General features: G+C 38.3%; 2 protein-coding genes across 2 annotated transcripts; one reads left to right on the forward strand and one right to left on the reverse strand.

Moving 5' to 3' along the window:
* Nucleotides 1–29,335: 29,335 nt before the first annotated feature.
* Nucleotides 29,336–42,774, reverse strand: LOC100892287 (uncharacterized threonine-rich GPI-anchored glycoprotein PJ4664.02; the record flags this gene model as incomplete). The annotated part of the gene is made up of 3 exons (XM_030985223.1): nucleotides 42,381–42,774; nucleotides 29,720–33,350; nucleotides 29,336–29,389 (listed from the first exon to the last, which is right to left on the reverse strand). Coding segments are annotated over exons 2-3 (3,636 nt in total), but the record flags the coding sequence as incomplete, so codon positions are not given.
* A 6,345-nt stretch (nucleotides 42,775–49,119) lies between these two features.
* Nucleotides 49,120–53,495, forward strand: LOC115923845 (mucin-5AC-like). Its single transcript, XM_030985224.1, has 5 exons — nucleotides 49,120–49,128; nucleotides 50,021–50,066; nucleotides 50,702–50,905; nucleotides 51,836–52,495; nucleotides 53,167–53,495. Exons 1-5 carry the CDS (start codon nucleotides 49,120–49,122, stop codon nucleotides 53,493–53,495), a joined length of 1,248 nt encoding a protein of 415 aa, XP_030841084.1.
* Nucleotides 53,496–57,043: the final 3,548 nt, after the last annotated feature.

The following is a 57,043-nucleotide window of genomic DNA, read 5'->3' on the forward strand; positions in this document are numbered from 1 at the left end:
AAGATAGGTGAGTCTACACCACTTTTAATCATCATTTTAAAAGCTTGATTAAAAAAATAATAATTAACGATTCTTTTGAAGTACTGTTTTTTTTTGCTATTTTTGCTATATTCACAAGCCCGCATGCTCTTAATCGTATCATTGTTTCAAATAATAAGCGAGTATGTATTTTTTATTACTCTATATTTTTTTCTTCAGACTATTGTATTTTGAATAGCAAGAAGAATGAACAAGAGGGAGAGAAGAAGAAGAAAAAGTATAAATAAATATGTTCGCGATTGCTTATAGGATATTCATATCATACAGATTAGTTTTATTTGGGTTGTAGCCAATAACGTCTAAACAACAAGGCCTTTGTATTTCAGTGACACTGTATTTAATATGATTAAATAATATTTTTTACTAATGTATTATTCTTGTTTTGTATATCATTTCGTTTTTAACGTCAGTACCAACTATATTCTTGAAAGTGAGCACAATTAAAGAGCAAACTTTTGACAACTATTTCGTTTTGTATAAATTTATTGGTAGATTGCGTGAAAGATGGTTTCTTTACTGTTTATAGATATATTGATGTCATGTTATAAAAGATGACGTTAATTCAGCATGTGGGTTCCTTTAGTTTAACGATACCTGCCCCCACTTTCCACTCAACTTCAATTAAAAAATATAATTCTTTGACTTCTAATCAAAAAATTATGCTTTAGACAACACTGTTTAATCAAGGTCGCATTAACAGCATAGAAAACCTCAAGGGATATGTCTATAATATATGAGGTGTAAGCGCAAATCTGTGATTTTTATTGATGGTTTATATGAGATAATTTTCTAACTTGAATATAAGTTATTATTTCGTTTTCTTGATTGGAAATCTAAAATGGAGGGAGGGGGGGGGGGGGGGGCAAAATACCACCTTGAAATAAGCTCGTGGTCAAATGCATTTAGACACCCCCAAAATACTAATTTTTCTTAGTGAAGGCATCAATGCTTTTTGAATTGAGGGTGATAATTTAAAAGGATTATGATATATTTCTATATTTCCAAAAATATCTATTTCATAGAAAATATTTGCATGTATAAAATAATATAAAGTACTTTCATTATCTACAATGCGGGTAATGTTTTGTGTAAGGGTCACATTGGTAGATATTTTGGTACTCGGATTCTCTGCAACGGCGGCTTTGTGCTATCTTAGGTTCGTAAATTTTAGACAAATCCATGCTATAAAAATAAAAATGAAACATGATCTAATCTGAAAACACAGGACAAATTAAACCGGAGTGTTGGCTCAGTCAGTAGAGCGTCCGCCTCACAACCGGGAGGTCGTGGGTTCGAACCCCGGCCGCGTCATACCAAAAGACGTAAAAAGATGGGAGTTGTTGCTACCTTGTTTGGCGTTCAACAATAACAAGGGATAGAGCAACGTCGATCTGGCGCTGCTCAGTGGCTGCCGGGCTCACGATCAATTGGGCATAAAGAATTTCCGTTTCGGTTTAATAAAATTTGGAGTGGACTATTAGGCTATTATTATTATTATTATTATTATTATTATTATGTTAGACAATATGTAAAATATTGGTTATGGGCTACTTCTCATTCACTTTTGAAACATATCTAGGTAAACTTAATAACTCAATTAAAAAAAATGGGACGTGGCTAGTATAATGACACAATTATAATTGCCTTCGAGTCTACTGTTCTTTGGTTTTCGTCTGAAAAACAATCATTGGAGAAGATACAATCCTCCCTCAGAATCAAATCCTGGATGGATGTCCGATGGCACAGAGCATCCGCTAAGCTTGATGACATTTTCATGCATTCGAGACGCTTCTGGGCCTGTTAAAAATAAATTGAATTAGTTTAAACACCGAGACCGACATGACTCAACAACAGACCGCTCAAAAAATTGAATTACCCCAATTGTGAAAAGTCAGTCGGTGTGTAGTCGGTTTTGCGTTGTCAATGAGGTATAGATGCGGAGTTCAGATTATATTTTCAAGACGTACGTTCATACCTGTGAAATTAAAAAAACCCGTAGTGAAAATAGATCTTGTTAAAATGCTGCTCAATGACAAAATGTTGAAAATATTTGGTTGTACAAATAGGCAAGGAAGTCTGGAGCAGAGACTCAATTTCTCGTAAATTTTAATCCGATGCAATCGTGGTGCATTTGGGATTCACAGGAGGTAACCTCCAACCATCAAATTTGATCTGCATATATTTGAGCAAATACAGAGATTCTTTGCGCTTAATGTCAATGATATCTAGCTCTTCAGAAATGTGCGTGCTTTTTTCAATCAATATTTTGTTTCACTGAGACAGTTTCTGTTATTGCTCATGATTTTTAATTTCGAAACGGCATAAGCCACAAGGTGAAATTACTGGGCATAACCTTTGCAAATTGATTTATTTTACAGCTACATCATATCTGTGATTCTTAGTGTGTTCATATTGTACCGATGCCTCCAAAAAAATATATATACCTGGTCATGTTGAATATTAACCTTCATCCTGTTTTCCATGTTCATAGCCGACACAATGGGGTCGAGCTCCTCATCAGTGTAACAGTGAATGAAGCTGCACAGACATGATCAAAAAGTCATTGAAAAATAGATATGTACTATTAAAGCTCGTCATTAGCTTCATACTATAATCAGGGGCGGTGATTTCTTTTCATGACCAGGGGGACGAAATGCGAGGGACGAGGGAGCAAAGTGAACTAGAGGGGCGAAGCCCGGGGGGTACTCAGAATCAGTTTGGAATGGGATGCGCCGCTCAAGCCTCCAAAACCCTACCCATTTTAAAGGGTTATTTTTCTAGAAGTAAAGACCATCTTTCACATTTCCAGAAAATTTAATAAACCTGACCTATCCCAATAAACAGAACACTAAAAAATAACCTCTTTTGGGAGTGTATTTTAAGTGATTTTAAAGTATGGTGCCTTTTGAACTAGATTTAAACGTTATCGACACGTGCCTTCATTTAAACACAAAAGGTACTCCTGTTCACGTTTTCATCTAACCTAAAAACCACCAATTTATCACGCGACTGGAGTAACGTGATTCCACTTACCTCTGTAAATCAAGTGTTTATGACCAAATAACCACTTGACCAAGCAACGAGTTTTTTGTCCGTTAACCGATGGTGGTGATAAATAGGTAATTATTTGGTCTTGTAAGCACCTTTATCGATTGGTTTCACTTACACCGGCTAGTTGTCTTATTGTTCTGTCCGTGAATCTTGTATTAAATTAGTAATTTTGAGGTGTTTTACACACCTCTTTTGAATGGTTTCAAAGTTACCTAACTTTCTTGGTAATGATCACGTGGCTCAAGCTGATTACTAATCTAAGCTGTGAATCCGTGATATTTAGGTGTGAAAAATGTGTAATTATTAGGTGTCTTAAAACACCTTTTTAAATGGTAGTCAAGGTTGTCATAAGTTCCGAGGTAATGATCTCGTGACTCAAACGGATTATTAATCTAAGCTGGGCATCCGTGATTTTTAGGTGTGAAAAATTAGTCATTATTAGGTGTCTTAAAACACCTTTTTAAATTGTTTCAAAGTTACAATAACTTTCTTGGTGATGATGACGTGGCTAAAACTGATTACTAATCCAAGCTCTGAATTCGTGATATTTAGGTGTGAAACATTAGTTATTATTAGGTGTCTTAAAATACATTTTTAAATGGTAGTCAAAGTTGCCATAAGTTCCGCGGTGATGATCTCGTGACTCAAACGGATTATTAATATAAGCTTGGCATCCGTGATTTTAGGTGCGAAAAATTAGTCAATATTAGGTGTCTTAAAACACCTTTTTGAATGGTTTCAAAGTTACCATAACTGATGATGACGTGGCTAAAATCGATTACTAATCTAAGCTTGGCATCCGTGATTTTTAGGTGTGAAAAATTAGTCATTATTAGGTGTCTTAAAACACCTTTTTAAATGGTTTCAAAGTTACCATAACTTTCTTGGTGATGATCACGTGGCTAAAACTGAATACTAATCTAAGCTGTGAATCCGTGATATTTAGGTGTGAACAATGAGTTATTTTTGGGTTCTCGATGGATTCACAGTTACCATTTAAGTTCCGTGGTGATAATCACGTGACTGTTGCCATATTTCTGTTTGCACCAGTTTATAACTGGTCTGTGTGCATATTTCCAGTTGCACCAGTTGATGACTGACTTTTGGCATATTTCCAGTTGATCAAGCTGACACCAATTAATTTCCATATTGAATATGGGGTGCGTGTAGATCTATGTTTTTTAACAATTTATCTGAATTTACAGCATATTTTTTAATTACTGATGATTTAGTAATATGCAATTCATTCCGAAAATACTACCAATATAAATTACCAGTTATTAGGACATTTCGCTACTTCGTTTAAGTTACATTTAATTAAACATGAATAAGGGAAACATTAACTATGAACTAAAATAATTTCAATAAAATACAAGTATATGAACAAATTTCGATTAATTAAATTATGTAAGTCTACTTATTTATTTCAAAAGATTAAACAAAAACAAAAAGTCTACTTATTCAATGCCTTTAAATTGAAAATACAGACGTACCAATAATGAAGTGTTGTTGCCGTTCAGCTGGTTGGAAGTTTTACCAAATGGTTCTCTTCTGGGATGTTTGCACCCAACCCCCCCCCCCCCCCACCCCCTCTAATTCCAAACTTCTTCCGGCGCGCCTGGACGTAACTATGGAATATCCAAAACACGATGTTCAGAAACGGGATGAGAACGTCATTATTTTGGTTCATTTATTGTGTAACATTTGCGTAATTATTGGGCTGGACGCGGGTTACAGTAACATATTTCGTCTTCGACGTAAATTTCACCTGAATGAAGAACATGATTCATCTCAAGTCAGCCTCGTAATATTCACGTGAATTTCACGCAGATATTTTGACTAAAACTATCACTAACGCTCACGTATTTCTGTGACGCGATTCTAAAACTTCTAAAGAATGTGATAATTTCGTTTATGAAGATGTAATATCATAACCAAACAAAAACGGGAGTATTAGGTTTACAAACCATGGTCTCCAAGGTAGGAATAATCACGTTATTATAATGGTGATATTGCAGTGACAATTGCGTGATTTAGTGTACGTGTGTTTTAAGTGACCTAGTACAATAAACGTATTAACACATTTACGTGAATGTCAGGTGTTTGAAGAACGTAACTATCCTTAAGTCGATACCTTGATATTGACGTGACTTTCACGTGATTTTATTTATTGGGATGTTTAGGGATATTTGTGTTAAAAATGGGACCTATGTTTACGTTTTTTGGTGAAAGAGTGACCCATTAGAGTGACAGACCCCGTATGTCTTAATATGTGGTTACCTCTCCCCCACCCCCCCCCCCCCCCTGGGGGCGGAGGTGACGGAATTGACTTTCCCTCACAGGTTTTTGAAGTTTTGTTTTATTTAAAAAATACATTATGCGAGGGAGCAAGAAGATTTTTACATTTCTATAAGCCTAAACGCAGCACTATTGGGCCTCCCAGAGCCTAAAAGTGTGTTGCAGTCTGTAGTTAGTATTTGCTATACATTTTTTTGCACTTTTTCAAATTTTCCGGCGGGGACGTGTCCCCCCGTCCCCGCGGGATCGCCGCCGCTGACTATACCTATTGGTATACCCTAATGATGCAGCCTGGAAACGTGCGGCCTTCATCCAGTTTTGTATGAAGTACGAAAGAGTCAATGAATTCCTTCCTAGTCAAAAAATCCTGGCGTCATTATTGTAGCCTTACAATAGCTAATTAAACGCTGTGGTTAGGACTTTAAAAAAAATGATTACGCAAAATAAGGTGACATAAACTAAGGGGAAGGCGACCCTAAAGAGATGTTCTCAGATTTGGTTGGATTTTGGCAAATATGACCATTTTGCTCGTGCTCAATTTGTCAACATATTTTCCGACGTTGTCCACTCCGACCACTCGTCTCCCTTAACATGTAAATGCTAGCTACATTCATAATACTCAGACAGGTTAAAATGTCAATAAGGACAGCTGATACTTTTTACATTTACAACTTTTTGGTACTCGAAATTGAAGCAAATCAGGGGCTGTGATCCGAAGCAATCACTTGGCAATTTAGAAGAAAAAAAATCGAAACAAAAATATAGAGTGAGTAAACATCGTAAAGAAAATATAGCGAATGTGTACTTTTTAAAACAGGAAAAATTCCTGATAATGTCCTTAGTTCATTGCGTAAAGAAATCTATTTCGACATATTTGGGGTTAAGGAACGCATCACTTATACCGTATTGGGATCCGAAATATATGATCATATCACAGGCTGACATGTGGCTGTAACAAAATATACAAAATGAGCTCAATAGATTTTACTATAATCAAAGGGTAAAGGCCAAGTGTCCCATGTAAAATTCTCAGTTGGACGGTAACTCCAGATAGGAAATATAAATAAACTCAAATTAAACCCAACCCAGTACCAGAGAGTACATAACCATCATTTTTACGAAATTCCTGTATTTCATTTTTACGAACATGAGCTCGCCAAGACGAGAAGGACCTATTTTAGTTGAAAATTGGTAAAGAATAATAACTTTCAAACATGCAATTTGCGAAAACCTCCATAATCTAGATGAGGGTAGTCCTCCTCCATCGCTAAATAATGTTATGTAATAACACTGTGAACGTTGTCAGGTTTAAAGGCACACTGTCCTACTTGTAGCTACTTGCTCCCTCTATATAGAAAACTTCCCCAATCGGTGCCTGCTGGTCCCCCATGATCCTCTTTTTCTTACGTTAAATGAGAGCCGAGTTAATGAGATAGCCACCTGTCACAGTGACCTCGCTGGCTCGCTGGGTGGTCTAATCCCTTCTAGCTGAAGTAGTAAAGCCTGCCTTTAATCGGGGATCGCGGAGCGTTTATGAAAGTGCGGGGGGGGGGGGGGTGGGGGTTGAACAGGCTCGGTCCGGAGGCTTGATTCTAAAACTAGATTTGTAATACTTGTTTGGAACAAGTATAGGTGGGCTGATCCAACAAAACATTGAGACAAAATGAAGGGTACATTTGAGATGGTTTTTGTCTCAGCTACAACATACTCGAAGTTCAGCGTAAACGAAGCTAAAACGACAGAGATATTGCTCGCGAAAGACGGGAATGTAGAATCAAGTTTTGAGAAAAAGTCATGTCCCATAGAGAATACACGCAAAATGTGAAAAATTGACATGCCTCCTTTAATCGCAAAAATACGCCATGATGCCTTTGTCAAAATGAAAAATCGTGAAGACTTGATTTGTAGAGGATTGTCTCAGCTAGAACATACCACAATTTTGAAGACAATCGATCAATTTTTACAAAGATACAATCAATTTTCCAAAAATATGCGGACGTCATAATATGCAAATTGACATTTTGAGTTCGGAGGCCATTTTGAAGACGTCATGAGTAAATTGAGGGTCAAATGAGACATGAAATCATATCTCCGATTCATACTCAATCAAAATATGAAAACAAATTGGGGTCACCTTGCATCCTAAAGAGCTACAATGGATTTTGCATAGGCATGTTTTTGCCCATATATGCTTTGTATTACAAGAGCTCGCGCGCACATAAATTTATGTTTAACGGTCGATCATTCCGTCATTACTAGTCATAAAGAGATAAACATGCTATCAATTTGTTTGTAAAATTATGTGGAATATTATGAAAGAAAAAAATGGCGATTCTATGTTGTGCAATAGTTTTACGCACGAAAACGCGCACGCATGTGCGTGTGCGCGATTTTTTATAAAATACTTAGAATGGCCTAAAACGTATGCAAAATGATTTTGAAACGATTTTGAGCATTTCAAAATTTTACGCGCGCATTGACGCGCGCGTTATTTGACCTGCCATTGACCGGACGGATATTGACCTTGATCATGATAAATATGAATGAGAAATACCTTTTGGTTATGAAGATATGATCATGAGTTTATTTTCGTAAAATTTTACAAAATGGCGCCTAGATGACGTCATCAGTCAAGGTCAAAGTTGAAAACATTTTTTTGTTTTGTACATATGCCTATACATATGTGTGCCAAATCTCAAGGCATTTGATCGAGCCATTTTCAAGTTATCTTGTCCACAAAAAAGTGGTTAGAAATAAGAAAAATAAAGAATAAATAAATAATAAAGGCAATTCTAACGAAATTATAAGGTGGTCTGTACGTTATACAGCCCACCTGATGAAAATGTTCGCGGTGTTAGGGGAGGGTGTAAGAAAGAAAAACACGGGAAACGGAACATTTATGGGAACATATAGGGACTGAATGGGGGAGATCATACCTTGTATTCCATCAACGCACTTTGAAAAATGACATTTCTCTTTTGCAATGGAGTGCATTAATTGACCGTGCAAGAAATATGCATTCTGTACTTTGAACACTTTTGACCACACTGACAAGTGAATCTTCGTGGGGTTAGGCAGGTGCAAATCGTTAATTTAGATACATCATTGCGATTTCTAAATTTTTGAGGGGAGGGTCAAGACAGCTACTTTACAGATTTTCCAGGCAGAGGCATCCGTCGTTCTCTTTGAATTACCTACCCTCAATGAGGCACATGCTGAAGTTTGCATTGCACACGATCACGCATGTGCCCGAAGCTACGTATAGGCCTCTTTGTTTACATATTCGGTCATTACACACTTCTACTTTACAACATCCATTTTTAAATGTTATATTGACTTTGAAATTTCACGTAATCTCTTACCATAAGTTTTTCAAGTGCTGATGTTTTTTGAGAAAGCTCAGTATTATTTTACATCGATTGTTTCCAATCACAAGGTTGCGGAATGTGAGACTGGTAAGTAGTGGAAATGGGTTTGAAAAAACTTGTTCCAGTGAGGAAGGATCCCCGACCAGAGAAACATGATATTCCTCATCTTCATCAACAGGATCATTTTCGGTGGGTTCGTAGTCATCTTCGTGTAATGGTCCAAATGACATCTCTTTAAGTCCAGAATGGGCTAAGGATCTTACGACACACGGGGACACTGTTTGGAGAGTAGTGAAACGCAGGTGTTCCAAGTTTGGAAACAGCATTTTCACAGTAAAGCCATGCTGCAGTACGTCGTTGTGGCACCGATGATCTAGGTGAAGTTTACGTATCGAATGACCCGACGCCCCAACCTAGGAGAAAATGGGGTAAAACAAACGTAGATTATTATTTTGAGATAACCTTTAAGATTAAGGCATTAGGCTTTATAATAATAATATTGTACATCAATACAGAATCAAAGAATATTTCACACAATTTCTCAATGGTATGAGAATCATTATCAGTCTCTTCAATTTCCTAATTGATGTGTTGTCAGATGGATTAGAAAAATTGTAATAATACAATTTATCGCTACTAATAATACTTTCCTTGTTTGCCCTGTTAACCCTAATAAGGCCGGGGGGCCATTATGGCCCCCCCTCCACAATTTTTTCGATTGCTCGGGAATGCATATGGATGGCGCCCCGCCGCTCGCTGACTTTTTTCTTTCGAGTCTTGCGCAACTTTTAAAATAATTTTTTTGAAAATCGGACCTACGGTTACAAAGTCACGTGACCTTTTGTCTTCGCATGTCAGCCTGAAAATCGCTCATTTTCGTGATTTGTGTACAAAACGTATGGCAAAGTCATTTTTCCTAAAAGCAGATCAAACATGGGTTATTGGGTCTTGTTTAAAGCTTAGGTGGTTGTTTTGGGAGTCAAAATAGTTGAATTGTAGTAAAAGATAAAATAAAACAACAAAAACAATGAAATACATAAGTTAAAAAAACAATGAAATACATAAGAAATTATCAAAACAAGGGATAACATAAGAAATAAGCTGGCTCTTCCACTTTTTTTTGTCTTATTATTATTCAGAATGGTCTAATGAATATATCTAGTGAAAAAGAATGCTTAAATATGAATAATATATGATTTATTGGTAAAAATGTGATTTTTATGACTTTATTTGCATAAATTACCATAAATATGCAAATGAGTGAATTTTTCAAAAAATTGAAATGATCATATTATTCTTTACACTTCACTTGACATGCGTGCAAATTTTCGCGGCGATCGGCCGCTTCGCGGCCGAGATCTTGAGGGGGGCCATAATGGCCCCCCCCCCCGGCCCTACTAAGACTTCAAATAGCCCGGCCTTATTAGGGTTAAAAGAAAATATCAATTTGTGAGCATTTTCCTAAATGTTACTGGATTAACTTGATTATAATTATGTAACATAACTCAAGATTCATTATGTTTGTTTCTCATGGTACTTTATCTTTGTTTTCTTAATAGGCCTATGTGTATATTATGTTACTGTTTAATTTTTACTCATTAAGTCTGTAAATAGTCTATAAGCATTGTTTTTATTATGTGAGGTTCTTACATATAGTAGTTTGTGAACTGAGTATCGAGGCAACCCTGCTTATAATAAAACTGTAAATATATTGATACATTAATGAATAATATAATATAAGGAAATGAAATGTAATAATAAAATATAATATATTATATGATATGACATAACAAAATTATGTAACATTATAAGATATAGGGCGATCCATACTCGGAATGTTTTTACAAATATTTGTCCCATTTTTGGAAAGATAGAGCTAACATTATCATATGCAATATGTCATATATCATATAAAAAGGTGATTTTCTTGAAAAAAAAGTTTATGCTCAAAACTTTGTGAGTCGCATTGTAAAATATCACTGAAAATGTAGTTCGTGTACAGTCTAGATATTTAAAAAAAGGCTTATTACGGATTTCCTATTGTAAAAGTTTTTCATTAAAAATGCCCACGATTAACATTTTATGGACGATATGGCGTACGGAACATCTCTGTACTGGACCCTATAAGTGACCTAACATGATCAAAATGATAGTGATTCTTCTTAAATGAACCCAATCTAACAAAACAACATCAGGATAAGAAGTTTGAATCTTCCATATTATGATAAAAAATTGTAATATGTATTGAAATATGAAATATGCCATATGGGACAACTTGTTTAATTTGGAAACGAGAATTCACAGAATCACTTCCTGGTTTGACTAAAGCAATCTCAGTATTGATTCCGTGGACAGACAGTGATGCATTCTTACAGTTAAGCAACATGCGCCTGTACTGAACGACTGGTACAAAGACTTTGATAACTAATTTCACTTGCTTTGAGGATGTACAGGAGCTAGTCCTCATTATTGACTTACAATCAGCATTCCTGATTGAAAAAAATACATAACATTTGTAGGTAGCAAAAATTACATTATTGTCACATATGGGTCATTTCCTGTACAACATAAAGTATGTTGTACAGGACAAAGATGGTTATGTAATTAGTAAAAGAGGAATGAAGTAAATCTCACAACCTTCATCTCATTTTACTATTTGTACATAAAATTGAGAGAACCCATGCCTACAAATTGTAGAGGTGGTTTCAAATCAAGACTTTAAATCGAATATTATATATGAAGGATAGTTTGTTAAGATTTGGTGTAGTGGCTGACAAGAAGTGTACTTTTTGTAGTAGCAATGATGAAACTATCATACATGTTTTTTTCTTTTGTAACTATTCTAATGAAATATGGTCGAAGTTTAAGTTCTGGATATTTCGTAATACGGGGGAAAGGATCAAACTTTCAAATCAAAATAAATTGTTTGGATTTTGCGGTAGCAATAATAATGCACTCAACTGTGTTCTGATGGTTGTAAGACAAGAAATATTTTCAGCCAAATTACGAAATCAACTACCTTAAATTGATATAGTTTTATCAGCTGTAAAACGTTATTATGAAATGGAAAAATATATATACCAAACAAATCTCAGAGAGAATAAATTGAAAAAGAAACGGTTTCATTTTAGACAATAATTTGAGAGTGTTGGAAATGTGCTAACACAAACATGATCATGTGTTTTATGTTTGGTATTTTTTTAATATATATTTGAAATACTAATTTTGTCATCAATATTTGTTGTTATCTGCCACAAAGTTTTCGGCCGTGATGATTATTATCTGTGTTAAGCCATTATGTATGGAAATTATTTCTGTGATTATTTGTATATAATATATGGATATACTGTATATGATGGAATGAAAATAAATAAAGGCCTAGTCCAGATTCTGACAGGTTCTTAAATGTTATCTCTTTCATAGCACTTGCTGCAAAGCGCCGAAGATGGCGTTATCAACGAACTCGTACGCCCAGCGTAAGATGTTTTTCTCCGAGCGCAGAAATTCCGGGATCACGTCATCTCCGGCGTGCAGGAAGTAGGGGGAGATCGCGGTAGTGGAGATTATTTTCAAAAATCGGCCAGATTCTGGATTAATATCCGCCCTGATGTCCGCATGCGAATGAGATTTTATTTTTCAAAGTGGATGATACCCTAGATGATGGCCCAGATCATTTATTCATTAGTATTCTTAAAAAATTGCTATGCAACAACATATGTTTTGTAAAATAAAGGGAAAAAAGAGAAAAATATCAATGTTCACTATTTCCTCCTTAAAAAATAATTAATCTAAGTCACCATAGTATGAAAAGTAACTTAATTCAGTAGGTTTAGGTATTAAACGAAAATGTAATTACATTGGTTGCAAACAGACAGCAAATGTGAATTTTAATGTAATGAGAACTAGTTGTATTTTTGCTCAACGGGGGGGGGGGGGGGATAGTGAGCACTGTTTTTTTACTCTACACCCCCCCCCCCCCCTTTGAGCAAAAAAAGAAAGGTACAATCTTTTTTTTGCTCAAACGGGGGGGGGGGTAGTAAGCACTATTTTCCCTCCCCTTTGAGCCAAAAAAGAAGTTACAACTCTGTGGTTACCAAGTGTTTTTTTTGGCCAGGGGTGGGGGCCTGTGCCCCCTGCCCCCCTTTATCCGCCACTGGTAAAGTTCCTACTTTGTTCGGTTACTTTAAGACCTTGTAAATATTTGTTTTTATAATTATATGTTTGTTCTGTTATATTACACCTAGAGGGGATGCCTAAACAAATGCAATACATCAGAACAAACAAAAGCGCCCCTTTTTTTTGGGGGGGGGGGGAGAGAGGGGGTTGTGGGTGGAATTGTTATAGTAGACGTCATTCCTTGGAAACGGAAAAGGGTAGGAAATGTATCTTTATTAGTCGATGGACTGCACGACACAAAGTTGTATTCGATGTCTCCTCTCAAAATGTCAAAAATTACGAAATTATGTACAATCATTTTCATGTTGCTCAGGCATATAAAAACTTCCCCTGAAAATACGAATAATAGAAGAAGAAAAAACTTAAAAATTTAACTCCCTCCCCCCTCCTCCTTCTTTCCACTTTCCGATAAACTTCCTTTAATTCTATAGGCCATCTAACACTTCAATATTAATTCCTATAATCATTTTCATACATGTTTCCAGCTAAGCACATTTGTGTAAATCCTTGCGGTATTTTCAATATACGAGCAGATTATTGTTCTAAAATATTTTGTTCTTTGTAGTCGGAATAATAATTGTTGCAAGAGTAACTAGAAAATAAAAAGGCTATTGCTTAAGCGCAATTAACCCTTAAAGTCAACGGTGTCGATTTGTATCCGTGGTTGGGGGGATGATAGGTGCCAAAATATTTTAGGCAATGGATCAAAGCAACCAAGAGGTAGAAGCGTGTGGCAGGTTGCACCACTCCCTAGGGGGTGGGTGCAGGGGGGGGGGGGGGTTCCCCGTCCCGCGCGGAGCGCGGAAGCTTTGATGTTTCAATAAATTAGTAGAGAAAGAAGACGATTTGTTGTACTGTTCTCGACTCTTAATCCTTTTCTAAATTCAGTTTCTTTTTGACATTTCATTAAATTATTAAAGAAAGAAGACGATTCGTTGTACCATTCTCGACTCTTAATCCTTGTCTGAATTCAGTTCCCCCCCCTCCCTCCCACGCGAAGCGCGGAAGCTTTGACATTCCATTAAATTATTACGGAAAGAAGACGATTCGTTGTACTGTTCTCGACTCTTAATCCTTGTCTGAATTCCGCCCCCCCCCCTTCCCGCGCAAAGCGGGAAAGCTTTGACGTTTCATTACATTATCAAAGAAAGAAGACGTTTCGTTGTACTGTTCTCGACTCTTAATCCTTTTCTAAATTCAGTTTCTTTTGACGTTTCATTAAATTATTAGAGAAAGAAGACGATTCGTTGCAGTGGCGGATCCAGGGGGGGCCCGGGGGCCCGGGCCCCCCCCCCCCTTGAGAAAAAAATCATGTAAAATCACGTGATTTTTGGCCGGTGCGTTTTTCAAATTTTCGGGAGCAAAAAAAAAAAAAAAAAAAATTGTGCTCTGTACCCCTCCCCCCCCTCCCCCCCCCCCCCCCCCCCCCCACTGAGCGAATTTTCGGCCGGCGCGATTTTCAAATTTTCGGGAGCAAAAAAAAAAAAAAGTTGGGCCCCCTCCCCTAAGAAATCCTGGATCCGCGCCTGATTCGTTGTACCGTTCTCGACTCTTAATCCTTGTTCGAATCAAGTTTCCATTCCTCCGCGCGTAGCGCGGAAGCTCTGACATTTCATTGAATTATTAAGAAAGAAGACGATTCGTTGTACCATTCTCGACTCTTAATCCTTGTCTGAATTCCGCCCCCCCCTTCCCGCGCAAAGCGGGGAAGCTTTGACGTTTCATTACATTATCAAAGAAAGAAGACGTTTCGTTGTACTGTTCTCGACTCTTAATCCTTTTCTAAATTCAGTTTCTTTTGACGTTTCATTAAATTATTAGAGAAAGAAGACGATTCGTTGTACCGTTCTCGACTCTTAGTCCTTGTCTGAATTCCGCCCCCCCCCCCTTCCCGCGCAAAGCGCGGAAGCCTCGACGTTTCATTACATTATTAGAGAAAGATGAAGATTCGTTGTACCGTTCTCGGCTCTTAATCTTTTTTTCTTCCTAAGTCCTTTTCCTTTTCCTTTCTCTCTCTCTCTCTATTTATGGGGGCCGGCGTTTTTGTTTTGTTTTGTTTGTTTGTTGTTGTTGTGTTTTTTTTTTTGGGGGGTGGGCTTCCGCCCCCACCGCCCATCATATTGCTACGCGCCTGTAATCTCTTTGTCTCTCATTATCTCTCTCTCTCCCACACTCTACTTCTTTTTTTTGCACTTTTGCGCTTCGTGATTTACATTTAGCTCGTTGCTTTTTAACGCTGCGGCTTTGCATTTGGCGCATTGCATTTCTACGATGCTGTTGATTGAATTAATTGAATAAATTCATCAATTCTTGATAAAGCCGTATGAGCGGTTGTCTCATTTACGTATTGATGGTCATCTTGCGAGTAATAAACATTAACTACTCTTATTGGGCTCTCATCATTAATTATTCTCTTCATTTAAATTTTTTTTTTTATGGTGAATTATTGGGGGGGATAATTTTAAAGGCCACCCCCCCACCTGAAACATTGGGGGGGGGGAGATATATCCCCCCCCCGGGATCGACACCCATGCTTAAAGTATATGAACGCTGACTATAGCAAGCACATGTGAACAGTTTTGCCCTCCAAAGTGCTGCCATGATATTCATTATATTCATTATATTCATTATACACTGTAAAAAACAGGGTGTAAACATTCTTACACCAGTATGGAGTTGAATGTTTTTGACACCATTGGTGTTATTTTGACACCAGTGGTGTTATTTTTTAACACCGGTAAGATTTAAGCATGAATTAATAATTACTGGGTGTTAAGTAACATGGTGTAGTTTTATGCTCGGTGTTGAAAGTATCATCACGTGATTTCGTTTAAGGCGGTTGATTGGTCGAATAAGTTTTCACAAAGTGTACGCGCGCTTAATGATTACTTTACACGTTAGATGCTGCTTGTAAGTATCGGCTTGCATGGTGATGTAGCTATACAGTAGGCTTGCGGGTGCACCATGTGAGAGAGAGGGAGGATTGAGGAGTCCTGAATAGGACTCTCGGTAATCTTTCTTGAGGGTTTGTACACTCCTGACGACGGATAGTCAACCTGTTCGAAACGTCGAGCCACTCCCGCCACTCATCCTCTCCAAGCGCTATAGTTCTCCTTAGAACTTGACTTAATTTGACTTAAGCCGTCCACACCATCACTGGGATGTATGATGGCTTCTGTTTCACTATGGCTTGCCACACCTTCCTGTCTTCTGTTAGCCTAGTGGCTATGGTCAGGGAGTCAACTTGTCTGTTTTTGCAGTCCGCCTTGATGCAGTCTGTCCATCTCTTAGCTGGTCTTCCCCTTGGGTGTTTGCCATGTACATTTCCGTTGAGAAGGATGTGGGGTATCTTTCTGAATTCATTCGGTTGATATGTCCAAAGTATCTCAGTCTTTTTGTGGCAACCCTGTCGATGATGGTTTCTTCCATATTCAGTTGTGTTCGTACGTGTGTGTTCCTTAGCCTGTCAAATCTGGTCACAACCATGATTCTCCTGAGGCATGCCATCTCAAAAGTGTGAAGTCTATTTTCATAGACCTTCTTTAATGTCCATGTTTCTGCACCATATAACAGAATAGACAACACCAGGACTTTGTACAGTTCTACCTTTGTTGAGTAGCGTATATCTTTTGAAGCACAGATTTTCTTGAGTGCTTGGAATGCTCCTATTGTCTTCCCAATGCGGTGCTTTACCTCTTCCGAGCAGGATCCTGTCTGGCTTATTGTTCCTCCTTAGAACTATAAGCTAAGAAAGATAACCAACAGTCTTTTTCAAGACTATACCAACAGTCCTTTTCAGGACTACAAACCCTCAAGAAAGATTACCGAGAGTTCTTTTTAGGACTCCTCAATCCTTCCTCTCTCTCACATGGTGCACCCGCAAGCCTACTGTATACTTTACACGTGTTCACAGAAAAATACATTTATCATGATTATTATGACAATGCACATTAAATTTGTGATTTGTATTTTCCTTTGGCAATTATTGACCAATAGATTATTTTTCCGATCTTGTTACAATTACATTAACGTTTTAGCAATAGATATATTGATTATATAATTACTAACCAAGAAACAACATGCATGTTTATTATATATTCGTGTACCAGCCTGTATCACTTAAATGTTAATCTTGAATTTACTTCAAATGATATGTGTGAAGGAGTTAACGCAATGGATTTAGAGTATACTTATTGGTAGATGGTGGACAGTTGCCAACATCGATTATGAATTATCAGTTTACTACTGGTTCTTCTACCCTGGTCGATAATGGTCGATAATAGGGAATATGGAATGTGGGACCATTAGAAACCCATAGAAAAATCTCTAATGGATGAACAAGAATATAAACACCAAAAGTGGAATTGAATTTGTTATGACTCCAGATATTAGTGTTAATCTATACCAGTAGGAGTTGTCTAATATTAACACCAAGAGTGGAATTGAATTGTTTAATTATAAACCCTAGTGTTAAATAACACCAGCTGGTGTTTTCCGATATAGATACGGGGAAAGTGTTAAAATTAACACCAATGGTGTTGAATTTAATTTGTTTTTGCAGTGTAGTTTTCAAAATATAGCAAAATAAGTAGCAAAGTTATTTTCCAAGCTTTGTATTAATTTCAACTGTGAGTCGCTAAGTAGTGAAACTTTGCATTATTAATCAATTCAGAACCTATAGTGCACTGTAGTCTTAACTCATTATTTACTATTTGTTCCCCTTTTTCTGCAAATTTCCGGGTGAGAAGATGGCAGACAACCTCCGACCCACTCCCCCCCCCCCCCCCAAAAAAAAAAAAAAAAAAAAAAAATTAAAAAATTAAAAAAATAAAAAAAAAATATCAACAAATCAACAACAAAAAAATTCCGGGGCACTGGGAATGTGTCGCCCAGTACCCCGAAAGAGACCCCCTGCTTGCATTCATCCACATGAATTTTTCAGTTTTGAAAAAAGAAATGTCATTGTATGAGCCTTAAGAAAGGGCCTGGTACGGTTATGAAAAGAGTTCACACCCTCTCATTAGAAAATCTTGTACATCAGTGGTATCGTATCCGGACACCTATATCCCCTGGACATCCACCCCCCGGATAAACACCCCAATCAACTACCCCTTAGAACAACTACCCTCCAAGGACAACTACCCCCTAGGGCAACCACCCTCTGGAACGACTACCCCCGGGACAACTACCCCCGGACAATTACCCCCTTAGACTTCTATACCACCTACGACAACTACCCCCCGGGACAACTACCCCCGGACAACTACCCCCCGGGACAACTACCCCCGGACAACTACCCCCGGACAATTACCCCCTAGACAACTACCACCTACGACAACTACTCCCTAGGACAACTAGCCCCCGGACAACAGCCCCCGGACAACTACCCCCTAGGATAGTTGTCCAGGGGGTAGTTGTCCTAGAGGATGGTTGCCCTAGGGGGTTGTTGTCCTAGGGGGTAGTTGTCTGGGGGTGGATGTCCAGGGGGTAGGTGTCCTAGAACCCAGTGGTGTCTATAGCATTGGAGTTTTCCTTTTAAAAATAATACATTTTAACCTGTTATTTTTTTCGTGGAATTGTTCCGCCCCTATCAGTACGCAAGTGGCCACAAAGAGCTATGTTATGCTTTCATTTATGATATTTAGCAATCTTTCTCTACATAATATCGACCATTTTCTGTGAGTTCTGGCTTGAATATCATTGCTCACCTCCACTGAGCACGGTCCAGAGGCTAGCTCTCTGTAAAACCTTCCATCAAAGCGATTGCCTCGTAGCGTCAAATCCCTCAGTCTTGGGAGGTTATTCAAGAATCTAGCCAGATTACGCGATGCATGCTCCTCAAATATTTCCATCCATTGAAGTGTTAGTCGTTCAATCTATAATAATGATGATCACATGTAAAACAAATTTAAAAAAAGAATAAATATAATTTTCAATACTCATCCTTCTTCTAAACTAAAGTAGGGGACGCATTAAAACAATCAAATACTGCATTAGAATATCAAGTTTAAAATGCATATTAATTCTTCTTAACTCTTGACAACTTCAAAGTATTTCCCAAATGCCCAAATGTGTTGGGTATTTAAGGCTCTATGTTTTAGCCCGAATAATTTTCCAAGCTATGTATTTATATCAATTACCCCCGGGGCCCTGACGTACCTTAACTAGGTAGTAAAGAATGTGAGAAATTGTGTGTCTTCATAATGTTGGTCACTCCTGAACCTAAAGTGTTCTGTAGCCTTAACACATCATTTACTACATATAACACACATTATTTTGCTTTTCATTTTTACTGAAAATTGCCGAGTGAGAGGATGGCAGACCCCCCTCCCGCTCCCTACCTATAAAAGAAATGAAATCCCGAGAATTGGGTATGCGTCTTCCAGTGCCCCGGAATGGACTCACATAAATTCTCTCAGTTTGAAAGAAATATCATTGTATGAGCCAATATAAGGGGTATAGTAGGGATATGAAAAGGGTTCCCGTCCTCTTATATGAAAATAATGTGCATTGTGTCTATAGCATTGGAGTTATTAGGAAAAATAGGACAATTCAACCATCTAGATGTTTTAATTGAGAACCTCCTGTAATAATGAAAATGTATTTTGCTAGGATATCCCTATAGAGGGCATGACCTTTCTACGCTTTTGTAATAGTTTTTTTTTGTATAGTCATTATTAAGTATTTGGCGGCACATGTGCCTGGGAGGCGAAAAGTAAACTGAATCCCTGTAACACTCGGGTCTCTCCTACCGTTATAACTGATTGGAGGCGTGCAGGTGGATCACTACACCGGGGTTTTCCCTCTATTCTTATACGAATAGTGGAGTGGGTTCTTAAAGTAGATATTCATTGATTTTAAAAACTAACTTTATTTTCATTATTGCAAAGTTGAAACTTTGATTCGACAAGGTTATCAAAATTCAATGCTTGGAAACTTTCGAAGTAATGATTATTATAAATTACAAAACGCTTGAATACAGCCCCGGCATAGCACCTGAAGAGCTATCCGAACGCTGCTGAGATGTGTGAGATCACAGTATGGACATGACTTGCACAAGCAGACGATCTCCCAATGACATCTCACACATTTTCAGTGCCTGTGTTTTCATCTTCTCTTGAGTTCTTTCTCTTACTTCACTACCGTCAGGTTAAATGTATAATCTATTGCCTCACTCTAAACCCCGCACATGTTTTTATTTTGATGACAAATGCAGCGATACAAAAATAAAGGAATCTGTCGCTTGTAAGCAAAATAAGACGCCATTATAGATTCAGCTGCACACATCGGGGTATGTTCGGCGTTTCAAGAGGGAACAAATGCCGTCCTTAATATCATTCCGGGTTTTTTCAATTTAAAAGTCTGGTTTCTTTGATTGTTAATTAACCCCTATCCTGTGTATTTACAAGCAAAAGATTTTAGTTATCAGAATCGGGTCATATCCCCTTTTGAATGGTTTAACATGCCATTACATTTATATACACTAAACTCATTATAATTTGAGAAATAATAGCTTTGCACTTATGTTCATTCTTTATGGGATGTCGTCTGCCTGGGCAGTGTTGGTCCATATAGTGACGTCATTAAAACATCGTTATTTTTCCGGCGAATCTCTCGTATATCCGAGCTGCTATAAAGGTGGTTGTATTTGTATTTTTATAAATCACCCGATATGTAATTGACCTAAAACTTGTACGATGGCCATCTGTTAGCTTACCAGTTTCTAGTGATACATTGGTTGACATATTTGTGATTTTCCTTTAAGTTCACCTTTAACGTGCAAAGGTGGTGACTCTCCTCTACACGGGGCCTCCATTTAACGTCCTATCATAGGGACGGAGTGCTTTCTACTTTTAGTGTACGTCTAGCCAACATTTAAATTTGGTAAGAAGATATATCCCGAAAGAAACATACGAAACATAATGACAACAGGTCCTATACGAAAACGAAGATTAAAGGAAACCTCACTCTTAGAAATAACTTTACTTATTCTGAGAGACTTTGTGTATTCTTGCCCATTAATCTACACGATACCCCACTCAAAGTCTATGGGGAGGTATAAAACAAGAATAAAATACAGTTTCTCAGCATGACATGGGCATCGCCATTTTCTTGATTACGTGACGTACTATGCGAAGTCGTTTATCAAGCAAATGTATTCATATTTATGGCTGCTTCCTTCCCAGGTGTGTGTGGTGATGAAGCATTTCATTCACCCGCCATTATCCTTTGTAATACAATTGCCAGAACGCAAATTGCTTAAATAAGTTGGTGCTCTTCTGAAGTGTATGTTTTGGCATAAATGTAATAGATTTGTCAACTGCTATATTTTAGTATTGTTTAATGAATGAGTGATAATTCTTCTTCTGTTATATATATTTCACCAAATATAATATTTACTCCGTCAACTATGATTTCCCCTCATTGAAAAGTATATTTTTTGTTGTTATTCAATTAAAAAGTCTTTCCAATAAGAGCTTGGTGCATGATATCATGTACAAGTTCGCCTGGTACGTCACATTTCAAGATAATTTCTCACCTCCGCTGAGCATGCTCCAGAGGCTAGCTCCTTGTAAAAACCTCCATCAACGAAATTGTTTAGTAGCTTCAAATCCCTCAGTCTAGGTAGGCTATTCAAGAATCTAGCCAGATTACGCGATGCTTGCTCCTCAGGTATTTCCATCGATATAAGTGATAGACGTTCTACCTATAATGGTGACAATCACATGTCATACAGAATATATATTTTTTATAAATATAATTTTCAATACTAATCTTTCTTCTCATCTTTGAAATACCCACATGTGTGTTGGGTATTTAAGGCTCTATGTTTTAGCCCAATCAATCCTTGGAGTATATTTACGCTAGCTATGGCACGCTTATTTGATTCTACCACATGGCAAAATACTGCCATGAATTTCATGCCTTCATAGTTTTTAAATTATAACAAAAGCAGTACAAAAGAAAATATGTATTTATTTCAATGACCCCTGGTGTACCTTAACTATGATTTACAAAGCGGAGAAAATTTGAGTCTTTCAATAGTGGAACCTTACATTAATGTTCACTTTAGAACATATAGTGTGCTGTAGCCTTGTCTCGTTATTTACCTCAAATCATTCAGTCTAGGAAAGTTATTCAAGAATCTAGCCAGATAACGGGACACAAGCTCATTATGTTACGTTTACACTATGTTCCCGGCGGCCACGGCAGCCCCGTTTGCCCGAAACGTAGTGCGCCGTGGGATTTTGCCAATATTTTTTCTCTGTGTTCAAGTTTTGGTAGGTCTTGTCAAGTTTTCTCACGGTCTTTCACGGTATCCGTGACGGGCCGTGCTGGGATAGGGGCTGCTGAGTCCCGGAGGCTCCAAGGCGCACTACGGTTCGGCCCCGGTCTACCAAGGATGCCAGTACATTACCTCCCGGCCCGTCACGTTCTGATGGGTCCCTCACGTTCTGATGGGGTCCCTCACGTTTCTCACGTTCTGATCAGGGTCTGACACGTTTTTCACGTTCTGCCAAGACTTTCTACGGATGAAACGTGGACGCCGGGCAGCTTTGGAGCACGGTTGTGCCCACGATATAAAAAGAAGGCCTCCCAAGCAATAAAGTACAGCGTAGGGTGCTGCTTGAGGAAGTCAATGATGAGCTCCTTCTCATCCTCCGTAAAGGTGGTGACGACCCTGGGGGCTGCCCTCCTCCTAGCTGGTGCGTCTTCCTCAGCCTCCTCAGCCTCCTCAGCCTCAGGTTCAGGTTCCAGTTCAGGGACCGGGTCAGCAGCAGCAGCATGCTCCTCTTCATTTGGCGGGAGTGAATGACGAGGATCTTCAGGCTGTTCCTGCTCCTCTACTACTGGTGGTGGTAATGGTGGTGCAGGACGGAGGGTCTTCGAACGTCTTGCTTCTTCGGTGGCATAGCTTGACCTTCTTTCTTCGCCCGTCTTTTATATACTACCTCCCGACCGTGTGCGCCGTGTCAGCACGCAACGCGCCGCGACCGTAAACCGTCCGACGCAGAGATGCGCCGTGATTAAACGCAACAAAACGGCTAGCATACACCCTGGCCTGCCGTGAGAACCGTGGCAAACCTTTGGCAAAACGTGGCACAACGGGACAAAATGCGCAGCAACCGTAAAGCAACCGTGACAAAACGTGTACTTAGCGTGGCAGAACGTGACAAAACTTGAAAAGACCGTAAGATGTCGGGAATGTGCGGGCTTCCCGTCCCACTACGGACCACCTCCAAGTTTTGTTACGGCCTATTAAGAACTGTGACTTTGTGTTACGTTCACCCCGTTTTACTACGGCCTACTAGGTTTCTCATCCGCACCGTGACTGCCGTGGCAAATTGTTTGACAGTTTAAAAATCTGACACGGTATCCACGGCAATCACGGCCTGTCACGTTCACCCATACAGTCCTCCGCGTTGTCTCACGTCCATTCAGTTTTGTCCACGATGGCCTGAAACGGGCCGCCGGGAACATAGTGTAAACGTAGTATAAGATATATTCATCGATTCCAGCGATAGTCGGTCAAAGAAAGACATCGTTAAGCTTTGAACAACTAAGACATTGTAAGAATGTCTGGAGAGCGCCGTTGATATCTATATTTCTGGAGAAAAAGATGATGTCTTGCAACCCCCCCCCCCTCATTCAGATAATCCTCAGTCTGCTCCACTTTGCCTCATTCATACTCTCTGTGATGATTCCTCATACCTTTGACGTCTTGACTTTACTCTCCAGGATGCCATAGAAGTCGTCATGAAACGCCGTGCCACATAGTTCCAATGCTGTTAATGCTGTAGATGAGCAGATGACGTCTGCTAGGTCACGGGAAACTGTCGGACCACATGAACTTCTACGCAATATCAGAGTTTCCTATGAATAAAACAAAAATGTGGTAATATAACTTGTGTTCGCCTTTTCGTAATTTGCAATAGTTTGTTAAAGAAAAAAAAATTATAACATTTAAAGTTTCATAAAACTAAACACTAAAAGATTCATATCTATTTTTGGTCATACATGCCTTTCTTCCATGAAAAATAAATAATTTGAGACCCAAATAAGTTGTTCTATTGTTCTAGACAAAATTGATTCTCAATGAAATATACCCTGGTTAATTAATCATTAATTCATTGAATACATTGTGGTGTTTCATTATTTCATGTTTCATCACTATCTTTAAGTAAAGGCATTTTCAGCAACTATTCAAACCTCACCATTGTTATAATTTCCATGATAAAAAGATATCCAGACACAGTGTGCGCTGACATCTTGTCGTCGATTTCTAGTGACTTTTGTTCTGCAAAGAGGTGCTGTCCGAGCACTCTTGCTGAGTCTTCATCATACGCTTCAAAGGCGATATCCGCTAGAAAGTGTCTATCCGTGCTATAGTTTCTCATGTTAATTAGCCTGTTAGTGACATCAATAGCGACGTTCTTCGATTGAGATGCAGTAAAGTACAGAAGGTAACGGAACTCTTTCGCTCTCGGAATCACATCACTAATCGCCGTTTCATACTGCTCATGATCAGACTCGAAAAGAGAGGCCAGATACATACCGGCGAGATATTCCTGGAATAACTTGTGAGGGAAGAAGACATTAACGGTCACAGGAGGTGTCGTGTTTTTACGTCTATCACGTCTAGGAACTAATCGGTTTTCTTTACTTAGCACTCCAACTCTACAACATGTCTCCATTGCTTCTTTACATGAGCTGAAATCATTTTTGACATAAACTAATTTCTTGTCCACGACTCCAGACAAAGCAATTTTCCCAATTTGTTCGAAAAACAAGCTGAGCTGTTCATAAAATTGGATAACAGCTTCTGTATCTAGATCCGTAAACTGCTTGGAAACGTAGTGCTCTTTCAGGAATGAGATGATTTCTTGGAACAGCTGAGAAAATGTCTTCAGTCTTTGAATTAATTCTCGTTTCTTGCTATCAGAATCCCTCCATAAAGTACAAAGCATTGCAATGTAAATTGGAAAGGGAGCCATATTTTCTTGAATGACGTCATTGTCTTCAATGAATTTGATCAAATCTCGACTTGCCTGAGAGTCATCCGAAAAATATTTATTGATGTAAATTGAAATGTGTTTTTTATCAAATCCAGCCACGGCAATGAAAGCATATGTTCTCATGAAATTTGAGTTTGATTTGATTTGGTCTGCCTTCCAGGGCCGTGTTGTAACGAGGACCCTGCATTCCCTGAACTTTTCTGACCTGATTATCTTAGCAATATCGTTTCCTTGTTTGACAAGATCACCATCGTACTCATCCAGCCCATCAAATATAATGAATACCTTCGAGGGATTAGCCAATATGTATTCATCGATCTGGTGTGGCTGTACCGAGTTACTATCTGAGAGATATGTCTTTGCGATATCACCTACTGTTTGATTTATGTCGATGTCACGCAGAGGAATAACAAGAACCCAGACAAACTCTCTAAATTCATCAGCTCCATTTGTCCAGTCCCATGCCATCTTGGAACAAAATGTAGTTTTACCTGCTCCTCCTTCGCCTTCAACCATGAGGCGTTTGGGTAAATCCTCGTTTATCTTTGTTTTGAGAAGATCCTTGAAGTCTAAGGGTATCTTCTTTGTCATTCCCTGTTCGTTTCTGAAGAGAACTAGGTCAGTGTAAATGCTTTCGAATTCTAAAACTAAGCTGAAGTCAAGTGGGTCTGTCTTGATCTTGCATAACCGTGTTCGGTAGAAAGTTTTTAAGTCATCACCACAACGGGTAACCTGTTCCGCTGTGAGAGAATCCTTTTCGTTCGCGATGGACGCTAGGGGAGAAAATTATAATAATCTTTTAAATAAAGCGTTATTCGTCTATACTGTATCCCCAAAACAACATTTTGTATATTTTATGGTGCTTCTCACTTACCGTACGATACGTAGTTCAATGTCGTTTTGTTTCAGTAATGTACAGATTAAAGAAAAATGAGGGGAACAAAAAAAAAATCCATTTTAATATTTACCCAAGGATCAATAGTGTTTCTTTGAATTAGGATAATATAGGGTGTAAAGATAAATATTTCACACTGTTTAAAATATATAACAAGAATGTACTCTAATGGTTCTATGAAATTATTCAACTTTTCAGAGTACAAAGCTACGATTTTGTTTTCTATAGTCATTTTTGTTTATAATAGTCTAAATGCAAAAACAATTTTATGATGGTTTAAGTATCTAATATTCTAGTGGTAGGACAAAAACGGAATGAAACTATCAATAAAGGAAATTCCAAATGACACTTTCTGAGTGAACTCTCATTTTTCGGTATTTCACCCGACACACGATTACATAAATTGACCCCTATACATTCAGCGATTAAATAAAAATGATACACCGGTCCAAGTTCTCAGCCTACTTCTGAAAAACCGAAAAAGTTTCATAATGAATCTAATTATCACTGATCTGAGACGATATATAGTGGAGCAAACTATAATTACCAAGACACTGTCAAGATATGAAATTAATGTAGCCCAACACGTTTTAGTTATTAGATATTGAAACTGACATGTTCAATACCTTAACTAATTAATACTTGCTTACCTGTTGGGGCTGCTTCTTGCTGGTGATAGCCACCTGTTGGAAAAAATTAGTACAATCGTATTTTTTTTCTCAAATGAACTATTTATTATTTGATGGTGTCCATGAACAATCTTCATACCAATTCAGCGAAAACTCCCCCCTTATATTTAAGGAAAACATATGTACTGTTAATGAAATTTTAATCAAAATCATTTGGCTAGTGGTATTACATAATTGCTATGTCAACATAATACTTACAGCAATGCTGTTATATTGCATTATATTCCATATACTAAGAATCTTGCTCTCCAATTGGTCAAAAGTAAATCATGTGATAAAAGATAGATCATTGGTGGGGGGAGTACTATCCACACAGTGTAACGCACTTTCACTGAAGATATAAGTACTATCTACACAGTGCAACGCACTGTATACGTTGCGTATTGCGCTCCTCTTTAAGCGCTTTTAGTGTTAGTATGCAAACTTTGGTCACGCGCGAACTATATGTTCACACCACCATACTGCATGCACTGTGTACGTTTCGTACACGTTTTGCTAGTTGTTAATTGATGACCTGTTGCTCTAAAATGGCGGAAGAAGTGAAATGTTTCCGATGTGGAATATGAAGCAAAATATCACCTTTTGGTTTCAGAAGATGGCAAACTATCACTTCCTCGGCGATCTGAATGTATACGCTATCTTTCCTCAGCTTCGCTTCGGAAAGATAGCTACTTCCAGGTCGCCTCGGAATTGATAGTTTTTCCCATCACCTTCACCAACGGTAATTATTTGCTTACTATTACCAGGAAGCCATACACATTGCATATTTTTTATCGTACATATTAAAAGTAAACAATAGGCTTGCGGGTGCACCATGTGTGTGTGTGAGAGAGAGAGAGAGAGAGAGAGAGAGAGGGGGTCGAGGAGTCCTGAAAAGGACTCTGACGCGGTAATCTTTCTTGGGGGTTTGTAGTCCTGAAAAGCACTGTTTGTTATCTTTCTTAGCTTATAGTTCTGAGAACTATAGCGCTTGGAGAGGATGAGTGGCTCGACGTTTCGAACAGGTCGACCATCCGTCGTCAGGAGTATTAAAAGTACATCTCAATTTATTTTTCACCTGAAACGTGTTTTTGGTTCTTTTTACCCATTTTTCAATGCTCTTTATGTTCTTTAACAAAAAGGGGTTTCGCTTTGGAATTTGTATAATGCATAAAAAGTAAGATATTAATTTGTGTTGCTTCTGGGAAGTCAGATCGAATTTGTTAATAAAGAATCTATAAACTTTTTCATTGGGCTACATGCCAACAGCGCGTTTATAAAGCGACAAAACCTACATGTAAATTTCGAACAACAGCCTGTAGTAAAAAAAAGTTTCCTTGACCTTTCTATAGAGCACCAATAGGTTAATAATAATAATAATAATAATAATATGTCTTGTTTACCCAGGGTAGCCTCATCAGTATTCATACTGTTCTTCCTGAGGGCCCTGCAATCATATTATTACCCCGGTCATCGGATTCAGGTTTTCCCGCACACAATGTATGCACATTCTCCACTCCCTGGGGAGCATTCCAGCCAGGCGTCATTTTTACAAGCCCACACTTGCTAATCTAAGCACATTAGCTTTCGCATCCTACCGAGTGGCAAATGTAGATCAATGAATGAATTGATATTGGGTAGTTGTGCCTTTATTAGGCCTTTGAATATTCCAATTTTCCTGAGAATTTGTAGGGGAAGACTAATTCTTTCATTTCGGATTATAACAGTTACCTTTCAAATTTCCAAAATATATAATATGCCTGGCCGCCAAGGAAATGACAATAATGCATGCATAATGAACATCAATTAATGAAATGACATTATACTAATATTCAATATCAAGAAAGAGTCTTTAAGAAGTCATTGACAATAACTTCACCTCTGGAAAATTTGTCACCGAGTGCGTCCAGGTTTACACCACGGAGCGCCGCAGCAACGCCATTACGACAATCTGTGCCATCTCTCTGTCTGTTCTTCCATTCACAGAAGATCTCAATCAGTGATCCTGTGACATTCAAATGATTTTTGTTCAGAATGACTTGGCTTTGAGTGTACGATACACCAAGAGCAATGCACAACTCTGCGTATTTTGATGGAGATATATCGTACACCAGGTTTACCAGTTCTTGTTCTTGAATATTCGCTGATCTGAGTAAATAAGAAATCAGGAAAGATAACCTGCTATTAAAAAATATACACGTGGAAGAATGGATAAATTATGAGGCATGATTTTTAAGCAATATTCATGAGAGAGTAAGAAGAGGACTAACGGTTTCTCTCTACCATGAATAATCACAATTAGATAGAGAAGTGGGTATGATCTCTGGAAACTAGAATGACCGGTTTTACAAGTACATGTACAAGTATATACATCAAATCAATTTGGATCTGAAAGTGTCGCTGTTTTCTACATGCAAGTGTTCCATTCCTACGGCAATTTTACATGACATTTTTAGATAAACCCACATGTTTTTCCTTTTCTTCCTTAGTATTTACACTATTGGTTTATGCCTTATTTGCATTCAGTAAAAAGTAAAGAATCCCTTTCACAGGATGAGATATAAAAACAACTAAAAGTCCAGTTTCGGGAGATTCGTGGTGATCATAAACATTTGCTGGACTGTGGTAAATCCTCAATAGAAATAGAAACATGAAATATTATTAGGAATCTTGTGTACCGCCCTCCGCCCCCCCCCACACACAAAGGGGGCAACATCTCTACCTATCGAATGGACCTGGATTTAGCTCAACATCTCCAGCCTTTACCAACAGCATCTCAGGAAGGCAAGCGCTATCTTCTTTGACAGGATCATCAGTCGTTACTTCCAGAGTCCTGGGAACCTGACTTGAAATACTTTGTTTTCCGTCTGATAGTACCTATGAAAAATCATGGAAAGGCTGGATGAATGTACAATTCATATGTGCACATACGTCAGTCGTTATAGAACACACTAAATATGAATACATAGAAAACGAAAAAATTTGGACAGTTTTTAATAGAAAACAAAAGTTTGAGCTGATATAATTTTTCAGTACTGAGATATAAAATATTGAAGCTGAGAATTGTTTACATACATTTCTACACATATTTATACTTGTCTGGATATGTCACGTTATTTGCTCAATTTGTAATTGTTTCTACGTGTATTTCAAGACTTTTTAGTGAAATCCGAGTGGAAGAATATAACCTCGTGAAAATACACAAACCTTTTGGGTTCCGGATCCTATGGTATACTTTGCCTGCACGTTGTTTACTTTCATGGGTTGATTGTTTTTCTCTTCAGTAGGAGTTCTTGAAGGAAAGTTTTTCTCTTCAATAGCAGATATATGTGTAGTGATGCTCTCTTTTTTGGTAGATTCACCTCTAGAGTTGTTGTCTTTGACGGGAGATTCAATTGAATTGTCGTTGTATTTGGTGGTAGATTCAGCTGCAGCGTTGTTCTCTTCGATTGTAGATTTAGTTAGAGTGTTGCTGTCTTTGATGGAATTTTCTTTCGTAGAGTTGTTGTCTTTGTTGTCAGATTCAGGTGTAGTGTTGTTCTTTTTGTTGGTAGATTGAATTGGAGTCTTGTTGTCTTTGATGGTAGATTGAATTGGAGTCTTGCTGTCTTTGATGGTAGATTGAATTGGAGTCTTGTTGTCTTTGATGGTAGATTCATTTGGAGTCTTGTTGTCTTTGATGGTAGATTGAATTGGAGTCTTGTTGTCTTTGATGGTAGATTCAATTGGAGTCTTGTTGTCTTTGATGGTAGATTCAATTGGAGTCTTGTTGTCTTGGATGGTAGATTCAGGTGGAGTCTTGTTGTCTTTGATGGTAGATTGAATTGGAGTCTTGTTGTCTTTGTTGAAAGATTCAGGTGTAGTGTTGTTCTTTTTGTTGGTAGATTGAATTGGAGTCTTGTTGTCTTTGATGGTAGATTGAATTGGAGTCTTGTTGTCTTTGATGGTAGATTCAATTGGAGTCTTGTTGTCTTTGATGGTAGATTCAATTGGAGTCTTGTTGTCTTGGATGGTAGATTCAGGTGGAGTCTTGTTGTCTTTGATGGTAGATTCAGGTGGAGTCTTATTGTTTTTGACGGAAGATTCAATTGGAGTCTTGTTGTCTTTGATGGTAGATTCAATTGGAGTCTTGTTGTCTTTGATGGTAGATTGAATTGGAGTCTTGTTGTCTTTGATGGTAGATTGAATTGGAGTCTTGTTGTCTTTGATGGTAGATTCAATTGGAGTCTTGTTGTCTTTGATGGTAGATTCAATTGGAGTCTTGTCTTTGATTGTAGATTCAGTTGGAGTCTTTTTGTCTTTGATGGTAGATTCAGTTGGAGTCTTTTTGTCTTTGATTGTAAATTCAATTGGAGTCTTGTTGTCTTTGATTGTAGATTCAATTGGAGTCTTGTTGTCTTTGATGGTAGATTCAATTGGAGTCTTGTTGTCTTTGATGTTAGATTCAAGTGGAGTCTTGTTGTCTTTGATGGTAGATTGAATTGGAGTCTTGTTGTCTTTAATGGTAGATTGAATTGGAGTCTTGTTGTCTTTGATGGTAGATTCAATTGGAGTCTTGCTGTCTTTGACGGTAGATTCAATTGGAGTCTTGTTGTCTTTGATGGTAGATTCAATTGGAGTCTTGTCGTCTTTGATGGTAGATTCAGGTGGAGTCTTGTTGTCTTTGATGGTAGATTCAATTGGAGTCTTGTTGTCTTTGATGGTAGATTCAATTGGAGTCTTGTTGTCTTTGATGGTAGATTCAATTGGAGTCTTTTTGTCTTTGATTGTAGATTCAATTGGAGTCTTGTTGTCTTTGATGGTAGATTGAATTGGAGTCTTGTTGTCTTTGATGGTAGATTCAATTGGAGTCTTGTTGTCTTTGATGGTAGATTCAATTGGAGTCTTGTTGTCTTTGATGGTAGATTCAGGTGGAATCTTGTTGTCTTTGATGGTAGATTGAATTGGAGTCTTGTTGTCTTTGATGGTAGATTGAATTGGAGTCTTGTTGTCTTTGATGGTAGATTGAATTGGAGTCTTGTTGTCTTTGATGGTAGATTCAGTTGGAGTATTTTCGTCTTTGATTGTAAATTCAATTGGAGTCTTGTTGTCTTTGATGGTAGATTCAATTGGAGTCTTGTTGTCTTTGATGGTAGATTCAGGTGGAGTCTTGTTGTCTTTGATGGTAGATTCAATTGGAGTCTTGTTGTCTTTGATGGTAGATTCAGTTGAGGCGCCCGTTTCCTTAAAAGTAGATGCAGTTATAGTGGTGTTCCCTTTAATGTTAGATTCAGTTGCGATGTTTTTGTCTTTGGCGGTTTTTCTCTTTGCTCTTTTTCTCCTTACTCTTTTTCTCTTTAAAAATGTGTATTTTATGGTGGAGGGAGTGCTGTTCTCTTTGAGGGCGACTTCAGTTTTAGTGCTGTTCTTGTTGATGGTGGATTCACTTGGAGTGTTGCTATCTTTACTGTCCGATTCATTTGGACAGTTGTTTGCTTTGATGGTAGTTTCAGTTGTAGTTTTCTCTTTGGTCGTTTTTTTCATTGTCGATTTTGTTTTCAGTGTCAGTGTTTTTCTCGTTATTTTTCTTGTTGACAGTTTGTCTGTCATAGTTGCGAGGGTGTTGCCGTCTTCGATATGACGTTCTGTTCGAGTGATGCTGCCTTTGATTGTAGACTCGGTTAGAGTGCTGTTCTCTCTGATGGTAAATTTGGTTTTAGTAATTTTCTCATTGATGTTTTTTTTCTTTGATGTTGTAGTCTTTGATGTTTTTCTCTCTGATGGTCCATCCCTCATGGTAGAGAGAGCGTTCCTCTCTTTGATGGTAGCATTTGGTGGGGTGTAGTTGCATTCTTTGGTAAATTCAATTGTAGTGTTCCTCTCTTTGATTTTAGATTCAGTTGGAATATTGTTCTTTTTAGTGGTGTATTTAGTTAGAGTCCTCTTGTCTTTGATGGTAGATTCACTCGTAGAGTTGTCGTCTTTGATGGTAGACTTAGTAGGAGTGTTGTTATCTTTCATTCTAGATTCAGTCAGAGTGTTGTCCATTTTTATGGTAGATTTAGTTGGAGTGCTGTTTTCGTTGATGGTAGATTCGGTCTCAGTGTTGTTCTCTTTAATGTTTGATGCAGTTTGAGAGTTGTGCGATTTGATGGTAGTTCCAGTTGAAGTGTTGGTTGCTCCGCTCGTAGATTCAGTTGGAGTTTTGTTCGCTTTAAGTTTTCCGTTCTCATCCCCGACAAGCACCAGCTTAGCTTGCACGTCCTCATTGTTATTTATAACGCATGACAAAACAATGTAGGCCAAACTGCTGCACACAATTATTCTAAGACATGTACTCCTCCAGGTAGATTCACCACACCAGTTCAGAAAAGGCTTGTAACAATCTAGCAAATTTGACGAATCAACGACAAAGAAGAAGATCAAAGAGAACAATATAGAGAACAATGACAGCAACAGGATGAAGAAGAAAGGGAATGTAGAGTAATCTCCATTGCTCTTATGATTTGTGGTTGATTCCGTTTGAGTGGTGGTCTCTTCAATCGTAGATTCACTTCTACTTCTGCAGTCGTTATTAATGATACTATAATCATTTGAGGCATTATCTAATTTAGCGCACAAGTCGTCTTGCTTGGACTCGCATTTATCTTCAGATTTGTCCTTCTTTTCAAGGAGTCTCTTATGCAATAACTTAAGTCGCCGGATTCTCTCCCTCAATAACTTTTCTTTTCGCTCTCTTATGACGTACTCCCTGATTGAATGTACGAATCTTCCTATCCGCACCCGCCATTCACCAAGTGAAACAGGCATGCTGGATTCGTCTGGAAATCAATCTTCTGCTCAAGTGGTATTTCGTAACCTAATGACAAGAAAAGAGATAAAAATACGAGTTAAACGTATCATTTTTTTTTAATGAAGGAAAGAACATTGCAATTCATTTTCTCCCGTACGTTACCGACTATATGAGTTTAGTTTATCCGATAAATGTATCGAGTTCATAGCCCTACTAGAGCTAGAATCAGATGAAATTTGAAAAAAAATTATATATCATTCAGCATATTGCGAAGGGAAATTAGAGAATAATGGCTGCGTAGACATATGCGTAGACCTTTATTAGAGACATTTTATTTTACCTTTATAAAATATTCCAAAAGGGAAAACAGTAGTTGGGAACTTTGATTTTAGCTACGTAACTAGTATTCCCTATTCTCCTTTTGCATTGAATGTTTTCCACGAGAGTTGCCAAAGCTGTTGTTTAGGATATTTCCTCACATTTATATATGTAAACTGACATTGTGGGTGTATATAGTGTAATATAATGTGAACCATTTTCTATAATTTATGTTAGTTTAATGATTAACATTTCTTCCCTCAAAAACAGGCCCGGTCTATGTACCACAAGGGTCATGTTTGAATTTGATATGGGCCGGGTTATCTAATATTATCATAATTTGGTAGTTCAGAGCTTGACTTAGCCGATTCAAAGTTCAGTTAAATCATATTTACATTATATGATTTAGATCTCCCGATGCCTGATTCGTGTATTTGCAGTTGCAAGTGGGGATTGAGAGTTGGTATGCAATTATTTGAAGTCTCATCACAGGATTCCTAATCTAGCTGTGAATAGGCTAGGGGTGAGGGCGGTAGGGGTAGGCGAAAGAAAAAGATCCATAGTTGATGTGCGTATTGGAATGGAGGGGGATAATTCAACCAAATGTATCTATTTTTAAAATATAAAGTGTACAGCCATTCATATTTTTTTTAAATAGAGATGGTTACTAGAGTGGCAAAACCTCACCGGCACCCCTGACACCTGACTCCCTCACAGTCTCCTTAAAACGTAACTTATATTCTTCGAAAAATCTTATGAAACATATTTTGATGAGGGAAAAATCGAAAACTTTATAATAAATTTAATTTTCCAAGCCCCAATCTGCATAAATGATTTTTGCTATTTCGTGTTAATAATGTGTTACTATAACCATATGTGAGAAATTACTCCCGATTATTAAAAAAAAAGAATGTTTAATAAATATTATCGTAAATATACACAATAATTTGTATAAGATTGCCCTGTAAAAGCGAAAGATTTATAATCATCTGATCGTTGCATGTACACCCATTTGCTGTGTGCGGTGCATGCGATATTCAGCAAGCCCGAGTTTGTTGATAGCCCGAGTGAATTTCTTTTCCCTGTCATTACAAAATATCAAAGTACATTTCAATTATTATGTAGGCTTATACAGTAGGCCCTTATCCCCCCATTTCTTCCAGACAGCTTCTTTAGCAATGTAATTGCATAACCAGAACTCAAATTCATCTTGAAGTAGTATATTGGGATTTGTAGTCGATGGACTTGCGTGCAGCCTCATTTGCCTAGTTCTATTCTGCCTCAGCTGCCAAACGTTTCTTCAAAGACTTTTTATTAGTTGATAACCAACAGAATTATCCAAAATATATCTAGATTTTATTTTCGTTATGCCTGATTAAGAACATCAAAATAAATGTAGGCTAAATATCGTTTCATGTAGTCCCGTATCACTTCTGAGTGATTTTTACAGTTATAACTCAGGTTATACGTTTCTTGATATCACGTTCAAATCATGGATTAAAATAATGATAAGAATAATTAATTTTCCTCCAGAAGAAATAAGCATGCAATCATTAATGTAATAAACAAAAATCGATCCATACAGGAATATATGAATGTAATATTCTGCTAGCCATCAAAATCAAGGTGTTTATGTGTCGGGGGTTTAGATAGGAGTTTCTATTTTTGTTTATGCCTGATAAAGAATATGAAAATAAATGTTGATATCATGTCCGGTAATCCCGCGTCGTTTCTGAGTGATGGGTGAAGTTTGCGTGAGATCGGTGAGGTTGTAAATCCCTCCGAATCATGTTAAATCATTGTATTACAAAAATAAAAGCTGAACAGTTTTCACCAAACTTGTCATGCTTGTGTATGTTGTCTCATATACCGCTTCCAATGCGCAGTGCATGTGATCCTGAACAACGTTGATTATATTATACTTCCAGTACTTTTCTACTTTTCCCTAAATTATTCCAAAACTTCACGGTACGCATCAGTTGTAATTTTTTTAATCAATCGTTCTCAAGTGATTTCATACAGTTTTATTCACAATATTATTACATGACAACTACTCAACATTGTATTGAAAATGTCCATTGTGATTTATAGCCGTTCTAGTTGATTGTAAGCAAAGTTTCTAAGGGAGTTTGAGCCCCTGACTCTCCTCATTCCTCTTCATTGCCGCCTTATGTCTATTGCCATCCCACCTCAACTGACAAGTCTATGATTTTATGGGTGCTAGTAGTTCATGAATAACAGAATTATCAAAAATATATGAATACCCTATCTGCGTTATACCTGATATAAAATATAAAAACAAATGTAAATATAATTTCGTGCAATCCCGCGTCGTATTTTAGTGACCTTTGTAGTTTGCGCAAAATAAACAAGGTAATACATCCCTTGGTATCATGTTAAAATCACGGGCTCAGTTTAGTTCATATCAAAACGTTTGTGTAACTGAACAGTGCTCGTTTCATTAGCAAAAAATGTTATATGGAGAATGACGTGAAAAACGCTCTTTTTTTACATCCATTTCCATTCTACTAAAGTACCACATAATATTTTGCCTAGATTGACTAGTACAATACGACAAAGACTACGTTCTTTCGGGTAAAGCGAACAGATTATAATTTCATTATGATTTATTATTGTGTTTTATTTGTTAAAGTAGTCAATTTATGCCTAGGTCACATTTGCTTTGCGGCTAAGATACGGTGGCCGTACGCCCCCGAAATCAAGAGATACTTGCGGCGGCCGAAGAGAATCTACGTTGGTCTCAGGGTCACCCTAGGTCGTATCCCTATCTTTACAGGCCGTACGGGTCGCCGTGGGATAATAACGCGGAGTTATAAATTTTCATTCTAGGTTCACCATTGCAATTAGACACGCCGTAGAGCGGTTCCACGGCGACCATACGTCGAGCGGACGATGGCCTTGCGTTTGCAGTGCGGCAGTCCTAGGGTTTGCAGAACCCAATAGAATTGCGGCGGCCGCAGGAATTCCACGGGCGCCTTAGGGAAACCTTAAGACGACCGTGCGTTATCACTTCAAAGGCCGTACGGTAGCCGCAGGTTTTCTGTCTCCACAAATTCAAAATACGCCGTGCGGCTACCCTGACTGCTACCGTATGTGAACGTGGAAATGTTGCGGCGGCACTTTTATTGCTATTGGCCGTAGATAGTTTAGACCGCACGGCCGCGACGGCAAATGTGACCTAGGCATTACTGTTATTTTTAGCTCGTTTTCTTTGTAAAATCAATGGATCGGGCGACGGAGCTTTATTACCATGTCACAATTTGGCATACTTCTAATTTTTTAGTTTGAGAAAATCTTTTTCTAGGTGATTTAATCTTTCCATACCATATAAGACTCGTTTTGATTGATTAATGTTACCACCGCGTCTCCAAGATGTAAGACCATCACATCTTTGCCAAGCGAAAGTTTTTTGTGAGATGATTCAGTTTGAGAACTGCGTCGCCTAAACCGTGTGAGTCAAAAAAGGTTTACACCTAGCAAATTGCTAATTATTTTAAAATTCATCTATGAACAATAAATTATTGTACAATTTATGAAAGAGTGTTTTATCCTAAATCATTTGGTATCATTTTTATGTGGTATGTATTCACGCTTGGATGAACAGGAGGCATTGTTTGCGAGAGTGCAAAAATCGACTTGATGCCTATATACAGTATGTATTATGTTGGAATTAGTGGAGTGAGAGAAAGAATTGAATGTATCAAATGAAATGCATTACATATGCTTTTTGCAGAAGCGGAGTCAGAAAAACACACGCGCACAAATGTTCGTTGATTTTTTTTATTTTCCATATTTGATATGTGTGGCATGATTAATTTTGTTAGGGATGTTATTTGGATCTGCAAAGACCGAATTAATACCCAAATCCCAATTGTTTTATTCAAACATCACATAAGCAGCTTTGGCGCAAGTCGATTTTTGCAATCTCGCAAACAATGCCTCCTGTTCATCCAAGCGTGAACACATACCACACAAATGATACTAAATGATTCGGGATAAGACACTCTTTCATAAGATTTATAATATATAGTTTACTGTTCATAGATGATTTTTTTAAAATAACAAGCAATTTTCTAGGTGTAAACTATTTTTGACTCATACTATGTAGTCTCTCGGTCATATTTATGTATTTGCTCTAGATGTCTGATTTGGATAACAATAACAATATTAACTGGCTTGACTTTCGGTGGAGACCACATAAATTGCCCTCACAAGACCGATATTGCCCTCGTCTTTGACTCGGGGCAATATGAGTCTAGTTTTGGAAATATATGTGATATCTCCATCAAGGCCAGGCCATATTATATAAATAGACATTGAGAAAAAAGCGTAACAAGGTTTAAAGTAGACCAGCCAAGACGTGAGATTTTAATAAATGGGAACGCATCATTGGGTGATGCATGGCAACCACCCCCTATCTTAATTTTCAATCTTTATGCAAAAGTTTTAGCACGGATACCATGCATCAACTTAAAGATGCCATGGCATTTTTTTCTAGAGCCTTTTTTATTTTTGGCTGGTCTACTATCAAACCATGGATCAATACAAAACCACTTTGTGAATTCCGGCGATTAGATGTAAATAAGGAAGCGTACAATCTTTCATAGGATCTGTACAGAAAGTGCCAGGAAGCCCCTGTACCCCTTTTCTTCTCCTTGTGTATTGCACCCTCTGTAATGCAAACCGCTAAGGTAACCTTTTTAATGCTTTCATTTCCTCTTTACAAGGTTGCTCGTTTGCCACACGTGGTAATTTGCACAAATAATAGGCACCAAATGACGGAAGGTTTGCTTTGTGCATGCAGAACAATGGCAAAATGCAAAATAAACCCTTTTCTGACCCTAGTTGATAAGCCGCATGCCACCCCTTTTAAACCGGTGTAGACTTAATGTGCACTGAAAACAGTCATTAATCTTGAGGACTCTGGCATAAATATTTGTATCTATATCATGATACATGTAAATATAATGTGACAGAGGAAGACTTTTTGTGGTGCATATTAAAGAGTTAAATGGTAAATGTTAAATGGTAAATGGTAAATGTTAAAGGTATTCTTAACAAAAAATCTAAAGAAATTTATTTTAAAGTGGAAAATGAAAAAAATGATCCGTTTTACTTCCACGCAATAAGTAGGACAAAAGGAAGATAAATTATCCGACTTCAACTAACATGTCAAAGCAGGTTACATGGTTACGACGTAGAAAACTGAACAATCTACGTTTATATGGTGCGATTAGTTAATGAATAAAAGAATTATAAAAAAATATAGAGATTATATTTGCGTTATGTCTGATAAAGAATATCAAAAGGAATGTAAACATCATTTTGTGCGATCCGGCGTCGTTTCTGTTTGAACTTTGTAGTTTGCATAAGATAAGTAATGTTAATGTTAATACGCCGTACAAATCTTAATAAAAGTTGCCCAGAAGTTGTGTAGTAGATTTGCCAATTTTTATTTAGTGTAAGCAATGGTCTGTAATATTGAGTATAGAAAGATGAACAAATCCGGAGTTTATAGAGCGTAAAGATCTAGACGGCATATTTAGGATGGGGTTCTGTTTTGTTGGTCTTGTCTTAACGTCATGATTATTGAAAAATTGAACAATGACCTTTATCTGTAGTTTCGATCTTAAAACAAACTAGTTATGTAGTTGATGTACGCCAGGGGCCTTGCAATAGGCAGTTCTGGAACTGAAAATGCCACCATGACTCAAAATAAGAAGCAATGTGTTACATCAATGAATGAATGATCATTCTACTCGCTTGCCGACTTGTTTTCATGGTTTCATCTTGCCTGAACCGCAGACATGTTATTCCTGCTTTAAATAACAAATTTACGCTCAAAGGATGACACTAAATAATGAGTAACAGAATATGTAGATTCTGTTTGCATTATATTTAATAAACCCTATGAAAATAAATGTAAATATCATTTCGTGAAAATGCGCGTCATTTCTGAGTCATCTTTGTAGTTTGCGTGCGATTAGTCACTTTCTCTATCCTTGCATGCCATGATAAATGTATATGTCAATAGCATTACTATTTACCAAGGGGGGGGGGGGCCAAACGTGCCCCCCCCCCCAATTTTTTTCTCCAAGATTGGTTGAACTTTTGCGGACCCCTCCCCAGGACGTCGATCGATTACATGTATGTGCCCCCCCCCCCCCAACATCAAACTCTGGCTACGGGCCTGATAATATTGAAGGAATTCCCAAACCTAAACTAAATGCAGTCGCTAACAATCACATGCTGATGCCTGTTAAATAACAAGGTCAAGCAAATTCTTGAAATCAAATCTAGCTCTAGTGTATGTTAATTATTAAACAGTCATTCTGTCGCTCGAAAGTGTCATTTATTTTATCCAATAATGCTACTTGTATTATACAATCGTAGATAAATATCCATGAAAGATGTGAGAGGCAAATACTCCTATGATACCGTTACATTCGATTATCAATAATACGTTTCACTTGCGTATTGAGTTATGTCCCTCAACCCCCGTCACACTTAAGGCCGATCGAGCGGGAATGCCGTCGAAATGAAAATTCTTGGTGTATTCGAAGTGCATTCGAATTGCATTCTAAAAATTCTGAATGCATTCCAAACATTCGGGCCTATATTTTTGTGGCCGGCCCGAATATTTTGCTCATGCTCAAAACTTTCTAGGTGCATTCTAATTGCATTCTGACTGCATTCTAAATATTCTTATGGCATTCCAGCAGCATTCGAAACATTCTGATCACATGAGTACTTCTGAGTACTTCCTGTGGACCCCTTTGAAAATCAACTTAAGTTGAAAGGGCAATCCACCCCACATGTGGAAATAAATAAATAAAAAACATTCGAGGGAGAATCGAAACGGCAAGCCACTTCAAATCCTGCCAGCTTGTCCCGGAATGCAACTCGAATGCATCTCGGAATCTATTTCGACAGTACTTCCTTATTTAGTACCCCAAGCATGCCCATTTTTACTTTGGAAAAGTGCAAAATTTCTTTTTTGACATTTTCCTCCTTCTTATACATAATTGTACTTGCCCCCGTTAACCTAAGACAAGTGCCCTTATTGCCCCTTTTCGTTTCAAATAAGTATCCCTTTCCTTACTTGCAAATGCCCCCTTTTACCTCTAAAAGTCGTCTCAATTCAAATCTGATAATTGCCAACTTTTATTTTGACAAGTCCCCCTTTTAATTTTTCGTGAGGGACCTTTTCTCTTCCGATAGATGACCTTTTTCAAATCTAACGTGTCCTTTTTCAAAAGTTATGAGTGCACCTCATCCAATGTGATAAGCGCGAATTTTCAATTATGATATGTTAGCCCGGTTCGTTTTGATCGGTGCCCCTCGCCTTTCCTTTCTGTTATCTGCCATTCTAGTATACTCTTACATTATAATTTCAATCTAGGTATTATGTCTTTCTCCAAGTTGCTCTCGGCTGACCCTTACGGTGTTGTGTATCTTCTACTTTTCCTTGCAACAAATATTTCAAGAGACAATGTTGTCTTAAATATTACCAAAATCGTTCTTTCTTTCTTTGATTATTTCTACAAGGATATTCTGTTTGAACACCTGACATTATCTGTTATATTTGTGCTGGATAGTTGCAATTATTGACCAGTTCGATTAAATGGCCGTCTAATTGCAAACAGAATATAGGCTATTCCTCTGCCTTACTCAAACTCGTAGACGTGACGTTCTGAACATTCATATTTAGGCCAAACTCTTCACCTTTGACAGCATCCAGTGATTTGTGCATATCTTCCTCCTTTTCTACACACCGTCAGCACAGCACAAATCACTGGTGTTAAAACATCCAACACTGACACTCTTCATATCTGCAATTTCCTTGAAATATCAACTTTGTGCACAGTTTGAACAAAGTGGAGGACAATAATCCTCTTTTTATATCTGTATAGCTTGTAATTTCATTGTTGATTTTGACAGGAGCTGTTTGTTCCTAAATAAATGCAGTTTAGAGATGAGATGCACGTTCTTATCCAAAGGTTACTCTTGTATGTGCCTCTTTTCCCGCCGAAAACATGCCCGTCTTGTTGGTGCCACCCCTCCTTTGAAAGGCACTTCGCCCCCACCATCCATATACTCTGCCACTTATTTTGTATGCCAAAGAAGAAAAAATGAACTATATAGTGTCTCAAAATATGCGAATACTCAGTTGCTCAGTTAGAAATACACATAGAAATGAGTTTCAATACGAAATTTCTCTCTGTTTCTCTCTTTCTCCTCTCCTTTTATCATTCACCTCCTTTTAGTATTAACACCATTCTACCCCCTCATTTTCCCCCTTATTCTCACATAGATATTTTTTAATCATTGCATTCACTAGTTCTTTTTATCCTCTACCCTCCATTCTCTCTCTCTCTCTCTCTCTCTCACACACACTCTCTTTATATCTCCCCCTGTACCTTCATCTCTTATTCTTTATTTATTTGATATCACGTCTATATGTGTATTGGTACAATGTGTAGTGTTTGTTGATGTATGCTTCGCTGTTTATACTCAACTTTTTTTGTACATTCCATGTTTATAATATTATTATTAATCCCTTTGTATATATTCAGCCGATGCTGCTCGTTAATTTTTGGATACAAATAAATCAATGAAAAACTCAATACAAAAGTAAATAATTATCATCATCATTAGTAGTATTGCTTACAGCTACAACAAGCTTATTATTTAGTCTATTTCTATATGACAATTAATTAAATTTCTAAAATAAAAAAATGTAAATGAACTACTCACGTTCTGTGTATTTCAGTAGGCCTTCAAATTCGGGTCGAAGTCATCATGCACTGCCTTTAGTTTAGATGAACGACGAGTCGTTTCGATGTAAAAAATAATTGAGGAATAATGAACTATATACTACTGGTTGACACGTCTAACGATATAGTCAGTAATTAACACGGCGTTGCATAGAGCTCAGCTTGACGTAAACTGGGATAATGACGATTGACGCGACCTATTAAAACATGAGTCTTTTGAAATAATTCCAGTTTTTGACACAATTCAAGTCATTTTTTGACTGTCCGGGTTTACTTGCATTGGAATCACCTAATGCGCTTTATAACCTGCTTCAAATAGACCAATTTATAGCAGTCCACGAGAAAGAAATAACATGCATTAACGGCAAGTCCTACCAAACGGGATCATATCGATATTTGTGACGGGTTTCACTTATGGACCTGGTGCTGATGTCATAAATCTCGTAACCCCCAAAATATGTGTGCGTGTGTCTTGTGTGGAGATGGTAATGTATGTTGAAAGAAAACAGCCCTGCATAGGTAGACCCATACAGGCATTTGGTAGATCATTTTCCCTGGAACTTCAAAACACTTTTTGACAAATTGCTCCGGTTGTCTCATTTTCGCCAGCACAAACCTATCTAGTTCGCCTTCTATAGAACGTATATAGCAGACGGCAATCGGCGGATCAGACGACACTTGATAGTGATTTTGTATGTGAGATTGCTTTGCTAAATATAAAATACAAGAACCTTTTCCATATCTTTAAACTATCATTGATATCTGATAATTAAACAGTTAGTAAAATAAATCTACCAAACTACATAATACAGTGAAATACTTGACTGAAAGTAGGGGAGTTTGATATGGTGCAAAATTGCACCCCTCTGTTAATAATCGAATAGTCCATGGTGTTCATGAATATTCATGTTTTTGCTTGCCTATACTAAATGGAAAAATTACGGTGGGGGGGGGGGGTTGAATGACATGGACATAATGAACAAATCAGAACTGATCTATGATAATTCATGCTCCTTATTCTTCGTGTGCTTAAATTATAACCTTACAATCGAGTAGGAAATTGTGTCCAAAGTTCGACTTGTTGCACATGAGTTATATAGGTAATGGGGAGCTGGCGACCTATTTTGACCAAATTACGGTGGGTGACTTTCAAAAGTCGATGGGACATGGCCACATGAGGGTTCCAATGAAAGAGCTAGTGATAACGTACGTCGGGGTGGATGTGCTTTTCTTTAAAAAAAAAAAAAAAAAAAGAGTTTTTAACGATTTTTGTTGTTGTAAAAGTCCATAGGTTAACATGTTTGTAGGCTGCTAGACTCTGACGATAGGGGGCGTTGTCAAATGAGACTAAACGGAGCTATATGCTCCGGGAAATCTAGCTGCTGGCGAATCGAGAGAGAGAGAGAGGCAATAAATGAGTGTGTGAGTGAATCAGAGAAAGAAAGAGAGAGGGAAAAGAATTACTGGGTGAGTGAGCTTGTGTGTGAGAGAGATTGAATAGAGAGAGAGAGAGAGAGAGATAAATTGATTGAGGAGGTGCGCGCGTAGTCATGAGAGAGTGATAGAGAGAAACGGAATGGGAGAGAGAGAACGAAATAATGAGGTGGTGTGTACCAGGTGTACCAGGCGTTGCCCCCCTGCATAAAGAAGAGAGAGAGAGAGAGAGAGAAGGAGAGAAAGGGAAAGAGGAGAGAAAGGGAAAGAAACAAGAGGAAGAAGAAAATATAAGGAGGAAAGGAGATCGGGGGGGGGGGGCAAAAGGCCCTGCCTTCCAGGCTTTTGCCTCCCCCCCCCCCCCCCCCCCAGTCAAAAAAAGAGAGAAGGAAGGAAAGGGAAAGGAAAAAAGAGAGAGGGAAGGAAAGGGAAAGGAAAAAAAGAAAAGAGGAAATAAAGGGAAGGAAAAAAAGAAAAGAGGAAATAAAGGGAAGGACAAAAAGTGGAAGAAGATAAGAAAAGAAGGAGGATATCAGTTGCGATTTTCCCGCCAACAAGTTGTGGATCGGAGGGGGCCAAAGGTCCTTGCCTCCCTCCCCCCTCCCCCATCAAACTTAAAAGAGAGAGAGAATGTAGGAAGGAAAGAGAAGGGAAGAAGAGAGAGAAAGGGAATGCAACAACAAAAAAGAGGAAGAAGAAAGGTATTGGAGATCAGTAGCGATTTTTTTCCCGCCAACAAGGTGTGAATCGGAGGCCGAAATGCCCTTGCCTCCCCTCCCCCCCCCCCCCCTCAGCAAAAAGAAAAAGAAGAGAGAAAGAGAGAGAGAGAGAAAGAGAGAGAAGGGAAGGGAAGGGAAAGGGAAAGAGGAAAGAAAGGGAAAGAAAATAAAGAGGAAGAAGAAAATAAAAGGGGGAAAAGAAGGGAAGATCAGTTGCGATTTGTATCGCTTCTTCTATCATCATTGTACAAAAATCATTGTACAAATGTATTTAAAATATATTTATTTATTTATTCCTGTTTGATAACATTGATATGAATATAAACTCATAACAGCAACAAAAGAAAATGCAGATTAAAACTATATTGCAGGCAGAAAGAAACGCAAAAATGACCATGCATTTGCATGTAAGTGTATCATTAGAATTAGTAATATTGTTCTATAACATCTTTGGAAATATTATGCATTCAAGCTTTTGGAACTTTCTTTGTGTATTTGTATCAAAGAAAGCGTTAGGAACTTAAATGCACATGATGCAATTTCAGGTGCAATTTAATGCGTGAAACGCCTTGGCGAATACTCGAATACTCTTTGATTGTTGTTTAACCTTTTATACAGTAATACAGATAGGCACTAATATAGCACATCGACACGGTTTTGATCCTGGGGGCTCACAGTAACGAGGCCATTGCTTAGCCAATGAATCATGACTGTACGCAGCGGGCGCTAGGGTACGTCGACGCCCCCACAAAAACAAAAAAAAAAACACACAAAGAAAATGCAATACATTTTCAATAATTTATTGCTTTTCCCCCGACCCCCAACATTAAAACTTCTATGTGGGCATGCCTTGAACCATAATGCATGGCCCTACAGGGCTGATGGATCATGGGTTAAAACCATCTCAAAGCTCATTCCGTTATCCACGCCTGCCTTTGCATGGATGGGTTGCCAAAGGAACGGCGACACTGGGTATGGCAGTTGCCGCGTTCCAGGTAACTTTTCACATTTAATTTATTTTAATTGATATCACTTAATTTTTCGTACCACATAGCTATAATAAAAGTACATTATACTTTTAATATGGTGCGATGCATAATATTAACAAATTCAAACAATATTATAGTAGAGGTATCATGGTCTAGTAGATATGTTACTGGACAGCGGATCACAATGGTTCTCAGTTCGAATCTCACCGCGGCACTATTGTCCTTTGGCAAGGAAATTATCGACATTTGCAACTTGATGCGATGTAGTTGAATTAGAGCATGTGTGCGCTTGTAAAATGACGCCTGCATGACCTTTAGTTTTATCTGAGGTTCTTGCTGATAAGGATGTATGTCTTACCAAGGGGCACTAGTGCATAGGCCTGGTTTCGAACGAAGGACCTCCCGGTTACGAGACCACTGCTCTACCACTAAACAACCACGCCTCCTTTCATTTGAACTTATTCCAGATTGCTCGAGTAATCCCTGTCTAAATGGAGGCCACTGTGGGGAAACCGTGAATGTTTTCGTTTGTCACTGTCAGGCTGGAGTATCTGGATCCAACTGCGAAACAGGTAAGAGGGGTCAGGGACTCCAACTGCGACTACATGATGTGAAAAGAGAGGGCGTGGAGGGTGGGGGGGGGGCAACTGAGGGGCGAGCGGGCCGCCGGGAGACAATTTTTGTTCTTCTTCTTCTCACGAAACAATGGCAAAACGAGTCAGTGAATGCTTATGTACTGACTTTTGTCAATGTTCGGAATTTTAATATATTTATGGCATTTATAATTATAATCAAGTATATTTCACTCCCATAGTGTTAAGGATATAGAAAAGTTTTTTCTTCTTCTCACGAAACAATGGCAAAACGAGTCAGTGAATGCTTATGTACTGATTTTAGTCAATGTTCGGAATTATAATATACTTACGGCATTTATAATTATAATCAAGTATATTTCACTCCCATAGTGTTAAGGATATAGAAAAATATACTAGAACCACCGTCTATTTTAATCTTTAACACGAGACTGTTAAAATGAATATATTATTTCATGTTTTGTGTAAAGAAAGAATAATTAAAATGAAAAAGGCCTTCAATTCTTCATTTTTTTAAATTCTTGTGTGTTTTTTGAATCACTGATCCTTAACAAAAAAAAAACTGCACACTTTTGTCGGTGTGAAATAATCTTAGTACAAGATGGATAGATAGAAATGTTTTTTTTATTAAAAAGATCATCGCAGCCAATGGCTGAATTGCGATCCATTTCACAAGGTTATATACAGCACGATTGCAATTCAAATTGAAATAACACAAAATATGACATAAATCAATAATCAAACATATAGACATTTCATAAAAATTCTTTGATCAAATTAAAAAATTTTGTTTAAAAAAAAAAGAGAGAGAAAAAAAGAAAGAGATAGGGAGAGGTGTAGGAGTGGGAGCGATGGAGTGATGACAAAGAGAGAGAAGGAGAGAAAGAGCGAAAGAAAGAGAGAGAAGGGGGACGAAAGAGAGAGAGAGAGAGAGAGAGACGGAAAGAGAGAGAGAGAGAGAGAGAGAGGGAGAGAGAGAGTTGAAGAGAGGAAGAGACAGACAAAGGGTACCTTATCATTACAGATGAGGGGAGATGGCAAGAAATATTCAGTAATGCAGATAATTGAGATAAAAACTATCAAAATTCATTCACATAGTTCAATCATAGACTGTGAAATTCTAAAAATACAATTTATATTGGTATTACATTTTATTCAGAAGATTTATAAAGTAAGGAAGAGAGCTGCAAGAGTTATCCAAGGTTTTTCCATTGTGTTTGCTACCTTTTATGAGTTGATATATTGAGATCTCTCGATTAAAAAAAACCCTCATGAAAATCGATTGACAGCATAATCAATCGCGCACCTGTAATTATCCATTTCATTTTCACCAAGCAACCAAAAGGATGCAATGACATTAAACTAATTTTACACCCATTAGGCGAACGTTATTAAAGGAAGGCAGCCTTTCTTTTTTTTCTCTAAATGACCCAATATGAGTTTTAATTGTCACATGCAGGGTTACGCCTTGTCGCAATACAGTGACAGGGCGATGGAGGAAATGAGCATTGAGATGAGGAGGGCAAGAGAGAAAGAGAGACAGAGAGAGGGGAAGAGGTACAGACACAGCGAGAGGAGAAAGAGAGAGAGAGAGAGAGAGGGAGAGAGAGAGAGAGAGAAGAGAGAGAAATTATAGAATGAGAGAAAGAATGAGGTTTAGTGAAATATAAGTATAAGTATAATAAGTACAATAATTTATTGTCCTTTTTCAGGAAATTTGGTTTCCACTGGTTATAGAGTATTACAATACAAATATATAAATGAAATATTACAGGACAGTGATAAACATATTACGATAAACATATAATGAATATTACGAGTAAGCCACGGTATATATGGTGGTTATAGAAGTAATATCAGGTTCCATTTTACAAAATATGAAGCTAAATTATTTAATATCATTGATTATTCCATAGTAAATCTTAAATAATGATAATGAATACATACATTATTATTATTATCATTGTTATTATTATTATTATTATTATTATTATTATTATCGATTACCATTTTCAGTAGTATAATTATTACCGACATCGTTATTATTGCTAACTTTTTTGGTGACACATAGATTGTAGTTACTGGCTCAATTGGTAACTGATAGTTCGATGCAATATTCATGGCATATGTTTGAAATTGATATTATATGACATTTATATTGATACATTGACATGGTAGGTTCATTGTAATCAAACACGTTTTGCTTTGGAATTGAAAAGATGAATGGAGTCGGGGATAAAGGATCTTCGGAAAAGGGCACGTTGAGTTCGCGGTGTGCACAGAGAAATAGGAAAAATGAGTGATACGGAGAGAGAGAGGGGTAAAGAGAGAGAGAGAGAGAGAGAGAGAGGGAGCTGAAAGGGAATACAAAAAGGGCGAAATTTAGTACTAAAAGTGTGGGGCGAGAGAGACAGACTGAGACCACATTTGTTCAAGAGCTAGAGATACAGACCCAAACATGAGATACATACAAACATACAAGAATAGCATTTGTGTCTTTTGATGATCATGCACAAGTTAAATCACTATCCCAACATGAAACTAAATTATACTTAGAAATGGTCTCGATTTTTTTTATATATACAAAATATAGCTTTGATTTATCTATTAACTTTGCTTCGTAATTAGGCTATAATTATGCATCAGTACCCGGGTTTCCTCGTTCATGGAAGCAGACAATATACAGTGCATAATTAATATCCCCAATCGATAGTCATGTCGGAGACCATCAACGCCGATTAAAGAGGTGAATAGAATCATTGTTTTGCAATCTTCTCGCACGGCGATAGCTTTAATTAAATGTCTTGACGACACCCCAACACCACATAACGTTTGATGTGTATTGGTGATCCAGCCTTTGACCAGAATTCCAGAAGAGAGCATTATTTTGTTCTCATCATTTCAGTTTGATGATTGTTTTAGCGGCATGCAACACGAATTTGAAGTCTCAAATGATGACGTCATCGTTACCATTGATAATAATTATGGGACAGGTAAGAATATTACTGTTTCCATTAATTTCTGAATTTTTGTGTAACATTAACGTTTAATTTTAGCCATTTGCCGACAAAATGTGAAACATGCCATTCAGAGTCTCTATATAATTATTATAGGCTTATCCATTTTAGGGCGTTCTTGCAGCTTTCATTTGACTTCGGTGTTTGATCAAATGAAAGTGTCTTTGGAGCATTATTGTCATGTAATCTAAAATGTAGTTATTCTTTAAAATCAAAGGAACGATGGTAATGATATCTAAACAGCTATTAATTTGAATTGGTTCTTGCGATAGAGTCCACGTTTAGGCTGAAGCAAGTTAATATGAAATGAAACGCTGGTTTTTGTTTTGATTTGTTTTGATTTGATATGATTAGTTGTTGTTTACTTTATAATTTTTACCTTATTATTTGTTGACTGTATAATACCAAACTACGGTATTTCTTTTTTTGATCAGTCCGTTATGATAGTTAATCAACTGAGAAAGACGTAAATAACTCCCATTAGCCGTGTACAAAAATATCATTAATTTCTGTTTTTCTCGTAAGTTCCTTCACCCTTGGGGCACTACTCAAAATATATTATAGAAAGCATATTATATATTATAGGTCCTCTATAACAATAGACCCTCCTGAGCAATGAATTTACACAAAAAACAGGTGGGAAAGTAGTCCGGCACAACATCACATATTTAGTCAGATTTAACTGATACTTTAGTAGGATTTCCCTTTAATTGAACTTATCACATGTAGCTAGTTTACAATTATGGTTTTAAACGGTTAATTTGCACACTTTGCTATGTCATTTTTGTTTGTCCTGCACTTTACCATAATTACTACTTCAAGCTACTGAAAAGAACAGTTAACATGCTATCATTTTTCTTTCATGCAGGAAAATGTTTGTCAGAAGATATGGACGCTCGTTTTAATAAGCATAGGTAAGCATTTCCTAATAACTCTAAGATATTTTGAAACAGCCACTGCTGAGAAAATCTATGTGCATTTGCTATGAATATTCTAAATTCGATTTGATAAAGAAAGAAAATATGATAAAGAGAAAATTAGCAATATAATTTGGTAACGATGTTATGGTAAATTATAACTAAATCATTATTGTATGAAACCACTTCGAATATTCATCATTTCCAGAATTGTTATTAGTAATGGTCAACTTCTAACGGTATAGAATAATGTTCTATTAATTTTGATAAACAACCATTGCTACAACGACTGCTACTACTATGACTGGTAGTATAAAAGTGATACTATTAACTACTTACCACTACTAATACTACTCCCATGCCTACTGTATACTACTACTACTACTACTTCCACACCTACTACTACTACTACTACACTACACTACTACTACTACTACTACTACTACTACTTCTACTATTATTACTATTACTACTACTTCTACTGTTACAATACTACTTAGGATAATAATGATGATGATGATGATGATAATAACGACGACAGTGATGGTGATGATGATGTAATGAGTCGTTTCATCTGCTTGGAATAAAATAGACAGGTAAAACAACATTTATTTCCATATTTTGACTTCAAGTTTCCCAAGCCACTTCTGCTTCTGCTGTACTTGACACAGCATGTCAGACTGAACCTTCACTAGAGAGTCTTTGCGGCAGCATTAGACTACCCGGATCGGGTCAGGAGATTCAGTTGGTCCCGGTGCCATTACGTAACAGCCCCCAGACGCCCCTGGCTTTACTGAAGTCTTTTGGAACATGGAATTTTGTCTGCACATATCCAGGTAATCGCAAGGTTCAGGTACTCTTTATCGTACTAGCTAATTGGTTAGCAATCATGTAGCGACAGTAAAATAACATTTCCTCTGCATATCCATAGTGATTTAACTGAGAAAGTACATGAGTACAGATATTTGAGGACCGTAATAGGTGACAAATTGTACTGGAAACATAATTGTCGAGTCATTCAAAAGAAAACGAGCCAGAGAATGTTCTTCCTCGAGAAACTCAAGAAGTTCCATGTTGATAAAATAATCCTGATACTTTTCTACCAATCAATGATTCCGAGTGTGTTAGCATTCAATATCATTTGCACGTCTGTCAAAGGAACTAAAGGGAAGATTTGATCGCACCTGGAAAATTGCACAGAAGGTTATAGGCTCGGCATTAGTCCCGGTTCAAGCATTGTATGAAAAGCGTCTGTATCAATAAAGATGAAATGAAATGGAAAAGTTTTCAAAACGGTTTTGCGAACGTGTTCCTGTGACAATTGCTATGTGTTAATTTCCTACACTAACCGAATTCTTAACTTCAACCCTGGACCCAAATTTATATCCAACCTTTACGCTAAACCTATTCAGGGAGGTGAGACCTGACCTAATCTAAAACCCAGTTGCAACCATACGCCTAACCCTATACCTTTGACAAAGTAAAGCCCGAGCAAATATCTCAGCTAGATGTCGGATCACCTCTCGAAACGTAATACTTTACTAATATGCATAAAATTATGTCATGCAGATAGAAGATTTACATTTCCTGAGCATATTTCCTTTGCTTCTGTGTGTTGTTTTCTCTGTTATTGTTAACTTCTAGGGAATGGGTGTAACTGAAGTTACATCGACAACCCTTTACACAGATCTGTCCTCGATCAAGGACGACTCTTTCGGGGACAGTTTTAGATCTTGTAACCACCCTTCCTCTCCCATTTACACTAGGGTCAGTTCCGTCCGGCACCACGGTAAAGAACGAAAACAATTTAGGAACAACGACTGGGGCCACTTCTTTGAGGAATAGCGCCATCACATCCTACCCTACAACATCATCAGAACTGTCTACCATTGCTGAAACTCTCATCACATTGGATCGATCGCGTACCCCTTCAGAGCCCGGTGTGGTAGTTGGTGGCAATTGGCCATCTCAGAGCACCCCTGCCACTACGACACCACACGATACCGTAGTGACAACTGATACCGACGAACAGTCTCCAAGCACTTCAACCCATACCACTAGAAGAATGTCTGCAACGGAAGCAGCGTATGTGACCACTGATGCCAGCGGGTCACCTCAAAGCACTTCAGTCTATGACACTACTAGGACATCTACACCAGAGAGAACTACCACAGATTTGCCTGAATCTACAACTTCTTCTGGAAGATACAGTACAACAACTGAACCGATCGATGTGACCACTGATGCCAGCGGGTCACCTCAAAGCACTTCAGTCTATGACACTACTAGGACATCTACACCAGAGAGAACTACCACAGATTTGCCTGACTCTACAACTTCTTCTGGAAGATCCAGTACACCAACTAAAACGAACGAGGTCACGACCGGTAGTTCCAATGCACCCACCACTACTACAGGACAGTTCGGTGGGCCTAGAGCATTACGTTCCTCTATTTTCAAGTGCCATATTCATTGCCATTATACGCGAAAAGTCTATGTGAGCCATTTCTTTTCTATGTTTTTTCAGTAGTTCCTTAGTTCCATGAATAAGTGAAGCGTTGTTTCTCGTTACTAATAATCGATTTGCATTGTGTTGTTGACCAACATCCCGTTTCATCTTGTCTTTTCATTTGCCATTCACGGTATAGCGTCAACGGCGAAGACCACGACTGATGAGGCCAGTACTACTGCAGAACAAACCACTGAGGGGTCGACCACATCAACAGGTATAATGATCTATTTTTGATTGGTCTACTGGAACTATCAGTGGCGTAGCGTACGTAGGTGCATACATGGGGGGGGGGGGTCACTGGTGACATTGGGGGTACCAACAAAAACCATTTACCTGTACCACACTAACGGAGCTATACTAGGCTCAAGACTTCATGAACTTGGGGTTAAGTGTCAAATCAGAGTCTGTATATATACTGTCTGCATATTTTTTCCCATAGTAGTTTTTTAAACATATTATTCTAAGAGTGAGAATCATCATTATTAAAAATCAAAAATCAGATTTTCCCGAACCTCGTTTTCTTTGTCAACGCTTTGACTCACATTATTGCCCATGGTTTTAATGTATCTCCATGTATCATCGTAGGGACGTGCCCTTCCGGTTTCGTCTCGTTCGGGGACAAGTGCTACTTCTTTCCACCGGCTCACCTGACCTCCTACATGAACTACGCCGATGCCGAGGACTTCTGCACCGACGTCGTGTCCGCCGGCCTCGCCGACGACTCTGCAACACTTCTGACTATCAACAGTCTTGAGGAGAACCAATTCCTCATGAGCCATCTTGCCGGAGTTCAGGACACCGTGGATATCGTCGGCAGTGATGGCGTTTGGGTGGATTGTGATCTAAATGGGCGTTTCGACTGCAATCTGGATTATGATTCTCTTCCGTATTATGATTATTACAGTGGTAAGTAGGAAACATGAGCATGTTTATTACCCCAAGGCGTTGTGCACGAGGCGACATTAGGGACTGTAAGATTTGCGCGACGACACAGTGGACTGCTACGTGTGACGTCCTTTTAAGGCACCGTGGCGTCCTTAAGGCACTGTCAGTGCCTTAAAAGGACGTCACATGTAGCAGTCCACTATGTCGACGCGCAAATCTAAAAGTCCCTATTTGGCTGACGGAGGACTGCGTCAGCGATTGACGCGGTCTTTGACGCGCAGTGTGAGCTTGAACCCATACATTACAATGCATATCCGTAGCAGAATTAAGAGGCGCCGCGCCGCGGCGCTTTGAAGTGCTTGTATAGAGTGATATCGTTCAGAAAGAGAACGCATAATGGACAATGCAAACATCGCTTATAATTAGCGAAATAATATGCCCTAATTCAAATCACATGCTCCATTGCTTAGCGCATGTAGTAACGGATTGGCATAAGTGTAAAAAAAGAAAAAAGAAGAACAGTGCGAACAATGCGTGGAATAACAGTACTTACTGGCGCATGCACTTATTTCGTTCACTAGATAGAATAGCGTAAGCCCTTCCCAAAAATGTCCTGTGGTATTTTCTTTGGTATGTCACAGGAATATTTGATACCACAGGGACACGTGTGGTACTGTACAAGACACTCGTTCGGTAATGTTGTATTTCAAGTGGTACACGTACATCGTTACCACACGAAAATGACTCCGGAGTGTCTGAAATCACAGGTATTTGACGTCGTCAAAATGAAGACTTGTGTGTGACAGACTGGGCATACTTAACGCATTGCACACGAGGTTTCATCTCCAGGCGCGGATCCAGGATTTCTTAGGGGCGGGGCAAAATTGAATTTATGCGAGCCAAATATTGGTACGTAATGGTGACCAGTAGTGACGTAATGCGGGGGGGGGGGAGTGGATATAGGGAGGGGCGAGTTTCCCCTCCCTCCTCCGCAAAACGCGAAAGCTTTGACGTTCTCGAAAATAATCCCCGTCTGAATTCAGTTTTTCCCCTCCCGCGCGAAGCGCGATAGCTTCTTTTACGATTAATTAAATCATTAGAGAAAGGATACGATTCGTTGTACAGTTCTCGACTTTTAATCCTCGTCTGAATTCAGGTTCCCACCCCCCCGCGCTTCCTTTTAAATTTCATTAAATCATTGGATAAAGAAGACGATTCGTTGTACCGTTTTCGAAAATGATCCTCGTCTGAATTTAGTTTCTCCCCGCCCCCTCCCGCGCGAAGCGCGAAAGCTTTTACGCTTCATTAAATCATTAGAGAAACAAGACGATTCGTTGTACAGTTCTCGACTCTTAATCCTCGTCTGAATTCAGTTCCCTCCCCCCCCCCCTCGCGCGAAGCGCGGAAGCTTTTACGATTTATTAAATCATTAGAGAAAGAAGACAAATCGTTGTACAGTTCTCGACTCTTAATCTTCGTCTGAATTCAGTTTTCCCAAAGCTTTTACGCTTCCTTAAAACATTAAAGAAACAAGACGATTCGTTGTACAGTTGTCGACTCTTAATCCTCGTTTGAATTCAGGTTCCCCCTCCCCTCTTTTACGCTTCATTAAATCATTAGAGAAACAAGACGATTCGTTGTACCATTCTTAATCCTCGTCTGAATTCAGTCCCCCCCCCCCCTCCCGCGCGAAGCTTTTACGCTTCGTTAAATCATTAGAGAAAAAAGCCGATTCGTTGTACCATTTTCGACTCTTAATCCTCGTCTGAATTCAGTTTACCCCCCCCCCCCCTCCTCCCGCGCGAAGCGCGGAAGCTTTTACGTTTCATTAAATCATCAGAGAAACAAGACGAATCGTATTACCGTTCTCGACTCTGAATCCTCGTCTGAATTCACTGTTCTACCGCGCAAAGTGACGTTTCATAAGATTATGAGAGAAAGAAGACGATTCGCTGTACCGTTCTCGACTCTTAATCCTTGTCTGAATTCAGTATCCCCACTCCTGCGCGAAGCGCGGAAGCTTTGACGTTTCATTAAATTATTAGAGAAAGAAGACGATGCGTTGTACCGATCTCTACTCTTAATCCTTGTCTGAATTTCAAAGATGTTAGTTGTCTGCTCCTTTTTCTTCATTCGAGCTCGAGGCTGTAAATTTAGGAATTCGTCATTTTCCAACAAACACATAAAAAGGTATAATTTACTAACAAGTGAGGAAAAATCTCGGAAATTATGTCATTTCAGCATTATTTGTAATCCACCGTTATTGAATTAGAAATAAACCACATTCGAATTTGATTTCCCCCAAGCCTCCCCCCTCAGTTCGCCAGTATCTCCTCTTTTCATTTTTCTCTCTTATTATTTGAATTGGGGGGGGGGGGGGGCAACAGCATGGGAGGCAAGGCCCTTTCGCCTCCCCCCCCCCCCCCATCTCCTTCTGCCCCTTTTCTTTTCTTCTTCTTCCTCTTCTTTCTTTCCCTTTCTCTCCTCTTTCCCTTTCCCTTCTTTTGCTTTCTTCTCTCTTTTTTTTTCCGGGGGGGGGGGGGGGGGAGGCCCGCTCGCCCCCCCCCCCCTCTGGATCCGCGCCTGCATTTCAAACGCTTTATTATCTGTGTTAATCGAGCCTTCGAAAGATATGGGTCCGCGTATTCGTCAATAATTAGTACAAGCATTGTTTACACATATTGCATTCATTTTTTGTGCGATGAATACCCAATCATGGTGCCATTAACGAAGACGCAGTTCTACGTCGGGCAAACGATGCACCTCGCGTGCAACGACTCAAATTAATGTCTAAATAAAAATCTGAACTATGCTAGTCTGTGAATCAATTGGTCACCAGAAAACCAGTTGATGTTTTAGTAATTACTTGCTAGCTGTCACTTGAATCACACGTACGAAGTTGCAAGCGAAATCTGTTTGCAGTCACATTATACTTCTTCAAAAAAACATCTAGTACTTAGAATAATTGACAACGCCTCGTATCCTAGAAGAGGTGCAAAATAATCCAGTTATTATCATCATCGTCATTATTATATATATTATTATCATCATCATTATTATATATATTATTATCATCATCATTATTCGGCTCGAATTAATGTATTCACACTTTCCTGTATATGAATTTCATATACTCTACTGCAGGTTGGGATAATCTCTACGTCATCCTGTCTCTCGACGATGGGCTCTGGTACAATGATTGGGGCTCTAATTTGGCTTTCGTTGTCTGTCAAATCACTCAAGACGTAGGCCTACTGCAGGTTGGTACATTTGTACTCTGAAGAACTAGAGGGTCGTTGGGGCCATTCTCCATATCATGGGAGTTATAACGACAGGCCGTGGGGTAATGAGCAACCACTCTTGGGGGGGGGGAGGGGGGGGGGCAAAAGTGAGGAAAAAAATCCGGGAAGTCATGTCATTTCAGCAACATTTGTTCGAAATAAGCCACGTTTGATTTTATTTTTATTTTTTTATTTTGTTTGGGGGGCACCTGCTCCCCAAGCCCCCCCCCCCCCCCCCATCAGTGCACCAGCGACGAAAGGGGTGGCTATTGATTTAATCCAGCGACTTAAATACA

This window comes from Strongylocentrotus purpuratus, unplaced genomic scaffold (assembly GCF_000002235.5).
Source record: "Strongylocentrotus purpuratus isolate Spur 01 unplaced genomic scaffold, Spur_5.0 spur5_scaffold_14, whole genome shotgun sequence".
In the NCBI taxonomy this organism is placed as follows: Eukaryota; Metazoa; Echinodermata; class Echinoidea; order Camarodonta; family Strongylocentrotidae; genus Strongylocentrotus; species Strongylocentrotus purpuratus.

Excerpts from the sequence above, each read along its gene's own strand:
- LOC115923845 (XM_030985224.1), top strand. Across the intron at positions 50,067-50,701 it reads GCTCGTTTTAATAAGCATAG|TTTCCCAAGCCACTTCTGCT; the intron begins GTAAGCATTTCC and ends TTTGACTTCAAG. Across the intron at positions 52,496-53,166 it reads CACTACTACAGGACAGTTCG|GGACGTGCCCTTCCGGTTTC; the intron begins GTGGGCCTAGAG and ends GTATCATCGTAG.